We start from the raw sequence: 71,536 nt of genomic DNA, 5'->3' as shown, positions 1-71,536 counted from the left end.
TCCAGAGAACTTGACCCAAACCCTCACCTAAAATGAGAAAAAACTGGTCCTAAAATCTGGCCCCAAATGCCTACCTGCCGAAATGTACTTTGAGAAAAGACCAGAAATGGTCGTGGATACACAGAGGCCCAACGATCTTTCTTACCCAGTAGACAAGGAAAAAGCAAAGGATAAAGCGACGAGCATAACCTCAAATGTAAGACACTCCAACGAGTTGCACCTAGAGAAATGTCCCCTGACTAAACCTGATGCCCCAACTGCAAGCAGTGTTTATCTAGAAGGTTGGTATGCCCGGAATTCTTCTGGCCATTGCCTTTCCTCCTGTCCTGTCCATCAAGTATAGATGGACTCTACAGTATTCCTTCAGTGATTGAAGGTCTGCTTGTGGACCTTCAAGTGTTTGGATCCTGGCTCTGGTGCAGGTAGATCATCTGTAATGTAGAGCCTTGGTCTCCCTTGGAGCCATTGCCACCAATGTGTTATTTTCCAAGCCTTGGGACACATTGCGGGATGCCTGGGCTTTCACTCCCTTCACCTAAGCCGAGCCCAAAGGTTGGCACTAAGCTCTCGCTCTGGTCCTGTGCTATGGGAGAGCAAACAGTAACTTACAGTGTAAGCAAGGATTTCCCTCTTGTCTCTCTCTGAGTGCTTGGTGCTTGGCCAGCTCTGGGAAAGGGCAGTGAAGGGTGGACCTCCCTTCATTTGGACTCACAGATGGTTCCCCTGGCAGACTATGCTTCTGGAAATGGGCAGCACAGAAGGGACTCCTTCAAGGACCACTTCATCAGGTCCAGGTTGCAAACACGTGCCAAACATCTAGCAGCAGAACCCCTTGCCTCTGCATCAATGGTGCAACTCTTTCCTGATGGGAAGGACGGGACAAACGAGCAAATCCTTTTCTGCCTCTCTTTCTGAAGGAAGAAAACACATCTCCTGAAGAATTGCATGCTAAGGTGTAGCCAATGGAGGGTTCCGTTTACCACACCCTCACGGGTTTCTTCCTGCCCACATAGTCAGCCTGCCAGGCGATAGCAGGAGGCCATGAATTCTAACCCTACCCATTCACTTCTGTAATGATAAGCTTTGGTCCTCGGGGTGACAACTTGCATGTTATTGCTCTTGTGTTCAAACTAGGATTTGTCTGAGGACCATTCTGAGTCAGAGCCTCAGAAATGTACTCTGAACTACATGTTTGCAGGATCCATGGGTCTGAGTCAGGTACACAGTCCAGGTCCAAAAATTTGTGTGGGGTTGCCAGTTAGTTCCTGAGCCAACTGATCACGATCAGTGTCTGGTATCCCAGACGGTAGCCCGACTGTCCCCGGGGCCATGGTGCTTAGTCAGCTAGAGACATGGCAGGGAAGGGTAGCCAGCTGGTCACCCTCTCCTGGCTACCAGAGGTGCCTTCCTCTTGCTGAGTAGATGGCTCATGCATGTGCACTCTGCCTAAGCCACTGGATGGTGCCCAAAGGGACGTTGTAGTAAATGTTGGAGCCAGGCCAGGTTCTAACCAGTTGATCATCAGCCTGGGGCCCCAAACAGCCACAGCTGAATCACTGCAGCCACTTTCCTCTGAAGGAAAGGGCAAGAAACAGACCCAGGTCCAGGGAATTCCCTCTATTTCTAAAGGAGGAAGGCAGGCCCCTTTTTCACAGAGCTCCCGGGGATAACCAGTAAAGGGCCGCTTCACCAAAGCCCACAGGTGTTGCTTACCCTGAGACAGCCAGCTTGCCAGCCTTTTGCTGCAGTCACTGCATTACCACCACAGCCCTTTCTGATTCCTACTTAAGACCTCTGGCCCTCCGTGAATCTATTTTCACCACTTTGCTCTAGTTTCAAAGTAGTTCCTCGCTGGGTGCATTCCATCTTCCATGTTTTCAGAGGCTGGTCCCTGGTATTCAGCTGGGTATCCTAGTCCCATTTTTGTGACCGTGTCTAGGTGAGGTCACAGGGTCCCTGGCAAGTTGCTGTCAAAACCATGCAGTCATTCAGGGGCCTAGGCCATTGGAAAGGCCCAGATTAGACCATTGGCAATTTTTCTGGTCCAGAGGATGGAAAGGGGCCTCTCCACCTACTGTGTGGAGGGAACACGAAGCTACACAGCCCCTTTCCAGATTGACCCCATTCCTATTGAAATATTGAAAAATGAGGCCCTGGTTATGGCCACTCCCTTTCCAAGGCTCTATGTCTAACTATGTCCCCGTGTAGATTTAGGAGACTTTGGAGCTGTGACTCACCAAACCCACACCCAGATATTGATTTTCACACCACCCTATGCGTGTTGGACATGGTCCCCAAGCAAGGCAAGCCAGCCCCTGCTAATGGCTGTACTTGCACTGACTCAGACTTGGGTTTACCTTCCTTCTGGGGCACAGAGGGGCCAGTGGGACCCAGGGGGCATAGGTGGTGGGTGCAGGTCCCCAGCACAAGGAGGTTCCTGGGACAGGTGCCAAGGCATGAACAGCCCTGTGCGTCAAGGCAGTGCCCGAGCAACCTCAGTGGTCCAGCAAAGCCATTCGGTGCTCATGGTGTGGCAACCTTGGCATTGGCCTGTGCATTGCTGTCCTCCTTCAGCATACTCCACAATAGCCACAGTGAGAGTTCTGGCTGCAAGGACTAGGTCCACAGCCGCCATTGCAAGGACTGTGGTAGAAGCCAGGGAATGGCACCTAGTGTGGAGCCCATTGGGGCAGCACCTGGTGTTTGCCTCCTTACCAGTTCACTTCTCCCAGCCCCTGTTTGGAGCACTAAAGGCCTCTCACATGTGTACCCTCAAAGCAAATGGATAGTTATGGTGGGTTGTGTTGATGAAAGCCAGGATTCACCTATAAGAAGGATGTACTGAGTCGCGGTGTTGGCCAGCGTGCAATATGCCTGCAAGAAATGCAGAGGTTGGTAACAGCAGAGCGTTGCCTCGTCTGTTCACATATCATTCAGGTTGCCCTGTTTTAAAACGAATAGATCTCACCCTGAGTATCATTCAGAGAGTGTAACAACTTCCCATTTTACGTTCGTTCTTGCCTTTTCCAGACGCTGGAGAACGCGAGAGGCTCTGGTAGGATGACGGAGATATAAGTCGTTGAGGGACAGCCAAGGCCTGTTGACCCATTATGATTAGATGGAACTCTGGAGAATCCCAACACTCTACAGGAGAAAGCTGAAAGCATTTGTTCTGTAGCTGTTGTCTAATTAAGGGGACTTACCTCATCATAATTCGAGGTGCCTCCTGAGCATCCTCGTCCTTTCTTCTGGAGGCTGCGCCAAGGATGGCCCATGGGTCCAGCAGGCACCTAATCATTTCAGGCATTCCTTGTCCATGTTTGGGCCATTGAGCATGCAGCCAAGCAAATGGATGCGGCTGCCCCATGACAGAGCCGTCTCTACCCCTTTGCTTCTTTCTCCCTAGTCACTTCCCTAAGGTCTACTTTTTCTTGAAAACATCATCAGTGTGTATTTGCCAAGGCATATTTGTGGATTGTAAACTGGATAGTAAAATGACCGCACATGGACAGCAAGTGAGCACGATTAGAATGCTCAGAATATGAGTCTTTCTCATTTCTAATCTCTATTGGTCGTGACCTGCACCCAATCATGATACCTGTGGTCCTGCGGGCCATCTGTGCCCCAGATGGAAGGTAAATCAAGGACGGGTAAGTGCAAGTGCTGTCTCTAGGAGTGGTTCAGCTGCTTTGCTGGGACCCACCTGCGACGTGCCCAGGCCGGTGGGAAAATGTATCCCTGGGCACGGGTCGAGTGAGTGACAGCTCTATGGCTCCTAAGTCAAAACAGGGAAATTGGTAGATAAAGAAACATGGGAGGGCCACAGGAGGACCCAGGTTCCACATGTCCGGATATTTCTCTGGGACACAGGCTCTGAATGGCACCCAGAGACAAGGGTCTTTGGATACCGAAAAAAGGGTATTCATTGAAACGGAAATGCGAATGGCCAAAGTGATTCATTACTGAAGAGACAGGGACGCAGGTTAGAATCAAGTGTCTAGAATGACAATTTCCTAGAAAGGTCCTGCGTAAGGAGGAAGAACACCTGAGGCGAGAGAAAAACTCAAACTCTAAAGGGAAAACCTCTGGAAAGTCCAGTCTGCAATGGGTCTGCCTATGTCCTTCTGCAACACAGGGACAGCTTCTGGCCTTGGCTGTTTTTCCTTCCGTTCCCATCAGGAGACAGAGGCAGCAGGGATTCAGGGGTAGTGGGGCCATGCTCCAGGCTGTCGCTCAAGTGTTTGCAACCGTTTCTGTTATGCATTCGATGGTGAAAGGCCACTGTCTGCACTGACCAGGTCCTGGAACATAGCTCGTATGCGTGGATTGTGTGCTCTTCAGAATCTGAGGCCAAGCAGTAAGTGTTCTCTGAGAGCAGGGCTCTCTTTCCTGTGGGTTGTCAGAAAATAATTTCCCTTGGTGGGCACGGAAGCAGCGTGAGAACTCACCATGCATGCCTGGGAGCTCACTGTGTGACTGACAGCTTCACTGGCTCACCCGGGCTGCAAACCAAGTCCTAGTTAGCACATAGCATTGGCATGGGAATGGCTCTAAGGACCACGAAAGTTTCCTTTCAGATGAGAATGGGAGAAGGGTGAGAGGGAAATGTGTCGCGCCATTTGCCCTTGTCCCAGACGTGAGGTCAACTGCCTTCCCACACCCTTTGGCCCTAACTACACACAAATATCCTCTGTTGGGTACCTTCCCCTGACCTACATCACATGTTGGCAATCTAGATCTGGAAGGCATGTTGCAAGGTTCCTAGGGCCCAAGTTATTGTGCTGTCACAAGAACTCATCCAGAATCCCCAATTAAAATCAGAGGGAATTGCTCTGAACCATGGGCCCTGATGTGCCCATGGAAGATTCTCATTTTAGAAAGGGTAAAAGGGGGCACGTGGATGACTCATTCCCCTAAACCTCAACTCTTGGCTTCTGCTCAGGTCATGGTCTCCCAGTTCTCGAGTTCGCGTCCCTAGTCGGGCTTCGTGCTGAGAGCTCGAAGCCTGGAGCCTGCTTCAGAGTCTTTGTCTCTCTCTCAGCCCTTTTCTGCTTGCAATGTCCCTCTCTCTCTCTTTCTCTCACTCACACTCTCAAAAGTGAAATAAATGTTTTAAACTGTTAAAAGACATGGGGCTACGGGGGCTCTTGGGTGACTCCCTGGTTCAACATTGCTTCATTGCTAAAGTCATGATCTTATGGTTTGCAAGCCCTCCCCCACCTCAGTTCTCTACTGTGAGCAGGGAGACGCCTTGGGATCATCTGTCCCACTCTACCCCTCACTGCCTGCTCTCTCTGTCTCTGTCTCCCTCTCCTCTCTCTTCCTGTCTGTCTCTCCCTGTGTCTGAAAAGTAGTAGAAAAACACAAAAAGAGGAAAATGGTGGAGGAGTAGGTACATAGAGACACAGTGTTCCTGTGAGAGATGCAAATGGGATAATTCTGTGGATGAAATGGCTCCTACAAACTCCTAGCAAGATGACTGTGTCAGGAATAAGAAACACCTATGGGCAAGGGCAAAGGGAAACCTCCACTGTTTGCAGTAGGAGTCTTCATGGCAAGATACCTTATTCTTACTCGGGAAAGAGAAGAAAAGCTTCGGGAGGTCACTCTTTTCCTTTTGATCAAAGGAGAGAGGCAGCAGTGTTACCAGGGGCGTGGTGTTGTGTTCAAGTGTTTTGAACTGGCCTGTGGTGCAGTAGTTCTTGAATGGTGTCTTTCGGTGCTAACAAGGTCCTCGCGACTGGTGCCCACGGGGGAGCCAACTGGTCTTCAGAGTGAAAGCATGCTTAACATGCAGGGAGGGAGACACGTTGGCTAACCATCATTTCTTCTCTCAGCCAGCCAGACACCAAGTACTCCCAGGAAGGCAATCTTTCCTGGGGGATATCAGAAACTGATTGCTCTTGGTTTAGCCCAGATAAGAGTCAGAGCTCATTAGGAATGCCTGGGCACTCCCTATGTGGGGGATGGCCTCCTTGGCCATGCCTGGGACCCAACACGTAATTATCAATACAGCCATTGAATTGGAATGGCTACACACACGACCAAAGGCTTTCCTTTCAGCTGATAATGAGATAAAGTTGAGAAGCAACTGTCCAGCTCCATGTGCCTCTTGTCCCAGAAGGAAGGATAGCTCCCTCCTGATCCCTCTGACCCTGTGTACACACATGCATTCCTGCTGGGCACCTGGAAACGCCCTGGGCTTATCTTTGCCAACAGGGTACTGAAAGGCAATTTCTTTTCTTTTATTTTACGTTTTGAGTTCCATCCAAATTAGTTAGCCTCTAGTGCAACAATGATTTCAAGAGTAGATTCCTTAACACTTCTTACCCAGTTAGCCCACACATCCTCCCAAAACAACTCCGGGTACGCAATGTGTGTTCTCCATATTTAAGAGTCTCGTATGATTTGGCCCCCTCCCTCTTTGGAGGTTATTTGTGCCTCCCTTCCTTTATGTTCATCTCTTCTGTGTCTTAAAGGCCTCAGATGAGTGAAGTCTCTTGATAGTTGTGTTTCTCTGTCTGACTACTTTCGCGTACCATAAAACCCTCTAGTTCTATCAATGTAGCTGCAAAAGGCAAGATGACATTCCTTGTGACTGCTGAGCAACACTCCATTGTATATATCGACCACACCTTCTTTATCCATTCATCCATCGATGGACATTTGGGCTCTTTCCATACTTTGGCTCTTGCGGACAGTGCTGTTATAAACGTTGGGGCGCATGTGCCCTTTCGAAACAGCCTTCCTGTCTCCCTTGGATAAATACCTAGTAGTGCAATTGCTGGGTCGTAGGGAGGTTCCATTTTTAATTTTTTGAGTAATGTCCAGAGTGGCTGCCCCGCTTGCATTCCCACCAGCAATGCAAAGAGATCCTGTTTCTCCACAACCTCGCCAACCTCAGATGTTGCCTCCGTTGTCAATGTTGGTCTTTCTGGCAGGTATAAGGTGGAATCCCGTTGTGGTTTTGATATGTAATTCCCTGAAGATGAGTGATGTTGAGCATTTTTTTCATGTGTCGGGTGGCCATCTGCAAGTCTTCTTTGGAGCAGTGTCTCTTCATGTCTTTGGCTCATTTCTTCACTGGAGTGTTTGTTTCTGGGGTGTCGACTTTGATAAGTTCTTTCTAGATTTTGGATACGAACCCTTTATCTGATATGTCGTTGGTACATAGCTTCTCCCATTCTCTCGGTCGCCCTTTAGTATTGAGGACTGTTTCCTTCACTGTGCAGAAGCGTGTTATTTTGATGAGGCCCCGATAGTGGATTTTCCCTATTGCCTCCTGAAAGGCAATTTTTCAGCATATCCTGTGGCCCAGCATATCGCAGAGTGAATAGAACGGGGCCAGAATCCCTAGATAAACGTAGAGGAAATGGATCTGGGACAGGGTGCCTGAATGGACAACAGGGACAACTGAGCTTGGCAAAGAGCACCAGGGTGGGGGAGAATACACAGAAGGACAAAGTTTTTTATGAACCAAAGAGAATGGCATATAGCAAAAAAAAAAAAAAAAAAAAAAAGAAGCGACCAGCAGAATCTCCTGCAAGATGGTGGTCTCAGCAGTAAGAACACTCTGGGGGCTACAACAAAGGAAACCTCCTGCGTTGTTCCTTCAAAAGGAGATGGAAAGTTTCTGGCATTGGATTTTTCTTTCTTTCTTTCTTTTTTCTTTTTTGCCCTCTCCTCTGAGACAGGCATGCTATACAGATAGCAGATTGTAGGTTGTGGCTGACCCTCAAGTGTTTGGAAAGTGCCTCTGTTGTACTGGTGCTTGCATGGGCTCTTCCTGCACATTCTGCAGGGCCTGAAGGATTCTGCAAATGGGTGAACTGTCTACTCTTCAGAACGCGGGCATCTGTAGAAGATAGTGTTTTAATTCTGCTATTACCATGCCAACTTTTCTTCAATATGTGCTTGTGCGGGAGAGGGGGGTAGGGGTGACAGGGGAGGTCAGTGGATCCTTCTGTGTAGCAGATACTGAATGCTTTCAGACAGCATTGGAGCAACATGGGAACTTTCCACCAATCCCTGGTTTTCCACTGAGTTATTGACAGGCCCATTGTGCCTAGTGGAAACCAGGTTATAAATAGATGAACCACAAGGGATGGGCACATGGATGGCTCAGTCGGTTAAGTGGCTGAGCCGTGATTTCAGCTCAGGTCATGATTTCATCCTTGTGAGGCCATGCCCCGCATCAGGCTTTGTGCTCACAGCATGGAGCCTGCTTCGGGTCGGGTGTCTCCCTCTTTCTGTCCCTACCCCACACCTGCTAGCTCTCTCTCTCTCTCTCTCTCTCTCTCTGTCTCTCTCTCTCTCTCTCATTCCTACTGAAAAATGAAATATTTGAACTCAGGATTCAGAAAGGAAAGCAAACCAGTGACCGAATGGGAATGGACACAGGGAATGCCAAAGTTCCTCCTAAACTACGAGAACGAGAGCAAGCAAAGAATCGAGTGACTAGTAGAATCTATGTGAAGCTGGCTGTCCTCAGAATAGGAAGCACCTCTGCAGCGGGGAAGTGGGGAAAAAAACCCTGTTTTTACCTGGAAGCCCAGTCCAGAGGAAATCTCCTTCTGGAATTCAAATGAGAACGGGATACAACTGAAAAAGTACCGTATGGCCCACAGTTTCCTTGTTGCAGAAGTAAGACTGGTTTTCTAACTCCTCTGGGCCTGCATACAGGCCAACATTCTGTGCTGGGCCCGTCCACTGGCGCTAGGTTTCCTGATGTTCGCATGGTTCTCAAACACACGAGATGAGAGGCCCCGTAGCCCAAAGTATCCGAGAGTCCAGAGAACTTGACCCAAACCCTCACCTAAAATGAGAAAGAATTGGTCCTGAAATCTGGCCCCAAATGCCTACCAGCTGAAATGTACTTTGAGAAAAGACCAGAAATGGTCGTGGATACACAGGGGCCCAACGATCTTTCTTACCCAGTAGACAAGGAAAAAGCAAAGGATAAAGCGACGAGCATAACCTCAAATGTAAGACAATCCAATGAGTTGCACCCAGAGAAAAGTCACCTGACTAAACCTGATGCACCAACTGCAAGCAGTGTTTATCTACAAGGTTGGTAAGCCCGGAATTCTTCTGGCCATTGCCTTTCCTCCTGCCCTGTCCATCTAGTAGAGGTGGACTCTACAGTATAACTTCAGTGATTGAAGGTCTGCTTGTGATCCTTTAAGAGTTTGGAACCTGGTTCTGGTGCAGGTAGAGCATCTGTAATGTGGAGCCCTGGTCTCCCTTGGAGCAATTGCCACCAATTTGTTATTTTCCAAGCCTTGGAACACATTGCAGGATGCCTGGGCTTTCACTCCCTTGACCCAAGCCGAGCCCAAAGGTTGGCGCTAAGCTCTCGCTCTGGTCCTGTGCTATGGGAGAGCAAACAGTAACTTCCAGTGTAAGGAAGGATGTCCCTCTTGTCTCTCCCTGAGTGCTTGGTGCTTGGCCAGCTCTTGGTAAGAGCAGTGAAGGGTGGACCTCCCTTCATTTCGACTCAGATGTGGTTCCCCTTGGCACACTATGCTTCTGGACCTGGGCAGCACTGAAGGGGCTCCTTCAAGGACCACTGCATCAGGTTCAGGTTCCAAACACGTGCCAAACATCTAGCAGCAGAACCCCTTGCCTCTGCATCAATGGTGCATCTCTTTCCTGATGGGAAGGTCAGGACAAACCAGCAAATCCCTTTCTGCCTCTCTTTCTGAAGGAAGAAAACACACCTCCTGCAGAACTGCATGCTCAGGTGTAGCCAATGGAGGTTTCCTTTTACCACACGCTCACGGGTTTCTTCCTGCCCACACAGTCAGCCTGTCAGGCGATAGCAGGAGGCCATGAATTCTAACCCTACCCATTCACTTCTGTAAGTAAAAGCTTTGGTCCTCGGGGTGTCAACTTGCATGTTATTGCTCTTGTGTTCAAACTAGGATCTGTCTGGGGGCCATTCTGAGCCAGAGCCTGAGAAATGTACTCTGAACTACATGTTTGCAGGCTCAATGGGTCTGTGTCAGGTACACAGTCCAGGTCCAAAAATTGGTGTGGTGTTGCCAGGGAGTTCCTGAGCCAATTGACCACGATCAGTGTCTGGTATCCCAGATGGTAGCCCGTCTGTCCCCGGGGGCTTGGTGCTTAGTCAGCTAGAGTCATGGCAGGGAAGGGTAGCCAGCTGGTCACTCTCCCCTGGCTACCAGAGGTGCCTTCCTACTGCTGAGTAGATGGCTCATGCATGTGCACTCTGCCTTAGCCACTGGATGGTGCCCAAAGTGACGATGTAGTAAATGTTGGAGCCAGGCCAGGTTCTAACCAGTTGATCATCAGCCTGGGGCCCCAAACAGCCACAGCGGAATCACTGCTGCCACTGTCCTCTGAAGGAAAGGGTAAGAAACAGACCCAGGTCCAGGGAATTCCCTCTCTTTCTAAAGGAGGAAGGCAGGCCCCTTGTTCACAGAGCTCCCGGGTATAGCCAGTAAAGGGCCCCTTCACCAAAGCCCACAGGTGTTGCTTATCCCTGAGACAGCCAGCTTGCTAGCCTTTTGTTGTAGTCACTGCATTACCACCACAGCCCTTTCTGATTCCTACTTAAGACCTCTGGCCCTCCGTGAATCAATTTTCACCACTTTGCTCTAGTACCAAGTAGTTCCTCGCTGGGTGCATAACATCTTCCATGTTTTCAGAGGCTGGTCCCTGGTATTCAGCTGGGTATCATAGTCCCATTTTTGTGACGGTGTCTAGGTTAGGTCACAGGGACCCTGGCAAGTTGCTGCCAAAACCATGCAGTCATTCAGGGGCCTAGGCCATTGGAAAGGCCCAGATTAGAACATTGGCAAATTTTCTCGTCCAGAGGATGGAAAGGGGGCTGGCCGCCTACTTTGTGGAGGGAACACGAAGCTACACAGCCCCTTTCCAGATTGACCCCATTCCTATTGAAATATTGAAAAATGAGGCCCTGGTTATGGCCACTCCCTTCCCAAGGCTCTATGTCTAACTATGTCCCCGTGTAGATTTAGGAGCCATTGGAGCTGTGACTCAATAAACCCACACCCAGGGATTGATTTTCACACCACCCTATGCGTGTTGGACATGGTCCCCAAGCAAGGAAAGCAGCCCCTCCTAATGGCTGTACTTGCACTGACTCAGACTTGAGTTTACCTTCCTTCTGGGGCACAGAGGGGCCAGTGGGAACCAGGGGGCATAGGTGGTGGGTGCAGGTCCCCAGCACAAGGAGGTTCCTGGGACAGGTGCCAAGGCATGAACGGCCCTGTGCGTCAAGGCAGTGCCCGAGCAACCTCAGTGGTCCAGCAAAGCCATCCGCTGCTCATGGTGTGGCAAACTTGGCATTGGCCTGTGCATTGTTGTTCTCCTTCAGCATATTCCACAATAGCCAGAGTGTGAGTTCTGGCTGCAAGGACTAGGTCCACAGCCGCCCTTGCAAGGACTGTGGTAGAAGGCAGGGACTGGCACCTAGGGTGGAGCCCATTGGGGCAGCACCTGGTGTTTGCCTCCTTACCAGTTCACTTCTCCCATCCCCTGTTTGGAGCACTAAAGGCCTCTCACATGTGTACCCTCACACGAAATGGCCAGTTATGGTGGGTTGTGTTGATGAAAGCCAGGATTAACCTATATGAAGTATGTACTGAGTCGCAGTGTTGGCCAGCGTGCAATATGCCTGCAAGAAATGCAGAGGTTGGTAACAGCACAGCGTTGCCTCCTCTGTTCACATATCATTCAGGTTGCCCTGTTTTAAAATGAATATATCTTGCCCTGAGTATCATTCAGAGAGTGTAACAACTTCCCATTGTACGTTAGTTCTTGCCTTTTCCAGAGGCTGGAAAACGCGAGAGGCTCTGGTGGGGTGACGGAGATATAAGTCGTTGAGGGAGAGCCAAGGCCAGTTGACGCATTATGATTAGATGAAACTCTGGAGAATCCCAACACTCTACACGAGAACGCTGAAAGCATTTGTTCTGTAGCTGTTGTCTAACTCAGGGGACTTAGCTCATAATAATTCGAGGTGTCCCCAGAGCACCCTCGTCCTTTCTTCTGGAGGCTGCGCCACGGATGGCCCATGGGTCCAGCAGGCATGTACTCATTTAAGGCATTCCTTGACCATGTTTGGGCCATTGACCATGCAGCCAAGCAAATGGATGCGGGTGCCCCATGGCAGAGCTGTCTCTACCCCTTTGCTTCTTTCTCCCTAGTCACTACCCTAGGGTCTACTTTTTCTTGAAAACATCATCAGTGTGTATGTGCCAAGGCACATGTGGGGATAGTAAACTGGATACTAAAATGACCGCACATGGACAGCAAGTGAGCATGATTAGAATGCTCAGAATATGAGACTTTCTCATTTGTAAACTCTATTGGTCGTGACCTGCACCCAATCATGATACCTGTGGTCCTGCGGGCCATCTGTGCCCCAGATGGAAGGTAAATCCAAGACGGGTAAGTGCAAGTGCTGTCTCAAGGAGTGGTTGAGCTGCTTTGCTGGGCCCCACCTGCGACGTGCCCAGGCCGGTGGGAAAATGTATCCCTGGGCACGGGTCGAGTGAGTGACAGGTCTATGGCTCCTATGTCAAAACAGGGAAATTGGTAGATAAAGAAACATGGGAGGGCCACAGGAGGACCCAGGTTCCAAATGTCCGGATATTTCTCTGGGACACAGGCTCTGAATGGCACCCAGAGACAAGGGTCTTTGGATACCGAAAAAAGGGTATTCATTGAAACGGAAATGCGAATGGCCAAAGTGATTCATTACTGAAGAGACGGGGACGCAGGTTGTAATGAAGTGTCTAGAATGACAATTTCCTGGCAAGGTCCTGCGTAAGGAGGAAGAACACCTGAGGCGAGAGAAAAACTCAAACTCTAAAGGGAAAACCTCTGGAAAGTCCAGTCTGCAATGGGTCTGCCTGTGTCCTTCTGCAACAGAGGGACAGCTTCTGGCCTTGGCTGTTTTTCCTGCCGTTCCCATCAGGAGACAGAGGCAGCAGGGATTCAGGGGTAGTGGGTCCATGCTCCAGGCTGTCGCTCAAGTGTTTGCAACCATTTCTGTTATGCATTCGATGGTGACGGGCAACTGTCTGCACTGACCAAGTCCTGGAACATAGCTCTTATGCGTGGATTGTGTGCTCTTCAGAATCTGAGGCCAAGCAGTAAGTGCTCTCTGAGAGCAGGGCTATCTTTCCTGTGGGTTGTCAGAAAATAATTTCCCTTGGTGGGCACGGAAGCAGCGTGAGAACTCACCATGCATGCCTGGGAGCTCACTGTGTGACTGACAGCCTCACTGGCTCACCCGGGCTGCAAACCAAGTCCTAGTTAGCACATAGCATTGGCATGGGAATGGGTCTAAGGACAACGAAAGTTTCCTTTCAGATGAGAATGGGAGAAGGCTGAGAGGGAAATGTGTCGCGCCATTTGCCCTTGTCCCAGACGTGAGGTCAACTGCCTTCCCACACCCTTTGGCCCTAACTACACACAAATATCCTCTGTTGGGTACCTTCCCCTGACCTACATCTCATGTTTTCAATTTAGATCTGGAAGGCATGTTGTAAGGCTCCTAGGGCCCATGTTATTGTGCTGTCACAAGAACTCATCCAGAATCCCCAATTAAAATCAGAGGGAATTGCTCTGAACCATGGGCCCTGATGTGCCCATGGAAGATTCTCATTTTAGAAAGGGTAAAAGGGGGCACGTGGATGACTCATTCCCCTAAACCTCAACTCTTGGCTTCTGCTCAGGTCATGGTCTCCCAGTTCTCGAGTTCGGGTCCCTAGTCGGGCTTCGTGCTGAGAGCTCGAAGCCTGGAGCCTGCTTCAGAGTCTTTTCTTTTCTTTTCTTTCTTTTCTTTTCTTTTCTTTTCTTTTTGTGTGTGTGTGTGTGTGTGTGTTTATTTTTTTATTTTGTTATTTTTTAATATATGAAATTTACTGTCAAATTGGTTTCCATACAACACCCAGTGCTCATCCCAAAAGGTGCCCTCCTCAATACCCATCAACCACCCTACCCTCCCTCCCACCCCCATTAACCCTCAGTTTGTTCTCAGTTTTTAACTGTCTCTTATGCTTTGGCTCTCTCCCACTCTAACCTCTTTTTTTTTTTCCTTCCCCTCCCCCATGGGTTTCTGTTACGTTTCTCAGGATCCACCTAAGAGTGAAACCATATGGTATCTGTCTTCCTCTGTATGGCTTATTTCACTTAGCATCACACTCTCCAGTTCCATCCACGTTGCTACAAAAGGCCATATTTCATTCTTTCTCATTGCCACGTAGTATTCCATTGTGTATATAAACCACAAGTTCTTTTTTTTTTTATTAAATTTTTTTTTCAACGTTTTTTATTTTTTTATTTTTGGGACAGAGAGAGACAGAGCATGAACGGGGGAGGGCCAGAGAGAGAGGGAGACACAGAATCGGAAACAGGCTCCAGGCTCTGAGCCATCAGCCCAGAGCCTGACGCGGGGCTCGAACTCACGGACCGCGAGATCGTGACCTGGCTGAAGTCGGACGCTTAACCGACTGCGCCACCCAGGCGCCCCTAAACCACAAGTTCTTTATGCATTCATCAGTTGATGGACATTTAGGTTCTTTCCGTACTTTGGCCATTGTTGAGAGTGCTGCTATAAACATTGGGGTACAAGTGCCCCTATGCATCAGTACTCCTGTATCCCTTGGATAAATTCCTAGCAGTGCTATTGCTGGGCCATAGGGTAGGTCTATTTTTAATTTTCTGAGGAACCTCCACACTGCTTTCCAGAGCGGCTGCACCAATTTGCATTCCCACCAACAGTGCAAGAGGGTTCCCGTTTCTCCACATCCTCTCCAGCATCTATAGTCTCCTGATTTCTTCATTTTGGCCACTCTGGCGTGAGGTGGTATCTGAGTGTGGTTTTGATTTGTGTTTCCCTGATAAGGAGCGACGTTGAACATCTTTGCATGTGCCTGTTGGCCATCCGGATGTCTTCTTTAGAGAAGTGTCTATTCATGTTTTCTGCCCATTTCTTCACTGGGTTATTTGTTTTTCGGGTGTGGAGTTTGATGAGTCTTTATATATTTTGGATACTAGCCCTTTGTCCGATGTGTCATTTGCAAATATCTTTTCCCATTCCTTTGGTTGCCTTTTCGTTTTGTTGGTTGTTTCCTTTGCTGTGCAGAAGCTTTTTATCTTCATAAGGTCCCAGTAATTCACTTTTGCTTTTAATTCCCTTGCCTTTGGGGATGTGCCGAGTAAGAGATTGCTACGGCTGAGGTCAGAGAGGTCTTTTCCTGCTTTCTCCTCTACGGTTTTGATGGTTTCCTGTCTCACATTCAGGTTCTTTATCCATTTTGAGTTCATTTTTGTGAATGGTGTGAGAAAGTGGTCTAGTTTCAACCTTCTGCATGTTGCTGTCCAGTTCTCCCAGCACCATTTGTTAAAGAGCCTATCTTTTTTCCATTGGATGTTCTTTCCTGCTTTGTCAAAGATGAGTTGGCCATACGTTTGTGGGTCTAGTTCTGAGGTTTCTATTCTATTCCATTGGTCTATGTGTCTGTGTTTATGCCAATACCATGCTGTCTTGATGATTTCAGCTTTGTAGTAGAGGCTAAAGTCTGGGATTGGGATGCCTCCTGCTTTGGTCTTCTTCTTAAAAATTACTTTGGCTCTTCGGGGCCTTTTGTGGTTCCATATGAATTTTAGGATTTCTTGTTCTAGTTTCGAGAAGAATGCTGGTGCAATTTTGATTGGGATTGCATTGAATGTGTAGATAGCTTTGGGTAGTATTGACATTTTGACAATATTTATTCTTCCAATCCATGAGCAGGGAATGTCTTTCCATTTCTTTCTATCTTCTTCAATTACCTGCATAAGCTTTCTATAGTTTTCAGCATACAGATCTTTTACATCTTTGGTTAGATTTATCCCTAGGTATTTTATGCTTCTTGGTGCAATTGTGAATGGGATCAGTTTCTTTATTTGTCTTTCTGTTGCTTCATTGTTAGTGTATAAGAATGCAACTGATTTCTGTACATTGATTTTGTATCCTGCAACTTTGCTGAATTCATGTATCAGTTCTAGCAGACTTTTGGTTGAGTCTATCGGATTTTCCATGTATAATATCATGTCATCTGCAAAAAGCGAAAGCTTGACTTCATCTTTGCCAATTTTGGTGCCTTTGATTTCCTTTTGTTGTCTGATTGCTGATGCTAGAACTTCCAGCACTATGTTAAACAACAGCGGTGAGAGTGGGCATCCCTGTCGTGTTCCTGATCTCAGGGAAAAAGCTCTCAGTTTTCCCCCGTTGAGGATGATGTTAGCTGTGGGCTTTTCATAAATGGCTTTTATGATCTTTAAGTATGTTCCTTCTATCCCGACTTTCTCAAGGGTTTTTATTAAGAAAGGGTGCTGGATTTTGTCAAAGGCCTTTTCTGCATCGATTGACAGGATCATATGGTTCTTCTCTTTTTTTTTGTTAATGTGATGTATCACGTTGATCGATTTGCGAATGTTGAACCAGCCCTGCATGCCAGGAATGAATCCCACTTGATCATAGTGAATAATTCTTTTTATATGCTGTTGAATTCGATTTGCTAGTATCTTATTGAGAATTTTTGCATCCATATTCATCAGAGATATTGGCCTGTAGTTCTCTTTTTTTACTGGGTCTCTGTCTGGTTTAGGAATCAAAGTAATACTGGCTTCATAGAATGAGTCTGGAAGTTTTCCTTCCCTTTCTATTTCTTGGAATAGCTTGAGAAGGATAGGTATTATCTCTGCTTTAAACGTCTGGTAGAACTCCCCTGGGAAGCCATCTGGTCCTGGACTCTTATCTGTTGGGAGATTTGTGATAACCGGTTCAATTTCTTCGCTGGTTATGGGTCTTTTCAAGCTGTCTATTTCCTCCTGATTGAGTTTTGGAAGAGTGTGGGTGTTTAGGAATTTGTCCATTTCTTCCAGGTTGTCCAATTTGTTGGCATATAATTTTTCATAGTATTCCCTGATAATTGTTTGTATCTCTGAGGGATTGGTTGTAATAATTCCATTTTCATTCATGATGTTGTCTATTTGGGTCATCTCCCTTTTCTTTTTGAGAAGCCTGGCTAGAGGTTTGTCAATTTTGTTTATGTTTTCAAAAAACCAACTCTTGGTTTCGTTGATCTGCTCTACAGTTTTTTTAGATTCTATATTGTTTATATCTGCTCTGATCTTTATGATTTCTCTTCTTCTGCTGGGTTTAGGCTGCCTTTGCTGTTCTGCTTCTATTTCCTTTCGGTGTGCTGTTAGATTTTGTATTTGGGAGTTTTCTTGTTTCTTGAGATAGGCCTGGATTGCAACGTATTTTCCTCTCAGGACTCCCTTCGTTGCTTCCCAAAGCGTTTGGATTGTTCTATTTTCATTTTCGTTTGCTTCCATATATTTTTAAATTTCTTGCTAATTGCCTGGATGACCCACTCCTTCGTTAGTAGGGTGTTCTTTAATCTCCTCGCTTTTGGAGGTTTTCCAGACTTTTTCCTGTGGTTGATTTCAAGCTTCATAGCATTGTGGTCTGAAAGTATGCATGGTATAATTTCAATTCTTGTAAACTTATGAAGGGCTGTTTTGTGACCCAGTAAATGATCTATCTTGGAGAATGTTCCATGTGCACTCGAGAAGAAAGTATATTCTGTTGCTTTGCGATGCAGAGTTCTAAATATATCTGTCAAGTCCATCTGATCGAATGTATCATTCAGGGCCCTTGTTTCTTTATTGACTGTGTGTCTAGATGATCTATCCTTTTCTGTAAGTGGGGAGTTAAAGTCCCCTGCAATGACCACATTCTTACCAATGGGTTGCTTATGTTTATGAGTAACTGTTTTATATATCTGGGGGCTCCGGTATGTGGTGCATAGACATTTATAATTGTTAGCTCTTCCTGATGGATAGACCCTGTAATTATTATATAATGCCCTCCTTCATCTCTTCTTACAGCCTTTAATTTAAAGTCTAGTTTGTCTGATATAAGTATGGCTACTCCAGCTTTCTTTTGGCTTCCAGTAGCATGATAAATAGTTCTCCATCCCCTCACTCTCAATCTAAAGGTGTCCTCAGATCTAAAATGAGTCTCTTGTAGACCGCAAATAGATGGGTCTTGTTTTTTTATCCATTCTGATACCCTATGTCTTTTGGCTGGCGCATTTAATCCATTTACATTCAGTGTTATTCTAGAAAGATACGGGTTTAGAGTCATTGTGATGTCTGTATGTTCTATGCTTGTAGTGATGTCTCTGGTACTTTGTCTCACAGGATCCCCCTTAGGATCTCTTGTAGGGCTGGTTTCGTGGTGACAAATTCCTTTAGTTTTTGTTTGTTTGGGAAGACCTTTATCTCTCCTTCTATTCTAAATGCCAGACTTGCTGGATAAAGGATTCTCGGCTGCATATTTTTTCTGTTTAGCACACTGAAGATATCGTGCCAAGCCTTTCTGGCCTGCCAAGTTTCAAAGGAGAGATCAGTCACGAGTCTTATAGGTCTCCCTTTATATGTGAGGGCACTTTTATCCCTTGCTGCTTTCAGAATTTTCTCTTTATCCTTGTATTTTGCCAGTTTCACTATGATATGTCGTGCAGAAGATCGATTCAAGTTACGTCTGAAGGGAGTTCTCTGTGCCTCTTGGATTTCAATGCCTTTTTCCTTCCCCAGTTCAGGGAAGTTCTCAGCTATAATTTCTTCAAGTACCCCTTCAGCACCTTTCTCTCTCTCTTCCTCCTCTGGGATACCAATTATGCGTATATTATTTCTTTTCAGTGTATCACTTAGTTCTCTAATTTTCCCTTCATACTCCTGGATTTTTTTATCTCTCTTTCTTTCAGCTTCCTCTTTCTCTATCACATTATCTTCTAGTTCACCTATTCTCTCCTCTGCCTCTTCAATCCGAGCCGTCATGGTTTCCATTTTGTTTTGCATTTCGTTTAAAGCGTTTTTCAGTTCCTCGTGACTGTTCCTTAGTCCCTTGATCTCTGTGGCAAGAGATTCTCTGCTGTCCTGTATACTGTTTTCAAGCCCAGCGATTAATTTTATGACTAGTATTCTAAATTCACTTTCTGTTATATTATTTAAATCCTTTTTGATCAGTTCATTAGCTGTTGTTATTTCCTGGAGATCCTTCTGAGGGGAATTCTTCCGTTTGGTCATTTTGGATAGTCCCTGGAGTGGTGAGGACCCGCAGGGCACTTCCCCATTGCTGTGGTGTGTAACTGGATTTGGTGAGCGGGGCCGCAGTCCGACCTGATGTCTGCCCCCAGCCCACCGCTGGGGCCACAGTCAGACTGGTGTGTGCCTTCTCTTCCCCTCTCCTAGGGGCGGGATTCACTGTGGGGTGGCGTGGCACGTCTGGGCTACTTGCACACTGCCAGGCTTGTGGTGCTGGGGATCTGGCGTATTAGCTGGGGTGGGTAGGAAAGGTGCACGGGGGCAGGACGGGCAGGCTTAGCTCGCTTCTCCTTAGGTGATCCACTTCAGGCGGTGCCCTGTGGCAGTGGGAGGGAGTCAGATCCGCTGCCGGAGGTTTGGCTCGGCAGAAGCACAGAGTTGGGTGTTTGCGCTGAGCGAGCAAGTTCCCTGGCAAGAACTGGTTCCCTTTGGGATTCTGGCTGGTGGATGGGTGGGGGAGATGGCGCTGGCGAGCGCCTTTGTTCCCCGCCAAGCTGAGCTCTGCCATCTGGGGGCTCAGCAGCTCTCCTTCCCTTTGTCCTCCAGCCTTCCCGCTTTCTGAGCAGAGCTGTTAACTTATGACCTCCCAGACGCTAAGTCGCGCTTGCTGTCGGAACAGAGTCCTTCCGGCCCCTCTGCTTTTCCCAGCCTGACTCGGGGGCTCTGCTTGGCCGGCGAGCCGCCCCTCCGCCCCGGCTCCCTCCCGCCAGTCCTTGCAGCACGCACCACCTAGCCGCCCTTCCTACCCTCTTCCGTGGGCCTCTCGTCTGCTCTTGGCTCCGGAGATTCCGTTCTGCTAACCTCTGGCGGTTTTCTGGGTTCTTAAGGCAGGTGTACGTGGAATCTAAGTGATCAGCAGGATGAGCGGTGAGTCCAGCGTCCTCCTACGCCGCCATCTTCCGGAACTCCTGCTTCAGAGTCTTTGTCTCTCTCTCAGCCCTTTTCTGCTTGCAATGTCCCTCTCTCTCTCTCTTTTTCTCACTCACTCTCTCAAAAGTGAAATAAATGTTTTAAACTGTTAAAAGACATGGGGTATGGGGGCTCTTGGGTGACTCATTGGTTCAACATTTCTTCATTGCTAAAGTCATGATCTTATGGTTTGCAAGCCCTCCCCCACATCAGTTCTCTCCTGTGAGCAGGGAGACGCCTTGGGATCATCTGTCCCACTCTACCCCTCACTGCCTGCTCTCTCTGTCTCTGTCTCCCTCTCCTCTCTCTTCCTGTCTGTCTCTACCTCTGTCTGAAAAGTAATAAAAAAACACAAAAGAGAGGACAATGGTGGAGTAGGTACATAGAGACACAGTGTTCCTATGAGAGATTCAAATGGGATAATTTTGTGGATGAAATGGCTCCTACAATCTCATGGCAAGCTGACTGTGTCAGGAATGAGAAACACCTATGGGCAAGGGCAAAGGGAAACCTCCACTGTTTGCAGTAGGAGTCTTCATGGCAAGATACCTTATTCTTACTCGGGAAAGGGAAGAAAATCTTCAGGAGGTCACTCTTTTCCTTTTGTCACCTGATCAAAGGAGAGAGGCAGCAGTGTTACCAGGGGCCTGGTGTTGTGTTTTGAACTGGCCTGTGGTGCAGTAGTTCTTGAATGGTGTATTTCAGTGCTAACAAGGTCCTCGCGACTGGTGCCCACGGGGGAGCCAACTGGTCTTCAGAGTGAAAGCATCCTTAACATGCAGGGAGGGAGACACGTTGGCTAACCAACATTTCTTTTCTCAGCCAGTCAGACACCAAGTACTCCCAGGAAGGCAATTTTTCCTGGGGGATATCAGAAACTGATTGCTCTTGGCTTAGCCCAGACAAGAGTCAGAGCTCATTAGGAATGCCTGGGCACTCCCTATGTGGGGGATGGCCTCCTTGGCCTTGCCTAGGACCCAAGACGTAATTATCAATACAGCCAGGGAATTGGAATGGCTACACACACGGCCAAAGGCTTTCCTTTCAGCGGAGAATGAGATAAAGTTGAGAAGCAACTGTCCAGCTCCATGTGCCTCTGGTCCCAGAAGGAAGGATCGCTCCCTCCTGATCCCTCTGACCCTGTGTACACACATGCATTCCTGCTGGGCACCTTGGAACGCCCTGGGCTTACCTTTGCCAAAAGGGTACTGAAAGGCAATTTATTTTCTTTTATTTTACATTTCGAGTTCCATCCAAATGAGTTAGCCTCTAGTGCAACAATGATTTCAAGAGTAGATTCCTTAACCCTTCTTACCCACTTAGCCCACACCCCCTCCCACAACACCTCCAGGGACCCTCTGTGTGTTCTCCATATTTAAGAGTCTCTTATGTTTCGGACCCCTCCCTCTTTGGAGATTATTTGTGCCTCCCTTCCTTTATGTTCTTCTGTTCTGTGTCTTAAAAGCCTCAGATGAGTGAAGTCGCTTGATAGTTATGTGTCTCTGACTGACTACTTTCGCGTACCATAAAACCCTCTAGTTCTTTCAATGTAGCTGCAAAAGGCAAGATGACATTCTTTGTGACTGCTGAGCAACACTCCATTGTATATATCGACCAGACCTTCTTTATCCATTGATCCATCGATGGACATTTGGGCTCTTTCCATACTTTGGCTGTTGCTGACAGTGCTGTTATAAAAGTTGGGGCGCATGTGCCCTTTCGAAACAGCCTTCCTGTCTCCCTTGGATAAATACCTAGTAGTGCAATTGCTGGGTCGTAGGGAGGTTCCATTTTTAATTTTTTGAGTAATGTCCACGGTGGCTGCCCCGCTTGCATTCCCACCAGCAATGCAAAGAGATCCTGTATCTCCACAGCCTCGCCAATCTCAGATGTTGCCTCCGTTGTCAATGTTGGTCTTTCTGGCAGGTATAAGGTGGTATCCCGTTGTGGTTTTGATGTGTAATTCCCTGATGATGAGTGATGTTGAGCATTTTTTTCATGTGTCGGGTGGCCATCTGCAAGTCTTCTTTGGAGCAGTGTCTCTTTATGTCTTTGGTTCATTTCTTCACTGGAGTGTTTGTTTTTGGCGTGTCGACTTTGATAAGTTCTTTCTAGATTTTGGATACGAACCCTTTATCTGATATGTCGTTGGCACATAGCTTCTCCCATTCTCTCGGTCGCCCTTTAGTATTGAGGACTGTTTCCTTCGCTGTGCAGAAGCGTGTTATTTTGATGAGGCCCCAATAGTGCATTTTCCCTTTTGACTCATGAACGGCAATTTTTCAGCATATCCTGTGGCCCAGCATATTCTAGAGTGACAAGAACGGGGCCAGAATCCCTAGATAATCGTAGAGGAAATGGCTCTGGGACAGTGTGCCTGAATGTATAACAGGGACAACTGCGCTTGGAAAAGAGCACCAGGGTGGGGGAGAATACACAGAAGGCCAAAGTTCTTTATGAACCAAAGATAATGGCATATAGCAAAAAAAAAAAAAAAAAAAAAAAAAGGAAGCAAGTAGCAGAATCTCTTGGCAAGATGGTTGTCTAAGCAGTAAGAACACTGTGGGGGCTACAAGAAAGGAGACCTCCTGTGTTGTTCCTTCAAAAGGAGATGGAAAGTTTCTGGCATTGGATTTTTCTTTTCTTTTTTTTTTTTTCTTTTTTGCCCTCTCCTCTGAGACAGGCATGCTATACAGTTAGCAGCTTGTAGGTTGTGGCTGACCCTCAAGTGTTTGGAAAGTGCCTCTGTTGTACTGGTGCTTGCATGGGCTCTTCCTGCATATTCTGCAGGGCCTGAAGGATTCTGGAAATGTGTGAATTGTCTACTCTTCAGAACGCGGGCATCTGTAGAAGATACTGTTTCAATTCTGCTATTCCCATGCCAACTTGTCTTCAATATGTGTCTGTGTATGGGAGGGGAAGGGGGGACAGGGGAGGTCAGTGGATCCTTCTGTGTAGCAGATATTGAATGCTTTCAGACAGCATTGGAGCAACATGGGAACTTTCCACCAATCCCTGGTTTTCCACTGAGTTATTGACAGGCCCATTGTGCCTAGTGGAAACCAGGATATAAATAGATGAACCACAAGGGATGGGCACATGGATGGCTCAGTCGGTTAAGTGGCTGAGTCGTGATTTCAGCTCAGGTCATGATTTCATCCTTGTGAGGCCATGCCCCACATCAGGCTTTGTGCTCACAGCATGGAGCCTGCTTCGGGTCGGGTGTCTCCCTCTTTCTGTCCCTACCCCACACCTGCTAGCTCTCTCTCTCTCTCTGTCTCTCTCTCTCTCTCTCTCATTCCCACTGAAAAATGAAAAATATTTGAACTCAGGATTCAGAAAGGAAAGCAAACCAGTGACCGAATGGGAATGGACACATGGAATGCCAAAGTTCCTCCTGAACTACGAGAACGAGAGCAAGCAAAGAATAGAGTGACTAGTAGAATCTATGTGAAGCTGGCTGTCCTCAGAATAGGAAGCACTCTGCAGCGGGGAAGGGGGAACAAAACCCCTGTTTTTACCTGGAAGCCCAGTCCAGAGGAAATCTCCTTCTGGAATTCAAATGAGAACGGGATACAACTGAAAAAGTACCGTATGGCTCACAGTTTCCTTGTTGCAGAAGACTGGTTTTCTAACTCCTCTGGGCCTGCATACCGGCCAACATTCTTTGCTGGGGCCGACCACTGGCACTAGGTTTCCTGATGTTCGCATGTTTCTCAAACACACGAGATGAGAGGCCCCGTAGCCCAAAGTATCCCAGAGTCCAGGAACTTGACCCAAACCCTCACCTAAAATGAGAAAGAATTCGTCCTGAAATCTCGCCCCAAATGCCTACCAGCTGAAATGTACTTTGAGAAAAGACCAGAAATGGTCGTGGATACACAGAGGCCCAACGATCTTTCTTACCCAGTAGACAAGGAAAAAGCAAAGGATAAAGCGACGAGCATAACCTCAAATGTAAGACACTCCAACGAGTTGCACCCAGAGAAAAGTCCCCTGACTAAACCTGATGCCCCAACTGCAAGCAGTGTTTATCTACAAGGTTGGTAAGCCCGGAATGCTTCTGGCCATTGCCGTTCCTCCTGCCCTGTCCATCAAGTAGAGATGGACTCTACAGTATTCCTTCAGTGATTGAAACTCTGCTTGTGGACCTTTAAGTCTTTGGAACCTAGCTCTGGTGCAGGTAGAGCATCTGTAATGTAGAGCCTTGGTCTCCCTTGGAGCCATTGCAACCAATTTGTTATTTTCCAAGCCTTGGGACACATTGTGGGATGCCTGGGCTTTCACTGCCTTCACCCAAGTCGAGCCCAAAGGTTGGCGCTAAGCTCTCGCTCTAGTCCTGTGCTATGGGAGAGCAGAGAGTAACTTCCAGTGTAAGGAAGAATGTCCCTCTTGTCTCTCCCTGAGAGACACCTGAGTGCTTGGTGCTTGGCCAGCTCTGGGTAAGGGCAGTGAAGGGTGGACCTCCCTTCATTTCGACTCACAGACGGTTCCCCTAGGCACACTATGCTTCTGGACCTGGGCAGCACAGAAGGGGCTCCTTCAAGGACCACTGCATCAGGTCCAGGTTCCAAACACGTGCCAAATATCTAGCAGCCTAACCCCTTGCCTCTGCATCAATGGTGCATCTCTTTCCTGATGGGAAAGACAGGACAAACCAGCAAATCCGTTTCTGCCTCTCTTTCTGAAGGAAGAAAACACACCTCCTGCAGAATTGCCTGCTCCGGTGTAGCCAATGGAGGTTTCCTTTTACCACACCCTCACGGGTTTCTTCCTGCCCACACAGTCAGCCTGCCAGGCGATAGCAGGAGGCCCTGAATTCTAACCCTACCCATTCACTTCTGTAATGAAAAGCTTTGGCCCTCGGGGTGTCGACTTGCATGTTATTGCTCTTGTGTTCAAACTAGGATCAGTGTGGGCGCCATTCTGAGCCAGAGCCTGAGAAAAGTACTCTGAACTACATGTTTGCAGTATCCATGGGTCTGAGTCAGGTACACAGTCCAGGTCCAAAAATTGGTGTGGGGTTGCCAGTTAGTTCCTGAGCCAAATGGCCACGATCAGTGTCTGGTATCCCAGACGGTTGCCCGTCTGTCCCCGGGGCCTTGGTGTTTAGTCAGCTAGAGTCATGGCAGGGATGGGTAGCCAGCTGGTCACCCTCCCCTGGCTACCAGAGGTGCCTTCCTCCTGTTGAGTAGATGGCTCATGCATGTGCACTCTGCCTAAGCCCCTGGATGGTGCCAAAAGGGACGTTGTAGCAAATGTTGGAGCCAGGCCAGGTTCTAACCAGTTGATCATCAGCCTGCGGCCCCAAACAGCCACAGCGGAATCACTGCTGCCACTGTCCTCTGAAGGAAAGGGCAAGAAACAGACCCAGGTCCAGGGAATTCCCTCTCTTTCTAAAGGAGGAAGGCAGGCCCCTTGTTCACAGAGCTCCCGGGAATAGCCAGTAAAGGGCCCCTTCACCAAAGCCCACAGGTGTTGCTTATCCCTGAGACAGCCAGCTTGCTAGCCTTTTGCTGTAGTCACTGCATTACCACCACAGCCCTTTCTGATTCCTACTTAAGACCTCTGGCCCTCCGTGAATCTATTTTCACCACTTTGCTCTACTTTCAAAGTAGTTCCTCGCTGGGTGCATTCCATCTTCCATGTTTTCAGAGGCTGGTCCCTGGTGTTCAGCTGGGTATCCTAGTCCCATTTTTGTGACCGTGTCTAGGTGAGGTCACAGGGTCCCTGGCAAGTTGCTGTCAAAAGCATGTAGTCATTCAGGGGCCTAGGCCATTGGAAAGGCCCAGATTAGAACATTGGCAATTTTTCTGGTCCAGAGGATGGAAAGGGGGCTGGCCACCTACTGTGTGGAGGGAACACGAAGCTACACAGCCCCTTTCCAGATTGACCCCATTCCTATTGAAATATTGAAAAATGAGGCCCTGGTTATGCCACTCCCTTCCCAAGGCTTTATGTCTAACTATGTCGCCGTGTAGATTTAGGAGCCATTGGAACTGAGACTCACTAAACCCACACCGAGGGATTTGTTTTCACACCACCCTATGCGTGTTGGACAGGGTCCCCAAGCAAGGCAAGTCAGCCCCTGCTGATGGCTGTACTTGCACTGACTCAGACTTGGGTTTACCTTCCTTCTGGGGCACAGAGGGGCCAGTGGGACCCAGGGGGCATAGGTGGTGGGTGCAGGTCCCCAGCACAAGGAGGTTCCTGGGACAGGTGCCAAGGCATGAACAGCCCTGTGCGTCAAGGCAGTGCCCGAGCAACCTCAGTGGTCCAGCAAAGCCATTCGGTGCTCATGGTGTGGCAACCTTGGCATTGGCCTGTGCATTGCTGTCCTCCTTCAGCATACTCCACAATAGCCACAGTGAGAGTTCTGGCTGCAAGGACTAGATCCACAGCCGCCCTTGCAAGGACTGTGGTAGAAGGCAGGGACTGGCACCTAGGCTGGAGCCCATTGGGGCAGCACCTGGTGTTTGCCTCCTTACCAGTTCACTTCTCCCAGCCCCTGTTTGGAGCACTAAAGGCCTCTCACATGTGTACCCTCACAGCAAATGGATAGTTATGGTGGGTTGTGTTGATGAAAGCCAGGATTCACCTATAAGAAGGATGTACTGAGTCGCGGTGTTGGCCAGCGTGCCATATGCCTGCAAGAAATGCAGAGGTTGGTAACAGCACAGCGTTGCCTCGTCTGTTCACATATCATTCAGGTTGCCCTGTTTTAAAAGGAATAGATCTTGCCCTGAGTATCATTCAGAGAGTGTAACAACTTCCCATTTTACGTTACTTCTTGCCTTTTCCAGAGGCTGGAAAACGCGAGAGGCTCTAGTAGGGTGACGGAGATATAAGTCGTTGATGGAGAATCAAGGCCAGTGGACCCATTATGATTAGGTGGAACTCTGGAGAATCCCAACACTCTACAGGAGAACGCTGAAAACATTTGTTCTGTAGCTGTTGTCTAACTAAGGGGACTTAGCTCATCATAACTCGAGGTGCCCCCAGAGCACTCTCGTCCTTTCTTCTCGAGGCTGCGCCAAGGATGGCCCATGGGTCCAGCAGGCACCTACTCATTTCAGGCATTCCTTGCCCATGTTTGGGCCATTGAGCATGCAGCCAAGCAAATGGATGCGGGTGCCCCATGGCAGAGCTGTCTCTACCCCGTTGCTTCTTTCTCCATCGTCACTTCCCTAGGGTCTACTTTTTCTTGAAGACATCATCAGAGTGTATGTGCCAAGGCACATGTGGGGAAAGTAAAGTGGATAGTAAAATGACCGCACTTGGACAGCAAGTGAGCATGATTAGAATGCTCAGAATATGAGACTTTCTCCTTTCTAAACTCTATTGGTCGTGACCTGCACCCAATCATGATACCTGTGGTCCTGCGGGCCATCTGTGCCCCACATGGAAGGTAAATCCAAGACGGGTAAGTGCAAGTGCTGTCTCTAGGAATGGTTGAGCTGCTTTGCTGGGCCCCACCTGCGACGTGCCCAGGCCGGTGTGAAAATGTATCCCTGGGCACGGGTCGAGTGAGTGACAGCTCTATGGCTCCTAAGTCAAAACAGGGAAATTTGTAAAGAAACATGGGAGGGCCACACGAGGACCCAGGTTCCACATGTCCGGATATTTCTCTGGGAAAAAGGCTCTGAATGGCACCCAGAGACAAGGGTCTTTGGATACCGAAAAAACGGGACTCATTGAAACCGAAATGTGAATGGCCAAAGTGATTCATTACTGAAGATACGGGGACGCAGGTGAGAATGAAGTGTCTAGAATGACAATTTCCTGGCAAGGTCCTGCGTAAGGAGGAAGAACACCTGAGGCGAGAGAAACACTAAAACTCTAAAGGGAAAACCTCTGGAAAGTCCAGTCTGCAATGGGTCTGCCTGTGTCCTTCATCAACAGAGGGACAGCTTCTGGCCTTGGCTGTTTTTCCTGCCGTTCCCATCAGGAGACAGAGGCAGCAGGGATTCAGGGGTAGTGGGTCCATGCTCCAGGCTGTCGCTCAAGTGTTTGCAACCGTTTCTGTTATGCGTTCGATGGTGAAGGGCCACTGTCTGCACTGACCAGGTCCTGGAACATAGCTCGTAAGCGTGGATTGTGTGCTCTTCAGAATCTGAGGACAAGCAGTAAGTGCTCTCTGAGAGCAGGGCTATCTTTCCTGTGGGTTGTCAGAAAATAATTTCCCTTGGTGGGCACGGAAGCAGCGTGAGAACTCACCATGCATGCCTGGGAGCTCACTGTGTGACTGACAGCCTCACTGGCTCACCCGGGCTGCAAACCAAGTCCTAGTTAGCACATAGCATTGGCATGGGAATGGCTCTAAGGACAACGAAAGTTTCCTTTCAGATGAGAATGGGAGAAGGCTGAGAGGGAAATGTGTCGCGTCATTTGCGCTTGTCCCAGACGTGAGGTCAACTGCCTTCCCACACCCTTTGGCCCTAACTACACACAAATATCCTCTGTTGGGTACCTTCCCCTGACCTACATCTCTTGTTGTCAATTTAGATCTGGAAGGCATGTTGCAAGGCTCCTAGGGCCCAACTTATTGTGCTGTCAACAGAACACATCCAGAATCCCCAATTAAAATCAGAGGGAATTGCTCTGAACCATGGTCCCTGATGTGCCCTTGGAAGATTCTCATTTTAGAAAGGGTAAAAGGGGGCACGTGGATGACTCATTCCCCTAAACCTCAACTCTTGGCTTCTGCTCAGGTCATGGTCTCCCAGTTCTCGAGTTCGGGTCCCTAGTCGGGCTTCGTGCTGAGAGCTCGAAGCCTGGAGCCTGCTTCAGAGTCTTTTGTGTGTGTGTGTGTGTGTGTGTGTGTGTGTGTGTGTGTGTGTGTTTATTTTTTTATTTTTTAATATATGAATTTTACTGTCAAACTGGTTTCCATACAACACCCAGTGCTCATCCCAAAAGGTGCCCTCCTCAATACCCATCAACCACCCTGCCCTCCCTCCCACCCCCATCAACCCTCTGTTTGTTCTCAGTTTTTAACAGTCTCTTATGCTTTGGCTCTCTCCCACTCTAACCTCTTTTTTTTTTTCCCTTCCCCTCCCCCATGGGTTTCTGCTACGTTTCTCAGGATCCACATAAGAGTGAAACCATATGGTATCTGTCTTTCTCTGTATGGCTTATTTCACTTAGCATCACACTCTCCAGTTCCATCCACGTTGCTACAAAAGGCCATATTTCATTCTTTCTCATTGCCACGTAGTATTCCATTGTGTATATAAACCACAATTTCTTTATCCATTCATCAGTTGATGGACATTTAGGCTCTTTCCATAATTTGGCGATTGTTGAGAGTGCTGCTATAAACATTGGGGTACAAGTGCCCCTATGCATCAGTACTCCTGTATCCCTTGGATAAATTCCTAGCAGTGCTATTGCTGGGTCATAGGGCAGGTCTATTTTTAATTTTCTGAGGAACCTCCACACTGCTTTCCAGAGCGGCTGCACCAATTTGCATTCCCACCAACAGTGCCAGAGGGTTCCCGTCTCTCCACATCCTCTCCAGCATGTATAGTCTCCTGATTTCTTCATTTTGGCCACTCTGACTGGCGTGAGGTGGTATCTGAGTGTGGTTTTGCTTTGTATTTCCCTGATAAGGAGCGACGTTGAACATCTTTGCATGTGCCTGTTGGCCATCCGGATGTCTTCTTTAGAGAAGTGTCTATTTATGTTTCCTGCCCATTCCTTCACTGGGTTATTTGTTTTTCGGGTGTGGAGTTTGATGAGCTCTTTATACATTTTGGATACTAGCCCTTTGTCCGATGTGTCATTTGCAAATATCTTTTCCCATTCCTTTGGTTGCCTTGTAGTTTTGTTGGTTGTTTCCTTTGCTGTGCAGAAGCTTTTTATCTTCATAAGGTCCCAGTAATTCACTTTTGCTTTTAATTCCCTTGCCTTTGGGGATGTGCCGAGTAAGAGATTGCTACGGCTGAGGTCAGAGAGGTCTTTTCCTGCTTTCTCCTCTAAGGTTTTGATGGTTTCCTGTCTCACATTCAGGTTCTTTATCCATTTTGAGTTTATTTTTGTGAATGGTGTGAGAAAGTGGTCTAGTTTCAACCTTCTGCATGTTGCTGTCCAGTTCTCCAAGCACCATTTGTTAAAGAGACTGTCTTTTTTCCATTGGATGTTCTTTCCTGCTTTGTCAAAGATGAGTTGGCCATACGTTTGTGGGTCTAGTTCTGGGCTTTCTATTCTATTCCATTGGTCTATGTGTCTGTGTTTATGCCAATACCATGCTGTCTTGATGATTTCAGCTTTGTAGTAGAGGATAAAGTCTGGGATTGTGATGCCTCCTGCTTTGGTCTTCTTCTTCAAAATTACTTTGGCTCTTCGGGGCCTTTTGTGGTTCCATATGAATTTTAGGATTTCTTGTTCTAGTTTCGCGAAGAATGCTGGTGCAATTTTGATTGGGATTGCATTGAATGTGTAGATAGCTTTGGGTAGTATTGACATTTTGACAATATTTATTCTTCCAATCCATGAGCAGGGAATGTCTTTCCATTTCTTTCTATCTTCTTCAATTACCTGCATAAGCTTTCTATAGTTTTCAGCATACAGATCTTTTACATCTTTGGTTAGATTTATCCCTAGGTATTTTATGCTTCTTGGTGCAATTGTGAATGGGATCAGTTTCTTTATTTGTCTTTCTGTTGCTTCATTGTTAGTGTATAAGAATGCAACTGATTTCTGTACAGTGATTTTGTATCCTGCAACTTTGCTGAATTCATGTATCAGTTCTAGCAGACTTTTGGTGGAGTCTATCGGATTTTCCATGTATAATATCATGTCATCTGCAAAAAGCGAAAGCTTGACTTCATCTTTGCCAATTTTGATGGCTTTGATTTCCTTTTGTTGTCTGATTGCTGATGCTAGAATTTCCAGTACTATGTTAAACAACAGCGGTGAGAGTGAGCATCTCTGTCGTGTTCCTGATCTCAGGGAAAAAGCTCTCAGTTTTTCCCCGTTGAGGATGATGTTAGCTGTGGGCTTTTCATAAATGGCTTTTATGATCTTTAAGTATGTTCCTTCTATCCAGACTTTCTCCAGGGTTTTTATTAAGAAAGGGTGCTGGATTTCCTCAAAGGCCTTTTCTGCATCGATTGACAGGATCATATGGTTCTTCTCTTTTTTTTGTTGTTAATGTGATGTATCACGTTGATCGATTTGCGAATGTTGAACCAGCCCTGCATGCCAGGAATGAATCCCACTTGATCATAGTGAATAATTCTTTTTATATGCTGTTGAATTCGATTTGCTAGTATCTTATTGAGAATTTTTGCATCCATATTCATCAGAGATATTGGCCTGTAGTTCTCTTTTTTTACTGGGTCTCTGTCTGGTTTAGGAATCAAAGTAATACTGGCTTCATAGAATGAGTCTGGAAGTTTTCCTTCCCTTTCTATTTCTTGGAATAGCTTGAGAAGGATAGTTATTATCTCTGCTTTAAACGTCTGGTAGAACTCCCCTGGGAAGCCATCTGGTGCTGGACTCTTATTTGTTGGGAGATTTGTGATAACCGATTCAATTTCTTCGCTGGTTATGGGTCTGTTCAAGCTTTCTATTTCCTCCTGATTGAGTTTTGGAAGAGTGTGGGTGTTTAGGAAGTTGTCCATTTCTTCCAGGTTGTCCAATTTGTTGGCATATAATTTTTCATAGTATTCCCTGATAATTGTTTGTATCTCTGAGGGATTGGTTGTAATAATTCCATTTTCATTCATGATGTTGTCTATTTGGGTCATCTCCCTTTTCTTTTTGAGAAGCCTGGCTAGAGGTTTGTCAATTTTGTTTATTTTTTCAAAAAACCAACTCTTGGTTTCGTTGATCTGCTCTACAGTTTTTTTAGATTCTATATTGTTTATATCTGCTCTGATCTTTATGATTTCTCTTCTTCTGCTGGGTTTAGGCTGCCTTTGCTGTTCTGCTTCTATTTCCTTTCGGTGTGCTGTTAGATTTTGTATTTGGGAGTTTTCTTGTTTCTTGAGATAGGCCTGGATTGCAACGTATTTTCCTCTCAGGACTCCCTTCGTTGCTTCCCAAAGCGTTTGGATTGTTCTATTTTCATTTTCGTTTGCTTCCATATATTTTTAAATTTCTTGCTAATTGCCTGGATGACCCACTCCTTCGTTAGTAGGGTGTTCTTTAATCTCCTCGCTTTTGGAGGTTTTCCAGACTTTTTCCTGTGGTTGATTTCAAGCTTCATAGCATTGTGGTCTGAAAGTATGCATGGTATAATTTCAATTCTTGTAAACTTATGAAGGGCTGTTTTGTGACCCAGTAAATGATCTATCTTGGAGAATGTTCCATGTGCACTCGAGAAGAAAGTATATTCTGTTGCTTTGCGATGCAGAGTTCTAAATATATCTGTCAAGTCCATCTGATCGAATGTATCATTCAGGGCCCTTGTTTCTTTATTGACTGTGTGTCTAGATGATCTATCCTTTTCTGTAAGTGGGGAGTTAAAGTCCCCTGCAATGACCACATTCTTACCAATGGGTTGCTTATGTTTATGAGTAACTGTTTTATATATCTGGGGGCTCCGGTATGTGGTGCATAGACATTTATAATTGTTAGCTCTTCCTGATGGATAGACCCTGTAATTATTATATAATGCCCTCCTTCATCTCTTCTTACAGCCTTTAATTTAAAGTCTAGTTTGTCTGATATAAGTATGGCTACTCCAGCTTTCTTTTGGCTTCCAGTAGCATGATAAATAGTTCTCCATCCCCTCACTCTCAATCTAAAGGTGTCCTCAGATCTAAAATGAGTCTCTTGTAGACCGCAAATAGATGGGTCTTGTTTTTTTATCCATTCTGATACCCTATGTCTTTTGGCTGGCGCATTTAATCCATTTACATTCAGTGTTATTCTAGAAAGATACGGGTTTAGAGTCATTGTGATGTCTGTATGTTCTATGCTTGTAGTGATGTCTCTGGTACTTTGTCTCACAGGATCCCCCTTAGGATCTCTTGTAGGGCTGGTTTCGTGGTGACAAATTCCTTTAGTTTTTGTTTGTTTGGGAAGACCTTTATCTCTCCTTCTATTCTAAATGCCAGACTTGCTGGATAAAGGATTCTCGGCTGCATATTTTTTCTGTTTAGCACACTGAAGATATCGTGCCAAGCCTTTCTGGCCTGCCAAGTTTCAAAGGAGAGATCAGTCACGAGTCTTATAGGTCTCCCTTTATATGTGAGGGCACTTTTATCCCTTGCTGCTTTCAGAATTTTCTCTTTATCCTTGTATTTTGCCAGTTTCACTATGATATGTCGTGCAGAAGATCGATTCAAGTTACGTCTGAAGGGAGTTCTCTGTGCCTCTTGGATTTCAATGCCTTTTTCCTTCCCCAGTTCAGGGAAGTTCTCAGCTATAATTTCTTCAAGTACCCCTTCAGCACCTTTCCCTCTCTTTTCCTCCTCTGGGATACCAATTATGCGTATATTATTTCTTTTTAGTGTATCACTTAGTTCTCTAATTTTCCCCTCATACTCCTGGATTTTTTTATCTCTCTTTCTTTCAGCTTCCTCTTTCTCCATCACATTATCTTCTAGTTCACCTATTCTCTCCTCTGCCTCTTCAATCCGAGCCGTCATGGTTTCCATTTTGTTTTGCATTTCGTTTAAAGCGTTTTTCAGCTCCTCGTGACTGTTCCTTAGTCCCTTGATCTCTGTGGCAAGAGATTCTCTGCTGTCCTGTATACTGTTTTCAAGCCCAGCGATTAATTTTATGACTAGTATTCTAAATTCACTTTCTGTTATATTATTTAAATCCTTTTTGATCAGTTCATTAGCTGTTGTTATTTCCTGGAGATCCTTCTGAGGGGAATTCTTCCGTTTGGTCATTTTGGATAGTCCCTGGAGTGGTGAGGACTCGCAGGGCACTTCCCCCTTGCTGTGGTGTGTAACTGGAGTTGGTGGGCGGGGCCGCAGTCCGACCTGATGTCTGCCCCAGCCCACCGCTGGGGCCACAGTCAGACTGGTGTGTGCCTTGTCTTCCCCTCTCCTAGGGGCGGGATTCACTGTGGGGTGGCGTGGCCCGTCTGGGCTACTTGCGCACTGCCAGGCTTGTGGTGCTGGGGATCTGGCGTATTAGCTGGGGTGGGTAGGCAAGGTGCACGGGGGCAGGAGGGGCAGGCTTAGCTCGCTTCTCCTTAGGTGATCCACTTCAGGAGGGGCCCTGTGGCAGTGGGAGGGAGTCAGATCCGCTGCCGGAGGTTTGGCTCGGCAGAAGCACAGAGTTGGGTGTTTGCACGGAGAAGCGAGCAAGTTCCCTGGCAAGAAATGGTTCCCTTTGGGATTCTGGCTGGGGGATGGGTGGGGGAGATGGCGCTGGCGAGCGCCTTTGTTCCCCGCCAAGCTGAGCTCTGCCGTCCGGGGGCTCAGCAGCTCTCCCTCCCTTTGTCCTCCAGCCTTCCCACTTTCTGAGCAGAGCTGTTAACTTATGACCTCCCAGACGCTAAGTCGCGCTTGCTGTCGGAACACAGTCCTTCCGGCCCCTCCGCTTTTCCCAGCCAGACTCAGGGACTCTGCTTGGCCTGCGAGCCGCCCCACCGCCCCGGCTCCCTCCCGCCAGTCCTTGGAGCACGCACCGCCTCGCCGCCCTTCCTACCCTCTTCCGTGGGCCTCTCGTCTGCTCTGGGCTCCGGAGACTCCGTTCTGCTAACCCTCTGGCGGTTTTCTGGGTTCTTAAGGCAGGTGTACGTGGAATCTAAGTGATCAGCAGGACGAGCGGTGAGCCCATCGTCCTCCTACGCCGCCATCTTCCAGAACTCCTGCTTCAGAGTCTTTGTCTTTCTCTCAGCCCTTTTCTGCTTGCAATTCCCTCTCTCTCTCTTTCTCTCACTCACTCTCTCTAAAGTGAAATAAATGTTTTAAACTGTTAAAAGACATGGGGCTACGGGGGCTCCTGGGTGACTCATTGGTTCAACATTGCTTCATTGCTAAAGTCATGATCTTATGGTTTGCAAGCCCTCCCCCACCTCAGTTCTCTCCTGTGAGCAGGGAGACATCTTGGGATCATCTGTCCCACTCTACCCCTCACTGCCTGCTCTCTCTGTCTCAGTCTGCCTCTCCTCTCTCTTCCTCTCTGTCTCTCCCTCTGTCTGAAAAGTAATAAAAACACACAAAAGAGAGGAAAATGGTAGAATAGGTACATAGAGACACAGTGTTCCTATGAGAGATGCAAATGGGATAATTTTGTGGATGAAATGGCTCCTACAATCTCCTGGCAAGCTGACTGTGTCAGGAATGAGAAACACCTATGGGCAAGGGCAAAGGGAAACCTCCACTGTTTGCAGTAGGAGTCTTCATGGCAAGATACCTTATTCTTACTCGGGAAAGAGAAGAAAAGCTTCGGAAGTTCACTCTTTTCCTTTTGATCAAAGGAGAGAGGCAGCAGTGTTACCAGGGGCGTGGTGTTGTGTTCAAGTGTTTTGAACTGGCCTGTGGTGCAGTAGTTCTTGAATGGTGTCTTTCAGTGCTAACAAGGTCCTCGCGACTGGTGCCTACGGGGAGCCAACTGGTCTTCAGAGTGAAAGCATCCTTAACATGCAGGGAGGGAGACACGTTGGCTAACGAACATTTCTTTTCTCAGCCAGCCAGACACCAAGTACTCCCAGGAAGGCAATCTTTCCTGGGGGATATCAGAAACTGATTGCTCTTGGTTTAGCCCAGACAAGAGTCAGAGCTCATTAGGAATGCCTGGGCACTCCCTATGTGGGCGATGGCCTCCTTGGCCTTGCCTGGGACCGAACACGTAATTGTGAATACAGCCAGGGAATTGAAATGGCTACACACATGGCCAAAGGCTTTTATTTCAGCGGAGAATGAGATAAAGCTGAGAAGCAACTGTCCAGCTCCATGTGCCTCTTGTCCCAGAAGTAAGGATAGCTCCCTCCTGATCTCTCTGACCCTGTGTACACATATGCATTCCTGCTGGGCACCTTGGAACGCCCTGGGCTTATCTTTGCCAACAGGGTACTGAACGGCAATTTTTTTTCTTTTCTTTTCTTTTCTTTTCTTTTCTTTTCTTTTCTTTTCTTTTCTTTTCTTTTCTTTTACGTTTTGAGTTCCATCCAAATTAGTTAGCCTCTAGTGCAACAATGATTTCAAGAGTAGATTTCTCGGGGCGCCTGAGTGGCTTGGTCGGTTGGGTGTCCGACTTTGGCTCAGGTCACGATCTCACGGTCCGTGAGTTCGAGCCCCGCGTCGGACTCTGGGCTGACAGCTCAGAGCCTGGAGCCTGTTTCAGATTCTGTGTCTCCCTCTCTCTCTGCCCCTCCCCTGTTCATGCTCTGGCTCTCTCTGTCTCAAAAATAAATAAACGTCAAAAACAAAATTTGTAAAAAAAAATAATTAAAAGAGTAGATTCCTTAACACTTTTTACCCTGTTAGCCCACACCCCCTCCCACAACACCTCCACGGACCCTCTGTGTGTTCTCCATATTTAAGAGTCTCTTATGTTTTGGCCCCCTCCCTCTTTGTACATTATTTGTGCCTCCCTTCCTTTATGTTCATCTGTTCTGTGTCTTAAAGGCCTCAGATGAGTGAAGTCGCTTGATAGTTGTGTTTCTCTGACTGACTACTTTCGCATACCACAAAACCCTCTAGTTCTATCAATGTATCTGCAAAAGGCAAGATGACATTCTCTGTGACTGCTGAGCAACACTCCATTGTATATATCGACCACACCTTCTTTATCCATTCATCCATCGATGGACATTTGGGCTCTTTCCATACTTTGGCTGTTGCGGACAGTGCTGTTAGAAACGTTGGGGCGCATGTGCCCTTCCGAAACAGCCTTCCTGTCTCCCTTGGATAAATACCTAGTAGTGCAATTGCTTGGTCGTAGGGAGGTTCCATTTTTAATTTTTTGAGTAATGTCCAGAGTAGCTGCCCCGCTTGCATTCCCACCAGCAATGCAAAGAGATCCTGTTTCTCCACAGCCTCGCCAACCTCAGATGTTGCCTCCGTTGTCAATGTTGGTCTTTCTGGCAGGTATAAGGTGGAATCCCGTTGTGGTTCTGATGTGTAATTCCCTGATGATGAGTGATGTTGAGCATTTTTTTCATGTGTCGGGTGGCCATCTGCAAGTCTTCTTTGGAGCAGTGTCTCTTCGTGTCTTTGGCTCATTTCTTCACTGGAGTGTTTGTTTTTGGGGTGTCGACTTTGATAAGTTCTTTCTAGATTTTGGATACGAACCCTTTATCTGATATGTCGTTGGCACATAGCTTCTCCCATTCTCTCGGTCGCCCTTTAGTATTGAGGACTGTTTCCTTGGCTGTGCAGAAGCGTGTTAATTTGATGAGGCCCCAATAGTGCATTTTCCCTTTTGCCTCCTGAAAGGCAAATTTTCAGCATATCCCGTGGCCCAGCATATCGCAGAGTGCCAAGAACGGGGCCAGAATCCCTAGATAAACGTAGAGGAAATGGTTCTGGGACAGTGTGCCTGAATGCACAACAGGGACCACTGAGCTTGGACAAGAGCACCAGGGTGGGGAGAATACACAGAAGGCCAAAGTTATTTATGACCCAAAGAGAATGGCATATAGCAAAAAAAAAAAAAAAAAATGAAGCCAGTAGCAGATTCTCCTGGCAAGATGGTTGTCTCAGCAGTAAGAACACTGTGGGGGGCTACAACAATGGAGACCTGCTGCGTTTTTCCTTAAAAAGGAGATGGAAAGTTTCTGGCATTGGATTCTTCTTTTTTTTTTCCTTTTTTTTTTCGTTTTTGCCCTGTCCTCTGAGACAGTCATGCTATACAGTAAGCAGCTTGTAGGTTGTGGCTGACCCTCAAGTGTTTGGAAAGTGCATCTTTTGTACTGGTGCTTGCATGGGCTCCTCCTGCACATTCTGCAGGTCCTGAAGGGTTCTTCAATGGGTGAACTGTCTACTCTTCAGAACGCGAGCATCTGTAGAAGACAGTGTTGTAATTCTGCTATTCCCATGCCAACTTGTCTTCAATATGTGTCTGTGCGGGAGAGGGGGGTAGGGGGGACAGGGGAGGTCAGTGGATCCTTCTGTGTAGCAGATACTGAATGCTCTCAGACAGCATTGGAGCAACATGGGAACTTTCCACCAATCCCTGGTTTTCCACGGAGTTATTGACAGGCCCATTGTGCCTAGTGGAAACCAGGATATAAATAGATGAACCACAAGGGATGGGCACATGGATGGTTCATTTGGTTAAGAGGCTGAGCCGTGATTTCAGCTCAGGTCATGATTTCATCCTTGTGAGGCCATGCCCCGCATCAGGCTTTGTGCTCACAGCATGGAGCCTGCTTTGGGTCGGGTGTCTCCCTCTTTCTGTCCCTACCCCACACCTGCTAGCTCTCTCTCTCTCTCTCTGTCTCTCTCTCTCTGTCTCTCTCTGTCTCTCATTCCCACTCAAAAATGAAAAGTGTTTGAAATCAGGATTCACAAAGGAAAGCAAACCAGTGACAGAATGGGAATGGACACATGGAAGGCCAAAGTTCCTCCTGAACTACGAGAACGAGAGCAAGCAAAGAATAGAGTGACTAGTAGAATCTATGTGAAGCTGGCTGTCCTCAGAATAGGAAGCACCTCTGCAGTGGGGAAGGGGGAATAAAACCCCTGTTTTTACTTGGAAGCCCAGTCCAGAGGAAATCTCCTTCTGGAATTCAAATGAGAACGGGATACAACTGAAAAAGTACCGTATGGCTCACAGTTTCCTTGTTGCAGAAGTAAGACTGGTTTTCTAACTCCTCTGGGCCCCCATACAGGCCTACATTCTGTGCTGGGCCCCTCCACTGCGCTACGTTTCCTGATGTTCGCATGGTTCTCAAACACACGCGATGAGAGGCCTCGTAGCCCAAAGTATCCGAGAGTCCAGAGAACTTGACCCAAACCCTCACCTAAAATGAGAAAGAATTGGTCCTAAAATCTGGCCCCACATGCCTACCAGCTGAAATGTACTTTGAGAAAAGACCAGAAATGGACGTATATACACAGAGGCCCAACGATCTTTCTTTCCCAGTGGACAAGGAAAAAGCAAAGGATAAAACGACGAGCATAACCTCAAATGTAAGACACTCCAACGAGTTGCACCCAGACAAATGTCCCCTGACTAAACCTGATGCCCCAACTGCAAGCAGTGTTTCTCTAGAAGGTTGGTAAGCCTGGAATTCTTCTGGACATTGCCTTTCCTCCTGCCCTGTCCATCAAGTAGAGATGGACTATACAGTATTCCTTCAGTGATTGAAGGTCTGCCTGTGGAACTTCAAGTGTTTGGAACCTGGCTCTGGTGCATGTAGAGCATCTGTAATGTAGAGCCTTGGTCTCCCTTGGAGCCATTGCCACCAATGTGTTATTTTCCAAGCCTTGGGACACATTGCGGGATCCCTGGGCTTTCACTGCCTTCACCCAAGGCGAGCCCAAAGGTTGGCGCTAAGCTCTCGCTCTGGTCCTGTGCTATGGGAGAGCAAACAGTAACTTCCAGTGTAAGGAAGGATGTCCCTCTTGTCTCTCCCTGAGTGCTTGGTGCTTGGCCAGCTCTGGGTAAGGGCAGTGAAGGGTGGACCTCCCTTCATTTCGACTCGCAGACGGTTCCCCTAGGCACACTAAGCTTCTGGACCTGGGCAGCACAGAAGGGGCTCCTTCAAGGACCACTGCATCAGGTCCAGGTTCCAAACACGTGCCAAACATCTAGCAGCAGAACCACTTGCCTCTGCATCAATGTTGCATCTCTTTCCTGATGGGAAGGACAAGACAAACCAGCAAATCCCTTTCTGCCTCTCTTTCTGAAGGAAGAAAACACACCTCCTGCAGAACTGCATGCTCAGGTGTAGCCAATGGAGGTTTCCTTTCACCACACCCTCACGGGTTTCTTCCTGCCCACACAGTCAGCCTGCCAGGCGATAGCAGGAGGCCCTGAATTCTCACCCTACCCATTCCCTTCTGTAATGAAAACCTTTGGTCCTCGGGGTGTCAACTTGCATGGTATTGCTCTTGTGTTCAAACTATTATCTGTCTGGGCGCCATTCTGAGCCAGAGCCTCAGAAATGTACTCTGAACCACATTTTTGCAGGATCCATGGGTCTGTGTCAGGTACACAGTCCAGGTCCAAAAATTGGTGTCGGGTTGTCAGTGAGTTCCTGAGCCAATTGACCACGATCAGTGTCTGGTATCCCAGACGGTAGCCCGTCTGTCCCCGGGGGCTTGGTGCTTAGTCAGCTAGAGTCATATCAGGGATGGGTAGCCAGCTGGTCACCCACCCCTGGCTACCAGAGGTGCCTTCCTCCTGCTGAGTAGATGGCTCATGCATGTGCACTCTGCCTAAGCCCCTGGATGGTGCGCAAAGGGACGTTGTAGTAAATGTTGGAGCCAGGCAAGGTTCTAACCAGTTGATCATCAGCCTGGGTCCCCAAACAGCCAAAGCGGAATCACTGCTGCCACTGTCCTCTGAAGGAAAGGGCAAGAAACAGACCTAGGTCCAGGGAATTCCCTCTCTTTCTATAGGAGGAACGCAGGCCCCTTGTTCACAGAGCTCCCGGGTGTAGCCAGTAAAGGACCCCTTCACCAAAGCCCACAGGTGTTGCTTATCCCTGAGACAGCCAGCTTGCTAGCCTTTTGCTGTAGTCACTGCATTACCACCACAGCCCTTTCTGATTCCTACTTAAGACCTCTGGCCCTCCGTGAATCTATTTTCACCACTTTGCTCTAGTTTCAAAGTAGTTCCTTGTTGGGTGCATTCCATCTTCCATGTTTTCAGAGGCTGGTCCCTGGTGTTCAGCTGGGTATCCTAGTCCCATTTTTGTGACCGTGTCTAGGTGAGGACACAGGGTCCCTGGCAAGTTGCTGTCAAAACCATGCAGTCATTCAGGGGCCTAGGCCATTGGAAAGGCCCAGATTAGAACATTGGCAATTTTTCTGGTCCAGAGGATGGAAAGGGGGCTGGCCACCCACTGTGTGGAGGGAACACGAAGCTACACAGCCCCTTTCAAGATTGACCCCATTCCTATTGAAATATTGAAAAATGAGGCCCTGGTTATGGCCACTCCGTTCCCAAGGCTCTATGTCTAACTATGTCCCCGTGTAGATTTAGGAGCCATTGGAGCTGTGACTCACTCAACCCACACCCAGGGATTGATTTTCACACCACCCTATGCGTGTTGGACAGGGTCCCCAAGCAAGGCAAGCCAGACCCTGCTAATGGCTGTACTTGCACTGATTCAGACTTGGATTTACCTTCCTTCTGGGGCACAGAGGGGCCAGTGGGACCCAGGGGGCATAGGTGGTGGGGGCAAGTCCCCAGCACAAGGAGGTTCCTGGGACAGGTGCCAAGGCATGAACAGCCCTGTGGGTCAAGGCAGTGCCCGAGCAACCTCAGTGGTCCAGCAAAGCCATTCGGTGCTCATGGTGTGGCAACCTTGGCATTGGCCTGTGCATTGCTGTCCTCCTTCAGCATACTCCACAATAGCCACAGTGAGAGTTCTGGCTGCAAGGACTAGGTCCACAGCCGCCCTTGCAAGGACTGTGGTAGAAGGCAGGGACTGGCACCTAGGCTGGAGCCCATTGGGGCAGCACCTGGTGTTTGCCTCCTTACCAGTTCACTTCTCACAGCCCCTGTTTGGAGCACTAAAGGCCTCTCACATGTGTACCCTCACAGCAAATGATTAGTTATGGTGGGTTGTGTTGATGAAAGCCAGGATTCACCTATAAGAAGGATGTACTGAGTCGCGGTGTTGGCCAGCGTGCCATAAGCCTGCAAGAAATGCAGAGGTTGGTAACAGCAGAGCGTTGCCTCGTCTGTTCACATATCATTCAGGTTGCCCTGTTTTAAAATAAATAGATCTTGCCCTGAGTATCATTCAGAGAGTGTAACAACTTCCCACTTTACGTTACTTCTTGCCTTTTCCAGACGCTGGAAAACGCGAGAGGCTCTGGTAGGGTGACGGAGATATAAGTCGTTGAGGGAGAGTCAAGGCCAGTTGACCGATTATGATTAGATGCAACTCTGGAGAATCCCAACACTCTACAGGAGAACACTGAAAGCATTTGTTCTGTAGCTGTTGTCTAACTAAGGGGACTTAGCTCATCATAATTCGAGGTTACCCCAGAGCACCCTCATCCTTTCTTCTGGAGGCTGCGCCAAGGATGGCCCATGGGTCCAGCAGGCACCTACTCATTTCGGGCATTCCTTGTCCATGTTTGGGCCATTGAGCATGCAGCCAAGCAAATGGATGCGGGTGCCCCATGGCAGAGCTGTCTCTACCCCTTTGCTTCTTTCTCCCTAGCCACTTCCCTAGGGTCTTCTTTTTCTTGAAATCATCATCAGTGTGTATGTGCCAAGGCACATGTGGGGAGAGTAAACTGGATAGTAAAATGACCGCACTTGGACAGCAAGTGAGCATGATTAGAATGGTCAGAATATTAGACTTTCTCATTTCTAAAGTCTATTGGTCGTGACCTGCACCCAATCATGATACCTGTGGTCCTGCGGGCCATCTGTGCCCCCAGATGGAAGGTAAATCCAACACTGGTAAGTGCAAGGGCTGTCTCTAGGAGTGGTTGAGCTGCTTTGCTGAGCCCCACCTGCGAAGTGCCCAGGCCGGTGGGAAAATGTATCCCTGGGCACGGGTCGAGTGAGTGACAGCTCTATGGCTCCTAAGTCAAAACAGCAAAATTGGTAGATAAAGAAACATGGGAGGGCCACAGGAGGACCCAGGTTCCACATGTCCGGATATTCCTCTGGGACACAGGCTCTGAATGGCACCCAGAGACAAGGGTCTTTGGATACCGAAAAAAGGGTATTCATTGTAACGGAAATGCGAGTGGCCAAAGTGATTCATTACTGAAGAGACGGGGACGCAGGTTATAATGAAGTGTCTAGAAGGACAATTTCCTGGCAAGGTCCTGCGTAAGGAGGAAGAACACCTGAGGCGAGAGAAAAACTCAAACTCTAAAGGGAAAACCTCTGGAAAGTCCAGTCTGCAATGGGTCTGCCTGTGTCCTTCTGCAACAGAGGGACAGCTTCTGGCCTTGGCTGTTTTTCCTGCCGTTCCAATCAGGAGACAGAGGCAGCAGGGATTCAGGGGTAGTGGGTCCATGCTCCAGGCTGTCGCTCAAGTGTTTGCAACCGTTTCTGTTATGCATTCGATGGTGACGGGCCACTGTCTGCACTGACCAGGTCCTGGAACATAGCTCGTATGCGTGGATTGTGTGCTCTTCAGAATCTGAGGCCAAGCAGTAAGTGCTCTCTAAGAGCAGGGCTATCTTTACTGTGGGTTGGCAGAAAAAAATTTCCCTTGGTGGGCACGGAAGCAGCGTGAGAACTCACCATGCATGCCTGGGAGCTCACTGTGTGACTGACAGCCTCACTGGCTCACCCGGGCTGCAAACCAAGTCCTAGTTAGCACATAGCATTGGCATGGGAATGGCTCAAAGGACAACGAAAGTTTCCTTTCAGATGAGAATGGGAGAAGGCTGAGAGGGAAATGTGTCGCGCCATTTGCCCTTGTCCCAGACGTGAGGTCAACTGCCTTCCCACACCCTTTGGCCCTAACTACACACAAATATCCTCTGTTGGGTACCTTCCCCTGACCTACATCTCATGTTGGCAATTTAGATCTGGAAGGCATGTTGTAAGGCTCCTAGGGACCATGTTATTGTGCTGTCACAAGAACTCATCCAGAATCGCCAATTAAAATCAGAGTGAATTGCTCTGAAACATGGGCCCTGATGTGCCTATGGAAGATTCTCATTTTAGAAAGGGTAAAAGGGGGCACGTGGATGACTCATTCCCCTAAACCTCAACTCTTGGCTTCTGCTCAGGTCATGGTCTCCCAGTTCTCGAGTTCGGGTCCCTAGTCGGGCTTCGTGCTGAGAGCTCGAAGCCTGGAGCCTGCTTCAGAGTCTTTTCTTTTCTTTTCTTTGTGTGTGTGTGTGTGTGTGTGTGTGTGTTTATTTTTTTATTTTGTTATTTTTTAATATATGAAATTTACTGTCAAACTGGTTTCCATACAACACCCAGTGCTCATCCCAAAAGGTGCCCTCCTCAATACCCATCAACCACCCTGCCCTCCCTCCCACCCCCATCAACCCTCTGTTTGTTCTCAGTTTTTGACAGTCTCTTATGCTTTGGCTCTCTCCCACTCTAACCTCTTTTTTTTTTTTCCTTCCACTCCCCCATGGGTTTCTGTTACGCTTCTCAGGATCCACCTAAGAGTGAAACCATATGGTATCTGTCTTTCTCTGTATGGCTTATTTCACTTAGCATCACACTCTCCAGTTCCATCCACGTTGCTACAAAAGGCCATATTTCATTTTTTCTCATTGCCACGTAGTATTCCATTGTGTATATAAACCACAAGTTCTTTATCCATTCATCAGTTGATGGACATTTAGGCTCTTTCCATAATTTGGCTGTTGTTGAGAGTGTTGCTATAAACATTGGGGTACAAGTGCCCCTATGCATCAGTACTCCTGTATCCCTTGGATAAATTCCTAGCAGTGCTATTGCTGGGCCATAGGTTAGGTCTATTTTTAATTTTCTAAGGAACCTCCACACTGCTTTCCAGAGCAGCTGCACCAATTTGCATTCCCACCAACAGTGCAAGAGGGTTCCCGTTTCTCCACATCCTCTCCAGCATCTATAGTCTCCTGATTTCTTCATTTTGGCCACTCTGACTGGCGTGAGGTGGTATCTGAGTGAGGTTTTGATTTGTATTTCCCTGATAAGGAGCGACGTTGAACATCTTTGCATGTGCCTGTTGGCCATCCGGATGTCTTCTTTAGAGAAGTGTCTATTCATGTTTTCTGCCCTTTCCTTCACTGGGTTATTTGTTTTTCGGGTGTGGAGTTTGATGAGCTCTTTATAGATTTTGGATACTAGCCCTTTGTCCGATGTGTCATTTGCAAATATCTTTTCCCATTCCTTTGGTTGCCTTTTCATTTTGTTGGTTGTTTCCTTTGCTGTGCAGAAGCTTTTTATCTTCATAAGGTCCTAGTAATTCACTTTTGCTTTTAATTCCCTTGCCTTTGGGGATGTGCCGAGTAAGAGATTGCTACGGCTGAGGTCAGAGAGGTCTTTTCCTGCTTTCTCCTCTAAGGTTTTGATGGTTTCCTGTCTCACATTCAGGTTCTTTATCCATTTTGAGTTTATTTTTGTGAATGGTGTGAGAAAGTGGTCTAGTTTCAACCTTCTGCATGTTGCTGTCCAGTTCTCCCAGCACCATTTGTTAAAGAGACTGTCTTTTTTCCATTGGATGTTCTTTCCTGATTTGTCAAAGATGAGTTGGCCATACGTTTGTGGGTCTAGTTCTGGGGTTTCTATTCTATTCCATTGGTCTATGTGTCTGTGTTTATGCCAATACCATGCTGTCTTGATGATGACAGCTTTGTAGTAGAGGCTAAAGTCTGGGATTGTGATGCCTCCTGCTTTGGTCTTCTTCTTCAAAATTACATTGGCTCTTCGGGGCCTTCTGTGGTTCCATATGAATTGTAGGATTGCTTGTTCTAGTTTCGAGAAGAATGCTGGTGCAATTTTGATTGGGATTGCATTGAATGTGTAGATAGCTTTGGGTAGTATTGACATTTTGACAATATTTATTCTTCCAATCCATGAGCAGGGAATGTCTTTCCATTTCTTTCTATCTTCTTCAATTACCTGCATAAGCTTTCTATAGTTTTCAGCATACAGATCTTTTACATCTTTGGTTAGATTTATCCCTAGGTATTTTATGCTTCTTGGTGCAATTGTGAATGGGATCAGTTTCTTTATTTGTCTTTCTGTTGCTTCATTGTTAGTGTATAAGAATGCAACTGATTTCTGTACAGTGATTTTGTATCCTGCAACTTTGCTGAATTCATGTATCAGTTCTAGTAGACTTTTGGTGCAGTCTATCGGATTTTCCATGTATAATATCATGTCATCTGCAAAAAGCGAAAGCTTGACTTCATCTTTGCCAATTTTGATGCCTTTGATTTCCTTTTGTTGTCTGATTGCTGATGCTAGAACTTCCAGCACTATGTTAAACAACAGCGGTGAGAGTGGGCATCCCTGTCGTATTCCTGATCTCAGGGAAAAAGCTCTCAGTTTTTCCCCGTTGAGGATGATGTTAGCTGTGGGCTTTTCATAAATGGCTTTTATGATCTTTAAGTATGTTCCTTCTATCCCGACTTTCTCCAGGGTTTTTATTAAGAAAGGGTGCTGGATTTTGTCAAAGGCCTTTTCTGCATCGATTGACAGGATCATATGGTTCTTCTCTTTTTTTTTGTTAATGTGATGTATCACGTTGATCGATTTGCGAATGTTGAACCAGCCCTGCATGCCAGGAATGAATCCCACTTGATCATAGTGAATAATTCTTTTTATATGCTGTTGAATTCGATTTGCTAGTATCTTATTGAGAATTTTTCAATCCATATCTATCAGAGATATTGGCCTGTAGTTCTCTTTTTTTACTGGGTCTCTGTCTGGTTTAGGAATCAAAGTAATACTGGCTTCATAGAATGAGTCTGGAAGTTTTCCTTCCCTTTCTATTTCTTGGAATAGCTTGAGAAGGATAGTTATTATCTCTGCTTTAAACGTCTGGTAGAACTCCCCTGGGAAGCCATCTGGTGCTGGACTCTTATTTGTTGGGAGATTTTTGATAACCGATTCAATTTCTTCGCTGGTTATGGGTCTTTTCAAGCTGTCTATTTCCTCCTGATTGAGTTTTGGAAGAGTGTGGGTGTTTAGGAAGTTGTCCATTTCTTCCAGGTTGTCCAATTTGTTGGCATATAATTTTTCATAGTATTCCCTGATAATTGTTTGTATCTCTGAGGGATTGGTTGTAATAATTCCATTTTCATTCATGATGTTGTCTATTTGGGTCATCTCCCTTTTCTTTTTGAGAAGCCTGGCTAGAGGTTTGTCAATTTTGTTTATTTTTTAAAAAAACCAACTCTTGGTTTCGTTGATCTGCTCTACAGTTTTTTTAGATTCTATATTGTTTATATCTGCTCTGATCTTTATGATTTCTCTTCTTCTGCTGGGTTTAGGCTGCCTTTGCTGTTCTGCTTCTATTTCCTTTCGGTGTGCTGTTAGATTTTGTATTTGGGAGTTTTCTTGTTTCTTGAGATAGGCCTGGATTGCAACGTATTTTCCTCTCAGGACTGCCTTCGTTGCTTCCCAAAGCGTTTGGATTGTTCTATTTTCATTTTCGTTTGCTTCCATATATTTTTAAATTTCTTGCTAATTGCCTGGATGACCCACTCCTTCGTTAGTAGGGTGTTCTTTAACCTCCTCGCTTTTGGAGGTTTTCCAGACTTTTTCCTGTGGTTGATTTCAAGCTTCATAGCATTGTGGTCTGAAAGTATGCATGGTATAATTTCAATTCTTGTAAACTTATGAAGGGCTGTTTTGTGACCCAGTAAATGATCTATCTTGGAGAATGTTCCATGTGCACTCGAGAAGAAAGTATATTCTGTTGCTTTGGGATGCAGAGTTCTAAATATATCTGTCAAGTCCATCTGATCGAATGTATCCTTCAGGGCCCTTGTTTCTTTATTGACTGTGTGTCTAGATGATCTATCCTTTTCTGTAAGTGGGGTGTTAAAGTCCCCTGCAATGACCACATTCTTATCAATAAGGTTGCTTATGTTTATGAGTAAGTGTTTTATATATCTGGGGGCTCCGGTATTTGGCGCATAGACATTTATAATTGTTAGCTCTTCCTGATGGATAGACCCTGTAATTATTATATAATGCCCTTCTTCATCTCTTGTTACAGCCTTTAATTGAAAGTCTAGTTTGTCTGATATAAGTATGGCTACTCCAGCTTTCTTGTGGCTTCCAGTAGCATGATAAATAGTTCTCCATCCCCTCACTCTCAATCTAAAGGTGTCCTCAGATCTAAAATGAGTCTCTTGTAGACCGCAAATGGATGGGTCTTGTTTTTTTATCCATTCTGATACCCTATGTCTTTTGGCTGGCGCATTTAATCCATTTACATTCAGTGTTATTCTAGAAAGATACGGGTTTAGAGTCATTGTGATGTCTGTATGTTTTATGCTTGTAGTGATGTCTCTGGTACTTTGTCTCACAGGATCCCCCTTAGGATCTCTTGTAGGGCTGGTTTCGTGGTGACAAATTCCTTCAGTTTTTGTTTGTTTGGGAAGACCTTTATCTCTCCTTCTATTCTAAATGCCAGACTTGCTGGATAAAGGATTCTCGGCTGCATATTTTTTCTGTTTAGCACACTGAAGATATCGTGCCAAGCCTCTCTGGCCTGCCAAGTTTCAAAGGAGAGATCAGTCACGAGTCTTATAGGTCTCCCTTTATATGTGAGGGCACATTTATCCCTTGCTGCTTTCAGAATTTTCTCTTTATCCTTGTATTTTGCCAGTTTCACTATGATATGTCGTGCAGAAGATCGATTCAAGTTACGTCTGAAGGGAGTTCTCTGTGCCTCTTGGATTTCAATGCCTTTTTCCTTCCCCAGTTCAGGGAAGTTCTCAGCTATAATGTCTTCAAGTACCCCTTCAGCACCTTTCCCTCTCTCTTCCTCCTCTGGGATACCAATTATGCGTATATTATTTCTTTTTAGTGTATCACTTAGTTCTCTAATTTTCCCTTCATACTCCTGGATTTTTTTTATCTCTCTTTCTTTCAGCTTCCTCTTTCTCCATCACATTATCTTCTAGTTCACCTATTCTCTCCTCTGCCTCTTCAATCCGAGCCGTCATGGTTTCCATTTTGTTTTGCATTTCGTTTAAAGCGTTTTTCAGTTCCTCGTGACTCTTCCTTAGTGCCTTGATCTCTGTGGCAAGAGATTCTCTGCTGTCCTGTATACTGTTTTCAAGCCCAGCGATTAATTTTATGACTATTATTCTAAATTCACTTTCTGTTATATTATTTAAATCGTTTTTGATCAGTTCATTAGCTGTTGTTATTTCCTGGAGATCCTTCTGAGGGGAATTCTTCCGTTTGGTCATTTTGGATAGTCCCTGGAGTGGTGAGGACCCGCAGGGCACTTCCCCATTGCTGTGGTGTGTAACTGGAGTTGGTGGGCAGGGCCGCAGTCCGACCTGATGTCTGCCCCCAGCCCACCGCTGGGGCCACAGTCAGACTGGTGTGTGCCTTGTCTTCCCCTCTCCTAGGGGCGGGATTCACTGTGGGGTGGCGTGGCCCGTCTGGGCTACTTGCACACTGCCAGGCTTGTGGTACTGGGGATCTGGCGTATTAGCTGGGGTGGGTAGGCAAGGTGCACGGGGGCAGGACGGGCAGGCTTAGCTCGCTTCTCCTTAGGTGATCCACTTCAGGAGGTGCCCTGTGGCAGTGGGAGGGAGTCAGATCCGCTGCCGGAGGTTTGGCTCGGCAGAAGCACAGAGTTGGGTGTTTGCGCTGAGCTAGCAAGTTCCCTGGCAAAAACTGGTTCCCTTTGGGATTCTGGCTGGGGGATGGGTGGGGGAGATGGCGCTGGCGAGCGCCTTTGTTCCCCGCCAAGCTGAGCTCTGCCATCTGGGGGCTCAGCAGCTCTCCTTCCCTTTGTCCTCCAGCCTTCCCGCTTTCTGAGCAGAGCTGTTAACTTATGACCTCCCAGACGCTAAGTCGCGCTTGCTGTCGGAACACAGTCCTTCCGGCCCCTCCGCTTTTCCCAGCCAGACTCGGGGACTCTGCTTGGCCTGCGAGTCGCCCCTCCGCCCCGGCTCCCTCCCGCCAGTCCTTCGAGCACGCACCGCCTCGCCGCCCTTCCTACCCTCTTCCGTGGGCCTTTCGTCTGCTCTTGGCTCCGTAGACTCCGTTCTGCTAACCCTCTGGCGGTTTTCTGGGTTCTTAAGGCAGGTGTAGGTGGAATCTAAGTGATCAGCAGGACGAGCGGTGAGCCCAGCGTCCTCCTACGCCGCCATCTTCCGGAACTCCTGCTTCAGAGTCTTTGTCTCTCTCTCAGCCCTTTTCTGCTTGCAATGTCCCTCTCTCTCTCTCTTTATCTCACTCACTCTCTCAAAAGTGAAATAAATGTTTTAAACTGTTAAAAGACATGGGGTATGGGGGCTCTTGGGTGACTCATTGGTTCAACATTTATTCATTGCTAAAGTCATGATCTTATGGTTTGCAAGCCCTCCCCCACCTCAGTTCTCTCCTGTGAGCAGGGAGACACCTTGGGATCATCTGTCCCACTCTACCCCTCACTGCCTGCTCTCTCTGTCTCTGTCTCCCTCTCCTCTCTCTTCCTCTCTGTCTCTCCCTCTGTCTGAAAAGTAATAAAAAAACACAAAAGAGAGGACAATGGTGGAGTATGTACATAGAGACACAGTGTTCCTATGAGAGATGCAAATGGGATAATTTTGTGGATGAAATGGCTCCTACAATCTCCTGGCAAGCTGACTGTGTCAGGAATAAGAAACACCTATGGGCAAGGGCAAAGGGAAACCTCCCCTGTTTGCAGTAGGAGTCTTCATGGCAAGATACCTTATTCTTACTCGGGAAAGAGAAGAAAAGCTTCGGGAGGTCACTCTTTTCCTTTTGTCACCTAATCAAAGGAGAGAGGCAGCAGTGTTACCAGGGGCCTGGTGTTGTGTTCAAGTGTTTTGAACTGGCCTGTGGTGCAGTAGTTCTTGAATGGTGTATTTCAGTGCTAACAAGGTCTTCGCGACTGGTGCCCATGGGGGAGCCAACTGGTCTTCAGAGTGGAAGCATCCTTAACATGCAGGGGGGAAGACACGTTGGCTAACCAACATTTCTTTTCTCAGCCAGTCAGACACCAATACTCCCAGGAAGGCAATCTTTCCTGGGGGATATCAGAAACTGATTGCTCTTGGCTTAGCCCAGACAAGAGTCAGAGCTCATTAGGAATGCCTGGGCACTCCCTATGTGGGGGATGGCCTCCTTGGCCTTGCCTGGGACCCAAGACGTAATTATCAATACAGCCAGGGAATTGGAATGGCTACACACACGGCCAAAGGCTTTCCTTTCAGCGTAGAATGAGATAAAGTTGAGAAGCAACTGTCCAGCTCCATGTGCCTCTGGTCCCAGAAGTAAGGATCGCTCCCTCCTGATCCCTCTGACCCTGTGTACACACATGCATTCCTGCTGGGCACCTTGAAACGCCCTGGGCTTATCTTTGCCAAAAGGGTACTGAAAGGCAATTTATTTTCTTTTATTTTACATTTCGAGTTCCATCCAAATTAGTTAGCCTCTAGTGCAACAATGATTTCAAGAGTAGATTCCTTAACCCTTCTTACCCACTTAGCCCACACCCCCTCCCACAACACCTCCAGGGACCCTCTGTGTGTTCTCCATATTTAAGAGTCTCTTATGTTTCGGACCCCTCCCTCTTTGGAGATTATTTGTGCCTCCCTTCCTTTATGTTCTTCTGTTCTGTGTCTTAAAAGCCTCAGATGAGTGAAGTCGCTTGATAGTTATGTGTCTCTGACTGACTACTTTCGCGTACCATAAAACCCTCTAGTTCTTTCAATGTAGCTGCAAAAGGCAAGATGACATTCTTTGTGACTGCTGAGCAACACTCCATTGTATATATCGACCAGACCTTCTTTATCCATTGATCCATCGATGGACATTTGGGCTCTTTCCATACTTTGGCTGTTGCTGACAGTGCTGTTATAAAAGTTGGGGCGCATGTGCCCTTTCGAAACAGCCTTCCTGTCTCCCTTGGATAAATACCTAGTAGTGCAATTGCTGGGTCGTAGGGTGGTTCCATTTTTAATTTTTTGAGTAATGTCCAGAGTGGCTGCCCCGCTTGCATTCCCACCAGCAATGCAAAGAGATCCTGTATCTCCACAGCCTCGCCAATCTCAGATGTTGCCTCCGTTGTCAATGTTGGTCTTTCTGGCAGGTATAAGGTGGTATCCCGTTGTGGTTTTGATGTGTAATTCCCTGATGATGAGTGATGTTGAGCATTTTTTTCATGTGTCGGGTGGCCATCTGGAAGTCTTCTTTGGAGCAGTGTCTCTTTATGTCTTTGGTTCATTTCTTCACTGGAGTGTTTGTTTTTGGCGTGTCGACTTTGATAAGTTGTTTCTAGATTTTGGATACGAAACCTTTATCTGATATGTCGTTGGCACATAGCTTCTCCCATTCTCTCGGTCGCCCTTTAGAATTGAGGACTGTTTCCTTCGCTGTGCAGAAGCGTGTTATTTTGATGAAGCCCCAATAGTGCATTTTCCCTTTTGCCTCCTGAAAGGCAATTTTTCAGCATATCCTGTGGCCCAGCATATTCTAGAGTGACAAGAACGGGGCCAGAATCCCTAGATAATCGTAGAGGAAATGGCTCTGGGACAGTGTTCCTGAATGTACAACATGGACAACTGCGCTTGGAAAAGAGCACCAGGGTGGGGGAGAATACACAGAAGGCCAAAGTTCTTTATGAACCAAAGAGAATGGCATATAGCAAAAAAAAAAAAAAAAAAAAAAAGGAAGCAATTAGCAGAATCTCCTGGCAAGATGGTTGTCTAAGCAGTAAGAACACTGTGGGGGCTACAAGAAAGGAGACCTCCTACGTTGTTCCTTCAAAAGGAGATGGAAAGTTTCTGGCATTGGATTTTTCTTTTTTTTTTTTTTTCTTTTTTGCCCTCTCCTCTGAGACAGTCATGCTATACAGTTAGCAGCTTGTAGGTTGTGGCTGACCCTCAAGTGTTTGGAAACTGGCGCTGTTGTACTGGTGCTTGCATGGGCTCTTCCTGCATATTCTGCAGGGCCTGAAGGATTCTGCAAATGTGTGAATTGTCTACTCTTCAGAACGCGGGCATCTGTAGAAGATAGTGTTTCAATTCTGCTATTCCCATGTCAACTTGTCTTCAATATGTGTCTGTGTGTGGGAGGGGAAGGGGGGACAGGGGAGGTCAGTGGATCCTTCTGTGTAGCAGATACTGAATGCTTTCAGACAGCATTGGAGCAACATGGGAACTTTCCACCAATCCCTGGTTTTCCACTGAGTTATTGACAGGCCCATTGTGCCTAGTGGAAACCAGGATATAAATAGATGAACCACAAGGGATGGGCACATGGATGGCTCAGTCGGTTAAGTGGCTGAGTCTTGATTTCAGCTCACGTCATGATTTCATCCTTGTGAGGCCATGCCCCGCATCAGGCTTTGTGCTCACAGAATGGAGCCTGCTTCGTGTCTGGTGTCTCCCTCTTTCTGTCCCTACCCCACACCTGCTAGCTCTCTCTCTCTCTCTCTGTCTCTCTCTCTCTCTCTCATTCCCACTGAAAAATGAAAAATATTTGAACTCAGGATTCAGAAAGGAAAGCAAACCAGTGACCGAATGGGAATGGACACATGGAATGCCAAAGTTCCTCCTGAACTACGAGAACGAGAGCAAGCAAAGAATAGAGTGACTAGTAGAATCTATATGAAGCTGGCTGTCCTCAGAATAGGAAGCACCTCTGCAGCGGGGAAGGGGGAACAAAACCCCTGTTTTTACCTGGAAGCCCAGTCCAGAGGAAATCTCCTTCTGGAATTCAAATGAGAACGGGATACAACTGAAAAAGTACCGTATGGCTCACAGTGTCCTTGTTGCAGAAGACTGGTTTTCTAACTCCTCTGGGCCTGCATACAGGCCAACATTCTGTGCTGGGGCCGTCCACTGGCGCTAGGTTTCCTGATGTTCGCATGGTTCTCAAACACACGAGATGAGAGGCCCCGTAGCCCAAAGTATCCCAGAGTCCAGGAACTTGACCCAAACCCTCACCTAAAATGAGAAAGAATTCGTCCTGAAATCTGGCCCCAAATGCCTACCAGCTGAAATGTACTTTGAGAAAAGACCAGAAATGGTCGTGGATACACAGAGGCCCAACGATCTTTCTTACCCAGTAGACAAGGAAAAAGCAAAGGATAAAGCGACGAGCATAACCTCAAATGTAAGACACTCCCACGAGTTGCACCCAGAGAAAAGTCCCCTGACTAAACCTGATGCCCCAACTGCAAGCAGTGTTTATCTACAAGGTTGGTAAGCCCGGAATTCTTCTGGCCATTGCCTTTCCTCCTGCCCTGTCCATCAAGTAGAGATGGACTCTACAGTATTCCTTCAGTGATTGAAAGTCTGCTTGTGGACCTTCAAGTGTTTGGAAACTGGTTCTGGTGCAGGTAGAGCATCTGTAATGTAGAGCCTTGGTCTCCCTTGGAGCCATTGCCACCAATTTGTTATTTTCCAAGCCTTGGGACACATTGTGGGATGCCTGGGCTTTCACTGCCTTCACCCAAGTCGAGCCAAAGGTGGCGCTAAGCTCTCGCTCTGGTCCTGTGCTATGGGAGAGCAGAGAGTAACTTCCAGTGTAAGGAAGAATGTCCCTCTTGTCTCTCCCTGAGAGACACCTGAGTGCTTGGTGCTTGGCCAGCTCTGGGTAAGGGCAGTGAAGGGTGGACCTCCCTTCATTTCGACTCACAGATGGTTCCCCTAGGCACAGTATGCTTCTGGACCTAGGCAGCACAGAAGGGGCTCTTTCAAGGTCCACTGCATCAGGTCCAGGTTCCAAACACGTGGCAAATATCTAGCAGCCTAACCCCTTGCCTCTGCATCAATGGTGCATCTCTTTCCTGATGGGAAAGACAGGACAAACCAGCAAAACCCTTTCTGCCTCTCTTTCTGAAGGAAGAAAACACACCTCCTGCAGAATTGCCTGCTCCGGTGTAGCCAGTGGAGGTTTCCTTTCACCACACCCTCACGGGTATCTTCCTGCCCACACAGTCAGCCTGCCAGGCGATAGCAGGAGGCCCTGAATTCTAACCCTACCCATTCACTTCTGTAATGAAAAGCTTTGGTCCTCGGGGTGTCAACTTGCATGTTATTGCTCTTGTGTTCAAAGTAGGATCAGTGTGGGGGCCATTCTGAGCCAGAGCCTGAGAAATGTACTCTGAACTACATGTTTGCAGGATCCATGGGTCTGTGTGAGGTACACAGTCCAGGTCCAAAAATTGTTGTTGTGTTGCCAGTTAGTTCCTGAGCCAAATGGCCACGATCAGTGTCTGGTATCCCAGACGGTAGCCCGTCTGTGCCCGGGGCCTTGGTACTTAGTCAGCTAGAGTCATGGCAGGGATGGGTAGCCAGCTGGTCACCCTCCCCTGGCTACCAGAGGTGCCTTCCTCCTGCTGAGTAGATGGCTCATGCATGTGCACTCTGCCTAAGCCCCTGGATGGTGCCCAAAGTGACGTTGTAGTAAATGTTGGAGCCAGGCCAGGTTCTAACCAGTTGATCATCAGCCTGCGGCCCCAAACAGCCACAGCGGAATCACTGCTGCCACTGTCCTCTGAAGGAAAGGGCAAGAAACAGACCCAGGTCCAGGGAATTCCCTCTCTTTCTAAAGGAGGAAGGCAGGCCCCTTGTTCACAGAGCTCCCGGGTATAGCCAGTAAAGGGCCCCTTCACCAAAGCCCACAGGTGTTGCTTATCCCTGAGACAGCCAGCTTGCTAGTCTTTTGCTGTAGTCACTGCATTACCACCACAGCCCTTTCTGATTCCTACTTAAGACCTCTGGCCCTCCGTGAATCTATTTTCACCACTTTGCTCTAGTTTCAAAGTAGTTCTTCGCTGGGTGCATTCCATCTTCCATGTTTTCAGAGGCTGTTCCCTGGTGTTCAGCTGGGTATCCTAGTCCCATTTTTGTGACCGTGTCTAGGTGAGGTCACAGGGTCCCTGGCAAGTTGCTGTCAAAACCATGCAGTCATTCAGGGGCCTAGGCCATTGGAAAGGCCCAGATTAGAACATTGGCAATTTTTCTGGTCCAGAGGATGGAAAGGGGGCTGGCCACCTACTGTGTGGAGGGAACACGAAGCTACACAGCCCCTTTCCAGATTGACCCCATTCCTATTGAAATATTGAAAAATGAGGCCCTGGTTATGGCCACTCCCTTCCCAAGGCTTTATGTCTAACTATGTCCCCGTGTAGATTTAGGAGCCATTGGAGCTGAGACTCACTAAACCCACACCCAGGGATTTGTTTTCACATCACCCTATGCGTGTTGGACAGGGTCCCCAAGCAAGGCAAGCCAGCCCCTGCTAATGGCTGTACTTGCCCTGACTCAGACTTGGGTTTACCTTCCTTCTGGGGCACAGAGGGGCCAGTGGGACCCAGGGGGCATAGGTGGTGGGTGCAGGTCCAAAGCACAAGGAGGTTCCTGTGACAGGTGCCAAGGCATGAACAGCCCTGTGCGTCAAGGCAGTGCCCGAGCAACCTCAGTGGTCCAGCAAAGCCATTCGGTGCTCATGGTGTGGCAACCTTGGCATTGGCCTGTGCATTGCTGTCCTCCTTCAGCATACTCCACAATAGCCACAGTGAGAGTTCTGGCTGCAAGGACTAGGTCCACAGCCGCCCTTGCAAGGACTGTGGTAGAAGGCAGGGACTGGCACCTAGGGTGGAGCCGATTGGGGCAGCACCTGGTGTTTGCCTCCTTACCAGTTCACTTCTCCCAGCCCCTGTTTGGAGCACTAAAGGCCTCTCACATGTGTACCCTCACAGCAAATGGATAGTTATGGTGGGTTGTGTTGATGAAGGCCAGGATTCACCTCTAAGAAGGATGTACTGAGTCGCGGTGTTGGCCAGCGTGCCATATGCCTGCAAGAAATGCAGAGGTTGGTAACACCACAACGTTGCCTCGTCTGTTCACATATCATTCAGGTTGCCCTGTTTTAAAAGGAATAGATCTTGTCCTGAGTATCATTCAGAGAGTGTAACAACTTCCCATTTTACGTTACTTCTTGCCTTATCCAGAGGCTGGAAAACGCGAGAGGCTCTAGTAGGGTGACGGAGATATAAGTTGTTGAGGGAGAATCAAGGCCAGTTGACCCATTATGATTAGGTGGAACTCTGGAGAATCCCAACACTCTACAGGAGAACGCGGAAAACATTTGTTCTGTAGCGGTTGTCTAACTAAGGGGACTTAGCTCATCATAATTCGAGGTGCCCCCAGAGCACTCTCGTCCTTTCTTCTCGAGGCTGCGCCAAGGATGGCCCATGGGTCCAGCAGGCACCTACTCATTTCAGGCATTCCTTGCCCATGTTTGGGCCATTGAGCATGCAGCCAAACAAATGGATGCGGGTGCCCCATGGCAGAGCTGTCTCTACCCCTTTCCTACTTTCTCCATCGTCACTTCCCTAGGGTCTACTTTTTCTTGAAAACATCATCAGTGTGTATGTGCCAAGGAACATGTGGGGAAAGTAAACTGGATAGTAAAATGACCGCACTTGGACAGCAAGTGAGCATGATTAGAATGCTCAGAATATGAGACTTTCTCCTTTCTAAACTCTATTGGTCGTGACCTGCACCCAATCATGATACCTGTGGTCCTGCGGGCCATCTGTGCCCCACATGGAAGGTAAATCCAAGACGGGTAAGTGCAAGTGCTGTCTCAAGGAGTGGTTGAGCTGCTTTGCTGGGCCCCACCTGCGACGTGCCCAGGCCGGTGTGAAAATGTATCCCTGGGCACGGGTCGAGTGAGTGACAGCGCTATGGCTCCTAAGTCAAAACAGGGAAATTGGTAAAGAAACATGGGAGGGCCACACGAGGACCCAGGTTCCACATGTCCGGATATTTCTCTGGGAAAAAGGCTCTGAATGGCACCCAGAGACAAGGGTCTTTGTATACCGAAAAAACGGGACTCATTGAAACCGAAATGTGAATGGCCAAAGTGATTCATTACTGAAGATACGGGGACGCAGGTGAGAATGAAGTGTCTAGAATGACAATTTCCTGGCAAGGTCCTGCGTAAGGAGGAAGAACACCTGAGGCGAGAGAAAAACTAAAACTCTAAAGGGAAAACCTCTGGAAAGTCCAGTCTGCAATGGGTCTGCCTGTGTCCTTCTGCAACAGAGGGACAGCTTCTGGCCTTGGCTGTTTTTCCTGCCGTGCCCATCAGGAGACAGAGGCAGCAGGGATTCAGGGGTACTGGGTCCTTGCTCCAGGCTGTCGCTCAAGTGTTTGCAACCGTTTCTATTATGCATTCGATGGTGACGGGCCACTGTCTGCACTGACCAGGTCCTGGAACATAGCTCGTATGCGTGGATTGTGTGTTCTTCAGAATCTGAGGCCAAGCAGTAAGTAGTCTCTGAGAGCAGGGCTATCTTTCCTGTGGGTTGTCAGAAAATAATTTCCCTTGGTGGGCACGGAAGCAGCGTGAGAACTCACCATGCATGCCTGGGAGCTCACTGTGTGACTGACAGCCTCACTGGCTCACCCGGGCTGCAAACCATGTCCTAGTTAGCACATAGCATTGGCATGGGAATGGCTCTAAGGACAACGAGAGTTTCCTTTCAGATGAGAATGGGAGAAGGCTGAGAGGGAAATGTGTTGCGCCATTTGCCCTTGTCCCAGACGTGAGGTCAACTGCCTTCCCACACCCTTTGGCCCTAACTACACACAAATATCCTCTGTTGGGTACCTTCCCCTGACCTACATCTCTTGTTGTCAATTTAGATCTGGAAGGCATGTTGCAAGGCTCCTAGCGCCCAACTTATTGTGCTGTCAAAAGAACACATCCAGAATCCCCAATTAAAATCAGAGGGAATTGCTCTGAACCATGGGCCCTGATGTGCCCTTGGAAGATTCTCATTTTAGAAAGGGTAAAAGGGGGCACGTGGATGACTCATTCCCCTAAACCTCAACTCTTGGCTTCTGCTCAGGTCATGGTCTCCCAGTTCTCGAGTTCGGGTCCCTAGTCGGGCTTCGTGCTGAGAGCTCAAAGCCTGGAGCCTTCTTCAGAGTCTTTTTTTTCTGTGTGTGTGTGTGTGTGTGTGTGTGTGTGTGTGTGTGTGTGTGTGTGTTTATTTTTTTATTTTTTAATATATGAATTTTACTGTCAAACTGGTTTCCATACAACACCCAGTGCTCATCCCAAAAGGTGCCCTCCTCAATACCCATCAACCACCCTGCCCTCCCTCCCACCCCCATCAACCCTCTGTTTGTTCTCAGTTTTTAACAGTCTCTTATGCTTTGGCTCTCTCCCACTCTAACCTCTTTTTTTTTCCGTCCCCTCCCCCATGGGTTTCTGTTACGTTTCTCAGGATCCAAATAAGAGTGAAAACATATGGTATCTGTCTTTCTCTGTATGGCTTATTTCACTTAGCATCACACTCTCCAGTTCCATCCACGTTGCTACAAAAGGCCATATTTCATTTTTTCTCATTGCCACGTAGTATTCCATTGTGTATATAAACCACAAGTTCTTTATCCATTCATCAGTTGTTGGACATTTAGGCTCTTTCCAAAATTTGGCTATTGTTGAGAGTGCTGCTATAAACATTGGGGTACAAGTGCCCCTATGCATCAGTACTCCAGTATCCCTTGGATAAATTCCTAGCAGTGCTATTGCTGGGTCATAGGGTAGGTCTATTTTTAATTTTCTGAGAAACCTCCACACTGCTTTCCAATGCGCCTGCAACAATTTGCATTCCCACCAACAGTGCAAGAGGGTTCCCGTTTCTCCACATCCTCTCCAGCATCTATAGTCTCCTGATTTCTTCATTTTGGCCACTCTGACTGGCGTGAGGTGGTATCTGAGTGTGGTTTTGCTTTGTATTTCCCTGATAAGGAGCGACGTTGAACATCTTTGCATGTGCCTGTTGGCCATCCGGATGTCTTCTTTAGAGAAGTGTCTATTCATGTTTTCTGCCCATTCCTTCACTGGGTTATTTGTTTTTCGGGTGTGGAGTTTGATGAGCTCTTTATAGATTTTGGATACTAGCCCTTTTTCCGATGTGTCATTTGCAAATATCTTTTCCCATTCCTTTGGTTGCCTTTTAGTTTTGTTGGTTGTTTCCTTTGCTGTGCAGAAGCTTTTTATCTTCATAAGGTCCCAGTAATTCACTTTTGCTTTTAATTCCCTTACCTTTGGGGATGTGCCGAGTAAGAGATTGCTACGGCTGAGGTCAGAGAGGTCTTTTCCTGCTTTCTCCTCTAAGGTTTTGATGGTTTCCTGTCTCACATTCAGGTTCTTTATCCATTTTGAGTTTATTTTTGTGAATGGTGTGAGAAAGTGGTCTAGTTTCAACCTTCTGCATGTTGCTGTCCAGTTCTCCCAGCACCATTTGTTAAAGAGACTGTCTTTTTTCCATTGGATGTTCTTTCCTGCTTTGTTAAAGATGAGTTGGCCATACGTTTGTGGGTCTAGTTCTGGGGTTTCTATTCTATTCCATTGGTCTATGAGTCTGTGTTTATGCCAATGCCATGCTGTCTTGATGATTTCAGCTTTGTAGTAGAGGCTAAAGTCTGGGATTGGGATGCCTCCTGCTTTGGTCTTCTTCTTCAAAATTACTTTGGCTCTTTGGGGCCTTTTGTGGTTCCATATGAATTTTAGGATTTCTTGTTCTAGTTTCGAGAAGAATGCTGGTGCAATTTTGATTGGGATTGCATTGAATGTATAGATCGCTTTGGGTAGTATTGACATTTTGACAATATTTATTCTTCCAATCCATGAGCAGGGAATGTCTTTCCATTTCTTTCTATCTTCTTCAATTACCTGCATAAGCTTTCTATAGTTTTCAGCATACAGATCTTTTACATCTTTGGTTAGATTTATCCCTAGGTATTTTATGCTTCTTGGTGCAATTGTGAATGGGATCAGTTTCTTTATTTGTCTTTCTGTTGCTTCATTGTTAGTGTATAAGAATGCAACTGATTTCTGTACAGTGATTTTGTATCCTGCAACTTTGCTGAATTCATGTATCAGTTCTAGCAGACTTTTGGTGGAGTCTATCGGATTTTCCATGTATAATATCATGTCATCTGCAAAAAGCGAAAGCTTGACTTCATCTTTGCCAATTTTGATGGCTTTGATTTCCTTTTGTTGTCTGATTGCTGATGCTAGAACTTCCAGTACTATGTTAAAGAACAGCGGTGAGAGTGAGCATCTCTGTCGTGTTCCTGATCTCAGGGAAAAAGCTCTCAGTTTTTCCCCGTTGAGGATGATGTTAGCTGTGGGCTTTTCATAAATGGCTTTTATGATCTTTAAGTATGTTCCTTCTATCCAGACTTTCTCCAGGGTTTTTATTAAGAAAGGGTGCTGGATTTTGTCAAAGGCCTTTTCTGCTTCGATTGACAGGATCATATGGTTCTTCTCTTTTTTTTTTTTTTGTTAATGTGATGTATCACGTTGATCGATTTGCGAATGTTGAACCAGCCCTGCATGCCAGGAATGAATCCCACTTGATCATAGTGAATAATTCTTTTTATATGCTGTTGAATTCGATTTGCTAGTATCTTATTGAGAATTTTTCCATCCATATTCATCAGAGATATTGGTCTGTAGTTCTCTTTTTTTACTGGGTCTCTGTCTGGTTTAGGAATCAAAGTAATACTGGCTTCATAGAATGAGTCTGGAAGTTTTCCTTCCCTTTCTATTTCTTGGAATAGCTTGAGAAGGATAGGTATTATCTCTGCTTTAAACGTCTGGTAGAACTCCCCTGGGAAGCCATCTGGTCCTGGACTCTTATCTGTTGGGAGATTTGTGATAACCGGTTCAATTTCTTCGCTGGTTATGGGTCTGTTCAAGCTGTCTATTTCCTCCTGATTGAGTTTTGGAAGAGTGTGGGTGTTTAGGAATTTGTCCATTTCTTCCAGGTTGTCCAATTTGTTGGCATATAATTTTTCATAGTATTCCCTGATAATTGTTTGTATCTCTGAGGGATTGGTTGTAATAATTCCATTTTCATTCATGATGTTATCTATTTGGGTCATCTCCCTTTTCTTTTTGAGAAGCCTGGCTAGAGGTTTGTCAATTTTGTTTATTTTTTCAAAAAAACCAACTCTTGGTTTCGTTGATCTGCTCTACAGTTTTTTTAGATTCTATATTGTTTATATCTGCTCTGATCTTTATGATTTCTATTCTTCTGCTGGGTTTAGGCTGCCTTTGCTGTTCTGCTTCTATTTCCTTTCGGTGTGCTGTTAGATTTTGTATTTGGGAGTTTTCTTGTTTCTTGAGATAGGCCTGGATTGCAATGTATTTTCCTCTCAGGACTGCCTTCGCTGCATCCCAAAGCGTTTGGATAGTTGTATTTTCATTTTCGTTTGTTTCCATATATTTTTTAATTTCTTCTCTAATTGCCTGGTTGACCCACTCCTTCGTCAGTAGGGTGTTCTTTCCGCTGCCGGAGGTTTGGCTCGGCAGAAGCACAGAGTTGGGTGTTTGCGCTGAGGGAGCAAGTTCCCTGGCAAGAACTGGTTTCCCTTTGGGATTCTGGCTGAGGGATAGGTGGGTGTGATGGCACTGGCGAGCGCCTTTTTTCCCAGCCAAGCTGAGCTCTGCCGTCCCTGGGCTCAGCAGCTCTCCCTCCCTTTGTCCTCCAGCCTTCCCGCTTTCTGAGCAGACCTGTTAACTTATGACCTCCCAAATGCTAAGTCGTGCTTGCTGTCGGAACACAGTCCTTCTGGCCCCTCCGCTTATCCCAGCCAGACTCGGGGACTCTGCTTGGCCGGCGAGCCGCCGCTCCACCCCGGCTCCCTCCCGCCAGGCCTTGGAGCACGCACCGCCTGGCCACCCTTCCTACACTCTTCCGTGGGCATCTCGTCTGCTCTTGGCTCCGGAGACTCTGTTCTGCTAATCCTCTGGCGGTTTTCTGGGTTCTTAAGGCAGGTGTAGGTGGAATATAAGTGATCAGCAGGATGAGTGGTGAGCCCAGCGTCCTCCTACGCCGCCATCTTCCGGAACTCCTGCTTCAGAGTCTTTGTCTCTCTCTCAGCCCTTTTCTGCTTGCAATGTCCCTCTCTCTTTCTCTCACTCACTCTCTCAAAAGTGAAATAAATGTTTTAAACTGTTAAAAGATATGGGGCTACGGGGGCTCTTGGGTGACTCCCTGGTTCAACATTGCTTCATTGCTAAAGTCATGATCTTATGGTTTGCAAGCCCTCCCCCACCTCAGTTCTCTCCTGTGAGCAGGGAGACGCCTTGGGATCATCTGTCCCACTCTACCCATCACTGCCTGCTCTCTCTGTCTCTGTCTGCCTCTCCTCTCTCTTCCTCTCTGTCTCTACCTCTGTCTGAAAAGTAATAACAACACACAAAAGAGAGGACAATGGTGGAATAGTTACATAGAGACACAGTGTTCCTATGAGAGATACAAATGGGATAATTTTGTGGATGAAATGGCTCCTACAATCTCCTGGCAAGCTGACTGTGTCAGGAATGAGAAACACCTATGGGCAAGGGCAAAGGGAAACGTCCAGTGTTTGCAGTAGGAATCTTCATGGCAAGATACCTTATTCTTAATCGGGAAAGAGAAGAAAAGCTTCGGGAGTTCACTCTTTTCCTTTTGATCAAAGGAGAGAGGCAGCAGTGTTACCAGGGGCGTGGTGTTGTGTTCAAGTGTTTTGAACTGGCCTGTGGTGCAGTAGTTCTTGAATGGTGTCGTTCAGTGCTAACAAGGTCCTCGCGACTGGTGCCCACTGGGGAGCCAACTGGTCTTCAGAGTGAAAGCATCCTTAACATGCAGGGAGGGAGACACGTTGGCTAACCAACATTTCTTTTCTCAGCCAGCCAGACACCAAGTACTCCCAGGAAGGCAATCTTTCCTGGGGGATATCAGAAACGGATTGCTCTTGGTTTAGCCCAGACAAGAGTCAGAGCTCATTAGGAATGCCTGGGCACTCCCTATGTGGGGGATGGCCTCCTTGGCCTTGCCTGGGACCCAAGACGTAATTATCAATACAGCCAGGGAATTGGAATGGCTACACACACGGCCAAAGACTTTCATTTCAGCGGAGAATGAGATAAAGTTGAGAAGCAACTGTCCAGCTCCATGTGCCTCTTGTCCCAGAAGTAAGGATAGCTCCCTCCTGATCCCTCTGACCCTGGGTACACACATACATTCCTGCTGGGCACCTTGAAACGCCATGGGCTTATCTTTGCCAACAGGGTACTGAAAGGCAATTTATTTTATTTTATTTTATTTTATTTTATTTTATTTTATTTTATTTTATTTTACGTTTTGAGTTCCATCCAAATTAGTTAGCCTCTAGTGCAACAATGATTTCAAGAGTAGATTCCTTAACACTTCTTACCCAGTTAGCCCACACCCCCTCCCACAACACCTCCAGGGACCCTCTGTGTGTTCTCCATATTTAAGAGTCTCTTATGTTTTGGCCCCCTCCCTCTTTGGACATTATTTGTGCCTCCCTTCCTTTATGTTCATCTGTTCTGTGTCTTAAAGGCCTCAGATGAGTGAAGTCGCTTGATAGTTGTGTTTCACTGACTGACTACTTTCGCGTACCATAAAACCTTCTAGTTCTATCAATGTAGCTGCACAAGGCAAGATGACATTCTTTGTGACTGATGAGCAACACTCCATTGTATATATCGACCACACCTTCTTTATCCATTCATCCATCGATGGACATTTGGGCTCTTTCCATACTGTGGCTGTTGCTGACAGTGCTGTTAGAAAAGTTGGGGTGCATGTGCCCTTTCGAAACAGCCTTCCTGTCTCCCTTGGATAAATACCTAGTAGTGCAATTGCTGGGTCGTAGGGAGGTTCCATTTTTAATTTTTGAGTAATGTCCAGGGTGGCTGCCCCGCTTGCATTCCCACCAGCAATGCAAAGAGATCCTTTTTCTCCACAGCCTCGCCAACCTCAGATGTTGCCTCCGTTGTCAATGTTGGTCTTTCTGGCAGTTATAAGGTGGTATCCCGTTGTGGTTTTGATGTGTAATTCCCTGATGATGAGTGATGTTGAGCATTTTTTTCATGTGTCGGTTGGCCATCTGCAAGTCTTCTTTGGAGCAGTGTCTCTTCATGTCTTTGGCTCATTTCTTCACTGGAGTGTTTGTTTTTGGGGTGTCGACTTTGATAAGTTCTTTCTAGATTTTGGATACGAACCCTTTATCTGATATGTCGTTGGCACATAGCTTCTCCCATTCTCTCGGTCGCCCTTTACTATTGAGGACTGTTTCCTTCGCTGTGCAGAAGCGTGTTATTTTGATGAAGCCCCGATAGTGCATTTTCACTTTTGCCTCCTGAAAGGCAATTTTTCAGCATATCCTGTGGCCCAGCATATCGCAGAGTGACAAGAACGGGGCCAGAATCCCTAGATAAACGTAGAGGAAATGGCTCTGGGACAGTGTGCCTGAATGGACAACAGGGACAACTACGCTTGGAAAAGAGCAACAGGGTGGGGGAGAATACACAGAAGGCCAAAGTTCTTTATGAACCAAAGAGAATGGCATATAACAAAAAATAAATGACGCGACTAGCAGAATCTCCTGGCAAGATGGTTGTCTCAGCAGTAAGAACACTGTGGGGGCTACAACAAAGGAGACCTCCTGCGTTGTTCCTTCCAAAAGAGATGGAAAGTTTCTGGCATTGGATTTTTCTTTTTTTTTTTTTTTTCTTTTTTGCCCTTTCCTCTGAGACAGTCATTCTATACAGTTAGCAGCTTGTAGGTTGTGGCTGACCCTCAAGTGTTTGGAAAGTGCCTCTGTTGTACTGGTGCTTGCATGGGCTCTTCCTGCACATTCTGCAGGGCCTGAAGGATTCTGCAAATGGGTGAACTGTCTACTCTTCAGAACGCGGGCATCTGCAGAAGAGAGTGTTACAATTCTGCTATTCCCATGCCAACTTGTCTTCAATATGTGTCTGTGCGAGGGGGGATGTGTAGGTGGGACAGGGGAGATCAGTGGATCCTTTTGTGTAGCAGATACTGAATGCTTTCAGACAGCATTGGAGCAACATGGGAAATTTCCACCAATCCCTGGTTTTCCACTGAGTTATTGACAGGGCAATTGTGCCGAGTGGAACCAGCATATAAATAGATGAACCACAAGGGATGGGCACATGGATGGCTCAGTCGGTTAAGTGGTTGAGTCGTGATTTCAGCTCAAGTCATGATTTCATCCTTGTGAGGCCATGCCCCGCATCAGGCTTTGTGCTCACAACATGGAGCCCGCTTCGGGTCGGGTGTCTCCCTCTTTCTGTCCCTACCCCACCCCTGCTAGCACTCTCTCTCCCTCTGTCTCTCTCTCTGTGTCTCTCTCTCTCTCATTCCCACTCCAAAATGAAAAATGTTTGAAATCAGGATTCACAAAGGAAAGCAAACCAGTGACAGAATGGGAATGGACACATGGAAGGCCAAAGTTCCTCCTGAACTAGGAGAACGAGAGCAAGCAAAGAGTAGAGTGACTAGTAGAATTTATGTGAAGCTGGCTGTCCTCAGAATAGGAAGCACCTCTGCAGTGGGGAAGGGGGAATACAACCCCTGTTTTTACCTGGAAGCCCAGTCCAGAGGAAATCTCCTTCTGGAATTCAAATGAGAACGGGATACAACTGAAAAAGTACCGTATGGCTCACAGTTTCCTTGTTGCAGAAGTAAGACTGGTTTTCTAACTCCTCTGGGCCTGCATACAGGCCGACATTCTGTGCTGGGCCCCTCCACTAGGCTAGGTTTCCTGATGTTCGCATGGTTCTCAAACACACGAGATGAGAGGCCCCGTAGTCCAAACTATCCCAGAGTCCAGAGAACTGACCCAAACCCTCACCTAAAATGAAAAAGAATTGGTCCTAATATGTGGACCCAAATGCCTACCAGCTGAAATGTACTTTGAGAAAAGACCAGAAATGGTCGTGGATACACAGAGGCCCAACGATCTTCCTTACCCAGTAGACAAGGAAAAAGCAAAGGATAAAGCGACGAGCATAACCTCAAATATAAGCCACTCCAACGAGTTGCACCTAGAGAAATGTCCCTTGACTAAACCTGATGCCCCAACTGCAAGCAGTGTTTATCTAGAAGGTTGGTATGCCCGGAATTCTTCTGGCCATTGCCTTTCCTCCTGTCCTGTCCATCAAGTATAGATGGACTCTACAGTATTCCTTCAGTGATTGAAGGTGGGCTTGTGGACCTTCAAGTGTTTGGATCCTGGCTCTGGTGCAGGTAGAGCATCTGTAATGTAGAGCCTTGGTCTCCCTTGGAGCCATTGCCACCAATTTGTTATTTTCCAAGCCTTGGGACACATTGCGGGATGCCTGGGCTTTCACTCCCTTCACCTAAGCCGAGCCCAAAGGTTGGCACTAAGCTCTCGCGCTGGTCCTGTGCTATGGGTGAGCAAACAGTAACTTCCAGTGTAAGGAAGGATTTCCCTCTTGTCTCTCCCTGAGTGCTTGGTGCTTGGCCAGCTCTGGGAAAGGGCAGTGAAGGGTGGACCTCCCTTCATTTGGACTCACAGATGGTTCCCCTGGCAGACTATGCTTCTGGACATGGGCAGCACAGAAGGGACTCCTTCAAGGACCACTTCATCAGGTCCAGGTTGCAAACACGTGCGAAACATCTAGCAGCAGAACCCCTTGCCTCTGCATCAATGGTGCAACTCTTTCCTGATGGGACGGACGGGACAAACGAGCAAATCCTTTTCTGCCTCTCTTTCTGAAGGAAGAAAACACATCTCCTGCAGAATTGCATGCTAAGGTGTAGCCAATGGAGGGTTCCGTTTACCGCACCCTCACGGGTTTCTTCCTGCCCACACAGTCAGCCTGCCAGGTGATAGCAGGAGGCCCTAAATTCTAACACAACCCATTCATTTCTGTAATGATAAGCTTTGGTCCTCTGGGTGTCAACTTGCATGTTATTGCTCTTGGGTTCAAACTAGGATTTGTCTCAGGGCCATTCTCAGCCAGAGCCTAAGAAATGTACTCTGAACTACATGTTTGCAGATCCATGGGTCTGAATCAGGTACACAGTCCAGGTCCAAAAATTGGTGTGGGGTTGCCAGTGAGTTCTTGAGCCAACTAACCGCGATCACTGTCTGGCATCCCAGACGGTAGCCCGTCTGTCCCCAGGGCCATGGTGCTTAGTCAGCTAGAGTCATGGCAGGGAAGGGTAGCCAGCTGGTCACCCTCTCCTGGCTACCAGAGGTGCCTTCCTCTTGCTGAGTAGAAGGCTCATGCATGTGCACTCTGCCTAAGCCACTGGATGGTGCCCAAAGGGACGTTGTAGTAAATATTGGAGCCAGGCCAGGTTCTAACCTGTTGATCATCAGCCTGGGGCCCAAAACAGCCACAGCTTTATCACTGCAGCCACTTTCCTCTGAAGGAAAGGGCAAGAAACAGACCCAGGTCCAGGGAATTCCCTCTCTTTCTAAAGGAGGAAGGCAGGCCCCTTTTTCACAGAGCTCCCGGGGATAACCAGTAAAGGGCCCCTTCACCAAAGCCCACAGGTGTTGCTTACCCTGAGACAGCCAGCTTGCCAGCCTTTTGCTGCAGTCACTGCATTACCACCACAGCCCTTTCTGATTCCTACTTAAGACCTCTGGCCCTCCGTGAATCTATTTTCACCACTTTGCTCTAGTTTCAAAGTAGTTCCTCGCTGGGTGCATTCCTCCTTCCATGTTTTCAGAGGCTGGTCCCTGGTATTCAGCTGGGTATCCTAGTCCCATTTTTGTGACCGTGTCTAGGTGAGGTCACAGGGTCCCTGGCAAGTTGCTGTCAAAACCATGCAGTCATTCAGGGGCCTAGGCCATTGGAAAGGCCCAGATTAGAACATTGGCAATTTTTCTGGTCCAGAGGATTGAAAGGGGGCTCTCCACCTACTGTGTGGAGGGAACACGAAGCTACACAGCCCCTTTCCAGATTGACCCCATTCCTATTGAAATATTGAAAAATGAGGCCCTGGTTATGGCCACTCCCTTCCAAGGCTCTATGTCTAACTATGTCCCCGTGTAGATTTTGGAGCCATTGGAGCTGTGACTCACTCAACCCACACCCAGGGATTGGTTTTCTCACCACCCTATGCGTGTTGGACATGGTCCCCAAGCAAGGCAAGCCAGCCCCTGCTAATGGCTGTACTTGCACTGACTCAGACTTGGGTTTACCTTCCTTTTGGGGCACAGAGGGGCCCTTGGGACCCAGGGGGCGTAGGTGTTGGGTGCAGGTCCCCAGCACAGGGAGGTTCCTGGGACAGGTGCCAAGGCATGAACAGCCCTGTGCGTCAAGGCAGTGCCCGAGCAACCTCAGTGGTCCAGCAAAGCCATTCGGTGCTCATGGTGTGGCAACCTTGGCATTGGCCTGTGCATTGCTGTCCTCCTTCAGCATACTCCACAATAGCCACAGTGAGAGTTCTGGCTGCAAGGACTAGGTTCACAGCCGCCCTTGCAAGGTCTGTGGTAGAAGGCAGTCACCGGCACCTAGGGTGGAGCCCATTGGGGCAGCACCTGGTGTTTGCCTCCTTACCAGTTCACTTCTCCCACCCCTGTTTGGAGCACTAAAGGCCTCTCACTTGTGTACACTCACAGGAAATGGATAGTTATGGTGGGTTGTGCTGATGAAAGCCAGGATTACCCTGTAAGAAGTATGTACTGAGTCGCGGTGTTGGCCAGCGTGCAATATGCCTGCAAAAAGTGCAGAGGTTGGTAACAGCACAGCGTTTTCTCGTCTGTTCACGTATCATTCAGGTTGCCCTGTTTTAAAATGAATAGATCTTGCCCTGAGTATCATTCAGAGAGTGTAACAACTTCCCATTTTACGTTAGTTCTTGCCTTTTCCAGAGGCTGGAAAACGCGAGAGGCTCTGGTAGGGTGACGGAGATATAAGTCGTTGAGGGAGAGCCAAGGCCAGTTGACCCATTATGATTAGGTGGAACTCTGGAGAATCCCAACACTCTACAGCAGAACGCTGAAAGCATTTGTTCTGTAGCTGTTGTCTAACTAAGGGGACTTAGCTCATCATAATTCGAAGTGTCCCCAGAGCACCCTCGTCATTTCTTCTGGAGGTTGCGCCAAGGATGGCCCATGGGTCTAGCAGGCACCTACTCATTTCAGGCATTCCTTGTCCATGTTTGGGCCATTGAGCATGCAGCCAAGCAAATGGAAGTGCCTGCCCCATGGCAGAGCTGTCTCAACCCCGTTGCTTCTTTCTCCCTCGTCACTTCCGTAGGGTCTACTTTTTCTTGAAAACTTCATCAGTGTGTATGTGCCAAAGCACATGTGGGGATAGTGAACTGGATAGTAAAATGACCGCACATGGACAGCAAGTGAGCATGATTAGAATGCTCAGAATATGAGACTTTCTCCTTTCTAAACTCTATTGGTCGTGACCTGCACCCAATCATGATACCTGTGGTCCTGCGGGCCATCTGTGCCCCAGATGGAAGGTAAATCCAAGACGGGTAAGTGCAAGTGCTGTGTCTAGGAGTGGATGAACTGCTTTGCTGGGCCCCACCTGCGACGTGCCCAGGCCGGTGTGAAAATGTATCCCTGGGCACGGGTCGAGTGAGTGACAGCTCTATGGCTCCGGAGTCAAAACAGGGAAATTGGTAGATAAAGAAACATGGGAGGGCCACAGGAGGTCCCAGGTTCCACATGTCCGGATATTTCTCTGGGACACGGGCTCTGAATGGCACCCAAAGACGAGGGTCTTCGTATACCGAAAAGAGGGTATTCATTGAAACGGAAATGCGAACGGCCAAAGTGATTCATTACTGAAGAGACGGGGTTGCAGGTTAAAATGAAGTGTCTAGAAGGAAAATTTCCTGGCAAGGTCCTGCGTAAGGAGGAAGAACACCTGAGGCGAGAGAAAAACTAAAACTCTCTTGAAAAGGGAAAACCTCTGGAAAGTCCAGTCTGCAATGGGTCTGCCTATGTCCTTCTGCAACAGAGGGACAGCTTCTGGCCTTGGCTGTTTTTCCTACCGTTCCCATCAGGAGACAGAGTCAGCAGGGATTCAGGGGTAGTGGGTCCATGCTCCAAGCTGTCGCTCAAATGTTTGCAACCGTTTCTGTTATGCATTCGATGGTGAACGGCCACTGTCTGCACTGACCAGGTCCTGGAACATAGCTCGTATGCGTGGATTGTGTGCTCTTCAGAATCTGAGGCCAAGCAGTAAGTGCTCTCTGAGAGCAGGGCTATCTTTCCTGTGTGTTGTCAGAAAAGAATTTCCCTTGGTGGGCACGGAAGCAGCGTGTGAACTCACCATGCATGCCTGGGAGCTCACTGTGTGACTGACAGCCTCACTGGCTCACCCGGGCTGCAAACCAAGTCCTAGTTAGCACATAGTATTGGTATGGGAGTGGCTCTAAGGACAACGAAAGTTTCCTTTCAGATGAGAATGGGAGAAGGCTGAGAGGGAAATGTGTCGCGCCATTTGCCCTTGTCCCAGACGTGAGGTCAACTGCCTTCCCACACCCTTTGGCCCTAACTACACACAAATATCCTCTGTTGGGTACCTTCCCCTGACCTACATCTCATGTTGTCAATTTAGATCTGGAAGGCATGTTGCAAGGCTCCTAGGGCCCAACTTATTGTGCTGTCACAAGAACTCATCCAGAATCCCCAATTAAAATCAGAGGGAATTGCTCTGAACCATGGGCCCTGATGTGCCCATGGAAGATTCTCATTTTAGAAAGGGTAAAAGTGGGCACCTGGATGACTCATTCCCTTAAACCTCAACTATTGGCTTCTGCTCAGGTCATGGTCTCCTAGTTCTCTAGTTCGGGTCCCTAGTCGGGCTTCGTGCTGAGAGCTCGAAGCCTGGAGCCTGCTTCAGAGTCTTTTCTTTTTCTTTTCTTTTTTTTTTTTGTGTGTGTGTGTTTATTTTT

This window comes from Neofelis nebulosa, chromosome 16 (genome assembly GCF_028018385.1).
Source record: "Neofelis nebulosa isolate mNeoNeb1 chromosome 16, mNeoNeb1.pri, whole genome shotgun sequence".
Classification (NCBI taxonomy): domain Eukaryota; kingdom Metazoa; phylum Chordata; class Mammalia; order Carnivora; family Felidae; genus Neofelis; species Neofelis nebulosa.
The sequence above is the reverse complement of the archived record's forward strand: the minus strand, read 5'-3'. Positions refer to the sequence as shown.